Source organism: Schistocerca serialis, chromosome 4 (genome assembly GCF_023864345.2).
Source record: "Schistocerca serialis cubense isolate TAMUIC-IGC-003099 chromosome 4, iqSchSeri2.2, whole genome shotgun sequence".
NCBI classification, from domain to species: domain Eukaryota; kingdom Metazoa; phylum Arthropoda; class Insecta; order Orthoptera; family Acrididae; genus Schistocerca; species Schistocerca serialis.
In genome coordinates, this window is record NC_064641.1 from 426,487,395 (window position 1) to 426,559,483 (window position 72,089).

The following is a 72,089-nucleotide window of genomic DNA, read 5'->3' on the forward strand; positions in this document are numbered from 1 at the left end:
TGTTGACACGAATGGCCGCTGGCTCTAAGGGTAGAGAAATGTAAGTTAATGCGGATGACTAGGTAAGACAAACCTACGAAGTTCGAATACAACACTAGTGGTGTTCTACTTGACAAAATCACATCGCTTCAATATCTGGGCGTAACACAGCAAAGCGACACGAAAGGAACGAACACGTGAGGATTGTGGTAGAGAATCCGAATGATCGAGTTCGGTATATTGCGAGAATTTTAAGAGAGGGTGGTTCATATGTAAAGGAGACCTCTTCGCTTGTGCGACCTATTCTTGGATACTGCTCGACTGCTTATGATCCGTACCATTCGGATTAAAGGAAGACATCGAAACAATTCAGAGGGGGGCTGCTAGATTCGTTACAGGTAAGTTCGAACAACGCGAAAGTGTGACGGAGATGCTTTGGGATCTTGTATTTGAATATGTGGAGGGAAAGAGACATTCTTTACGAGGAAATCTATTGAGGAAATTTAATGAACCGTCACGTGAAGCTGATTGCGGAACAATACTACTGCCACCAACGTACTTTTCGTTTAGGGCCCACGAAGATATGATCCGAGGCTTCTAGACAGTTGTTTTTCCCTCGCTCAGTCTGCAAGTGTAATAGGAAAGGAAACGAATAGTAGTGATGTGGTGTACCCTCCGCCATGCACCCGACGGTGGCTTGCGAAATATTTGTTTAGGTTTAGATGTAGATGATTTTAAATGTACAGCTGAATGTATATATCTAGCTGAATCGCGAACTTAATTTAATCACCTTATTCTGTCACTGCTCCCTTAATCACTAATTTAACTCGTTTATGAAAGTTAATTTCTTATTCATTTAAATTAGTAGATAGGTTTTCAGTATGACTGACTGATTTTGGTTCTCTGTGTAACAATAGCCTTGGAATTTGAAGATTTCTTCTTAACCACATCACTAGCTTCAACTTTTTAACTTTTAGTTCAGTCTCTAAAATTTCATTCTTAGTGTATCCATCAATCACCCGCTAAGGTAGAACTGCTAAACCTGCAGGTTATTTCTCCTTATGACCTACATGACAATGGATTAGTTTAAGGGTATACGGAAGGAGTTTTTCGGTGAAGAAATCGATTTTTGGGTAAACGCATTTTCGAAAAATTTAGACTCTCCCGTTTAATACCATGTATAAATTATTTGGATTACGTGAATCGAACTATTGTAAATAATTTTTAAAATAATTTCGTCACACGATGTTCCGCACCTTGTATATGAGGCGCGAAATATACCTGATATAGACAGCCTTGCCAGAGATATAATTGAGCACAAGAGAGTTAGCTTTTCTGTTGGCTACACTGCTAGACAGTTGACAATAGATTCTGCACCATTTGTATTGTTTCCTTTATGAGTACATCCATGTCATTGTTGTGAAAGTCGTATGTGGAGAAGTCATTGAGTTTTCTTTCCTTCAACATGCCAAGACCTAGTCTGAAGGTACTTAGAAAGCGTGTACATTGGTGCAAGAAAGTAAAGTGTACTAAAAATTTGTCTGATTTATCTTCATCAGTATCTGATGTCCCAGTAGGGACTAACCTCAGCACTGGTAGTGATCCATTGAGTGATGCTGCTGCCACTACACCAGAAAGTGCTTCAAGATGAAAACTAGCTGGAATTGAAGAAGAATACAAGAAACTAAATGCCGAGACTACAAAATATGAGGTAATTAACGTCTCTTTATTATCAGACGTTTTGGAGAACTATGTGTGCTGCAAACAATGTGGAAAATATGCTGTTTCATTGAAAACAAACTTGCATGTAGGACTTGCTTGTGAATTGGAGTTGATGTGCAGTTATTGCAAACACAGTGTTACTTTCGTCAGTTCCTCACATGTTACTGCAGATACAGGTAAACTATACGATATAAACATTAGACTGGTTTATGGATTACGGTGTATAGGAAAGGGCAGGGCTGTAGGTGCCATGTTGTGTGGTGTGATGTACCTCCCTCCTCCACCTTCAAAATTTAACAAACACATAATTGCAATAGCCTCTGCTGTAGAAGATGTGGCACAGGAAAACATGAAAGATGCTGTTGAGGAAGCAGTTGTTGAAAATAATAATAGCAGAGACTTGTCCATAGCTTTTGATGGAAGCTGGCAGAAGAGACGCCACTCATCTCTGAATGGTGTAGAAACAGCTACAAGTGTGGACACTGGTAAGGTAGTTGATGTGGCAATACTTTCCAAGCATTGCAGATGCAAGGAGAAAATGAAAAATAAACATGAAGAAGAGTGCATGGCAAATTACTATGGGTCAAGTGGTGGTATGGAAGTTGCTGGTACAAGAAGTATTTATCAACGCTCAGTAAAATGGTACAACGTTAGATACATAAACTATCTTGGAGATGGTGACTCAAAGGCTTTCAAAGAAATTGAGGAACTGTGACCCTATGGTAACGGTGTGAAAATTTCCAAACTGGTGTGTGTTGGCCATGTTCAGAGAAGGATGGGATCAAGACTTCGACGGCTCAAGGCTAGCATGAAAGGCTAGAAATTGAGCGATGGAGAAACTTTAGATGGGAAAAATAGACTGACAGATGCTACAATAGATCATATTCAGAAGTGTTATGGTCTAGCAATAAGACAGAATACAGCAGATGCAGAATTAATTAGAAGAGCAGTCTGGGCTCTGTTTTTTCATACAGCTTCAAACAATGAGAATCCCCAACGTAGGCTATGTCCAAAAGGAGACGATAGTTGGTGCAAGTACAACAGAGGCAAGGTTACTAAGAAACGATACAATCAGCCTCATCACCTGTCACCTGCCACAATTGATGAAATAAAACCAATATTCCGGGACCTCGCAGATATGAGTCTATTAATGAAATGTCTTCATGGCCGGACTCAAAATCCAAATGAGTGTGTGAACCATGTGATATGGAATAGACTACCTAAAACTGTGTTTGTGGGTATAAACACACTTCACTTTGGCGTTTATGATGCTGTTTCATCATTCAATCAGGGCAATATAACAAAGTGCAAAGTTCTGCAGAAGTTGGGGCTCTGTGTAGGACTACGAACTGCCGCAGCAATGCTTTGTTTGGACAAGGAACGACTCAGGTCTTCAGATAATGCCATAAAAGTATATTCAAAGATGGCTAGACAGTATAAAAGAGCCATCAAGAGGAAACTATTGGACGATTCTGATGATACAAGCTATGGATCAGGATGTACTGAAGTAAAAACTTTGAAGCTAATTTCCCGTAACTTTAGTTTTTTTGTGTATCAGGTACATTTTCTCAGGGCCTATTTATAGTACTAAGATGAAATTTTCTGTAGTTGTTCCTTAAGACCTTCTAATATATCCGAATTAAAAGATACGTGGAATTATTTTGTGTTAATGGATGAAAATTTTAAAATACTTGTTAAAATGTGTAACTTTTTTAACATTTACAAAAAATAAAATATCTGATAAACTATACATTATTTTTTCAAAATTAATAATTCAGCATAAAAGGAGAACATATCTCTGCGTTCTGTGAATAAATCAAGAGTATCGTCCAAACAACTAATGAAAAAATGTTCCTAACTTTTAGCTCAATTTAACATTGTAAGCATTGGGAGTTCCGTATACCCTTAAAATTTTGATTCTTTTCTTAATTCTTAAGTCTCAAATTTTAAATCAGATTTCATTTCTCCGTGAATGAAGCACAATTTACAAAACAATTCTCTAACGTTAAAGTGTAATTTGGCAGTATTTGATACCATTTAAGCACTATTAGAATTTAATATAGCAGTATTAGGCAAACTCGCCGCATAGTGCTGACGTCAGTTCACTGAACTTTTTTCCAACTTACTAGCAAACTTATAATTCCAACAGGTGACTAAAGTGTCAATAATTTCTGGTACCTACATGTACCTACATGGGATAGGTGTTCTTTAATTGTGCAGATATACACGAACTCCAAATGTATAATTTGAAAGCTATCATTAACCGTGTATGGCCCAGCCACTCTTAGCCCCTGACTCTCTACCTTATCAGAATTTACGATGCTACGTTGCGCTAGTGAATGCCAGGTAAACTTAGCCCATCCTAATGGGATGCACATATTTTACAGTTTGCACGAACGAATTACGAAGTCAACACCGCCGGCGAAAAATTCCCCTATGGACTAATCAATTATACTCCATTAACAGACAAAATGCAAATGTTATGCGCTTACACGTATGTACGTGAATAAACTAAATCATCTCGAGCTACGATCCCAAGGCAAATTGTTCCCGGACTGACCAAGCGGTTTCGATTTTTTTTTTTTTAATTCTGCAGCTCATTTGCGTGTAATTATTGTCGATGAACATTGAATGGGAAACACGCGTCACGTAAATATTAATTCTGTCCATGAGATTGTCATGGATAGTGTTAATTGATGGTTCACTGGGCATCAAAAGAGGGCCCTTCCTGTATGGCAAACAACGTTGTCTTTCCCATATTTTAATTCTGTTCCTGTTTATGTATATCAAAGCTGTATTTATTTTCCATTACTTCTCTTTTAGGTAAAAACGATCCCTTTCTGTGGTTTTTCCATTGAATGCTTTACACACAACAAGTACAATTCTCTAAAACCATGAAATATCCATCTATGGTTGTCATGAACTGTTCAATGCATTAATGAAGTTTTCCAGTCGTCATCTGAAGCAGCAACTGGTGGAGAACATTGTTTACTATTTGTATTGAGCGCGGTAGAACTTGCAGAAATTAGTCTCTGTAATGTCCTGCTTCACCCACCCTTGTAGACAAGCGCATTGTGAGATTTTTCTATTTTAATGAAGACCTCGTACCACTTTCTTCCATGTGTTGCATAAGAATACTTCGTAAAACTCCCTGGTTAGCTTTTTTATACTTTGTATAAAAGGCAATTAGAGATTTTTAGCATCCAAGATAACAGTACCAGTAGCCTCTCCATTATGTAAAACCTTTCTCGCCTTCTACAATTTTATGGAAGATGCTGGCATTACACTGCATCGATGTGCTGCTTCCTTTCTGATGCGGAGTGTTGCACTTTCTCGTCATCCACTGTAACAAAACGGCACTAAACTACAGTTTCATTTGTCTAGAAACATTATTCCAGGGGAAGCTTATATTCTGCGTTATGGGCAGTACTTAAATTGCGTTGCACCTGTATTACCCAAAGCTCTGTTACAGCTAATTCTTCAGGTAAAATGGTCCGTAACAATTCTCTGTGTATTCCTATGGTGTCAGCTAATTCAGAGGTTTGTGATCGCTGCTCTTTCGTTACAATATTTCATTTCTGTTGACAGGTCTTGAATAATCTTCGCACGGATCACCCCCAAATGATATAGATCAATTTTATTTCTTAACTGAAAACTACACCAATCAACCCACTGTAAGTAGATTTGGATGAATTTCTATTGGCGATAAACGATTTTAAACAAAGAATATTGTGATGCAGTGTCGCACTCTATTCCTTGAAGGAGAATCCAAAATATCACTGGTTGAAAACAATACAAAGTACCTCGAAACTATCCTTCCAAATTAATAGATGAGGTACAGAACAATATACAAACGTATTTAGATAAGGAACGTATGGTCTCTGAAGTTATGTTGTAATGTTAGGAAAGATTTGTCTTTAGTGGTGCTGACCTAAGCTGTCGTCTTGTTGTCACTGAGTGACGGTGTGTACAGACATTCATTAGCTCCTGAAGTACCCACAATGGGTTTGACAAGTGACTACCTTGCACCCTTTATTCCCGGCAGAAGTTCTGCACACCGAAGAGGCTTTATTTACTCGTGAATGCTGTTTCAGTATCTATAATTTGCATGTCTGTGGACATGTGAATGCACGAGGTTCTCGACCTCGTGCTCATCAACAGCGATTCTTTGTTTGCGTGTGGACAGGAATTCCCCGTGGTACGTCAACTGGACCATACATTCTTCCATTTCGCCTCAACGGGAGGCACCTAGGTGGACTTGTGTAGCCAGAACTGCCGTAGCATGTACCTCTGAATGTTAGACAAGGGATGTGTTTGCAGCATGATGGGACGGCAGACCATTTCTGCACTGTTGTAAGAAACCACCTGGGAATCACCTTTGGGTACCGATGGATCGGCTGAGGTGGCAATGTGGTCGGTCCATGCAGGTCACCTGATCTCAGGTGTCTGGATTTCTTTGTCGGGATGCATATGAAGCAAACGGTGTATGAATCTGTTGTGGAAACAGAAGAACTCCACCTCGCTAGAACTACAGTCGCTGCTGGTACCATTGCGGCCAAGCCAGCAATCTTCGAACGGACGCAACAGTCAATGGTCTGACGATGTACTGCGTGCATACTGGCCAATGTCCCGCATTCGAACAACTCCTGTGGATGCTACTGCTGTAATCAGCATGCTAAACTGCCTTCTGCGTAAATCGTCCGTACTATTGGAAAGAAGTTAGTTCATTTCTTAGTTACATGTTCGGTAGGTCATCTGAACCAGTCATTTATCGAAATGACGTGGGACCAATCTATTTAGAGGATACACAATCATGACTACCGTTAACATTAAAGAAACACATAATCGTTGTCTTCCCATTCATGCAATACGCTTAAGAACTCGTTTATCTCTTTACTTTTTATTGGCTACCAGTTTTTAAGCAGAAATTCGTAAGTGGTATAGGAGGGACTGTCCAGGAGAAATGATTTTGAATTAGGCTTAAAACTTCCCCCACTACCTCTCAGATATTTTATGTTATTGGGCAAATGATCAGAAATCTTTATTGTTGCTTACTAAACTCTTCTTTGAAACACGGACAGCTTTAAAATGGGTAATAAAGGTCATTCTTCCCTCTCTTGTTGCAAGTATGTGAATGACTGTTCTTCTCAAATTATGATGGATTGTTTATGACGAATTTCATTAGCGAAAATATTTGTTGGGTCTTGGTCTTGAAGAGGTAACTACACGACGTCAGTGGGTGAACATCACGTATTATTCTTACTGATCGCTTCTGTGAAATTAGTACTTTCTTTCTGAATGATAAGTTAACCCAGAAAATTATTCCGTGTGGTATTATTGAGTCGTAATAAGCAAAATATGTCAGGAGGTTAATACGTATATTTCCAAGACTGGCAGTTGCACGAAGAGCTGAGGTAGCTGAAAATAATTGTCTGAGACGCTTAGTAATACGCTTCTTGGAGCTCAAGTTCCCATAAGTATGTATACCAAACAATTTCGATCATTCTACCTTATTTACCGAATACTCCTTATTTGCTACATCACTTGTTGGTACGACTGTCTGTTGTATGGAACTGAATGGAGCTTTCTATCTCCTGTATTAATTTCAAGGAATAGTTTGGGCAAATCCTGTATAAAGGTACGTCACAGGTTTACTTGATACTCTCCTTCCGTGATTGTGCCATATGTGATAAATTATACTTAAAAGAAAGTCTCAGTTCCGTTTGTGTGCCTGAATGGGAAGTTCCCATCGCTCGTATGACGAAAAGCTAAATTCTACCGTCTCAATGGCAAACTGTTCTGAGAAATCCTGTCGAGGTAAGCTTTCTATTGATACGTGTGGAGCTCCAAGAAAAATTACGGAACAGTTTCTGACCTTTCCAACAGAAAACTTCAACAGCAGCGATGCTAAACAACAGATTGGGTAGCACAGAAAGAATAAAACAAGTTAGGTGAACCCTCCGATGATTACCCAACTGAGAACCACAGTCTTCAGAGAACGAATTACGATGCCGTGCATTTTTACGGAATCTCGTAACCCACTGACTGAGGAGAAAAAATGCTTAACTTTTAAATCTGGCTGTAGTGGAGTGGGGTTCTGGGAGCTCCTCCGGACAGGCTGGGCTCAGAATATTTGAGGCAAAGTTGGTGCCGGCGGGGCGGATGAGTGATGGATTGTGGCAGGGAAGGGGACTTACGCAAGAGGAGGGCGCGGAGTGACGTGCGGTAGGCAGCGTGCAGCGGGCGGTGCGGGGGCGGCGGCGCGGGCCGCGTGCTCCGTACTGGCAGGCTGAGGCCGTGACAGCTGCAGCGGAACGTCAGGTCTCACTGCTGGTATTACGGTCTTCCTTACCGGATGCAGGCCATTGAAGGGAAAACGTTCTTGCCCTCCGTAGACTTTCGAATGAATACTGATCGGATGAAGCTTCAGACGATTTCTCCTGGAATGCTTTGGAATATGTAGTTGTTCAATGACACAGAAAAGAGCCTTTAAGCTGGCATACAATTGTAAAATATTGGTGAGCTAACTAAAGCAAAATAATGAACTTCTGTTTCCCTTGCAATTGTACACTGAATTGACAGAAGTTTAGGATAACGATATGCTCAGTAGTATCGTGTACAGAAGGTGTAAAAGGACACTGCATTGGCGGAGCTTTTATATGTATTCATATGACTCACGTGAAAACGTTGCCGTTGAGATTATGGCCGCACGAGAGGAGATAGCAGATTTTCAGCGCGGAATAGTAGTGGGAGCTAGCGCATGGGACATAACATTTCGGAAATTGTTAGGAAATTCAGTATTCTGAGGTGCACAGTGTCAATAGGGTGCCGACAATACGAAATTCCAAGCATTACCTCTCACCAGGGACAACACAGCGACCGACGCCCTTCACTTAACGACCAAGAGCAACTCGTTTTCTCAGAGTTGTCAGTAGTAACAGGCAAGCAACAGCACGCGAAATACCCTCAAATATCACTTGGACCATAGGCGATTGATATAGCATGGCCTGGTCAGAGCAGTCCCGAATTCAGTTGGGAGGAGCTGATGGTAGGGTTCGAATGTGGCGCAGACCCCACAAAGCCTTAGATGTCAGTTTTCCAAAATGCACTGTGCAAGCTGGTGGTGGTCACATAATGTTGTGATCTGTGTTTACATGAAATAGACTAGGTCTTTTACTCCATCTGAGCCGATCATTGGTTGGAAGTGGCTATGATCGGCTCCTTGCAAACCATTTGCAGCCAATCATGGACTTGATTTTCCGAAACAACTATAGATGACAATGTGGCATGCCACCGGGTCACAGGTGTTCGTGATGGCTTGGAAGAATTGTGGACAATTAGAGCGGACTGTTTGGCCACCTAGTTCGCCCAACATGAATCCCACCGAACATCTTTGGGATCAAATCAAAATATTAATTGGTTCAAAAAACCCTGCACCGGCCACACTTTCGCTAGTATGAACGGCTATAGAGGCAACATGGCTCAATATTTCTGCAAAGGACTTCCAACCACTTCTTGAGTCCATGCTACGTCGAGTTGCTGCACTACGCCGAGAAAAATGAAGTCCGACACTATATGTGCAGATATCCCATGTCCTTTGTCACCTGAATGTATTTTGTGAGGAAAACGGAAAGGGAAAATAAAGTTCAGTGTACCGTTGACGACGGGATTAACAGGGTACAGACTCGGATTTTCCCTTTCTAAGGAACAGTTCCTGAATTTGACTTCTGCATCTACGACACCCGCTGAAAATGTAGATCTTGATCATTGAGCGGGGAAGCCTAGGCCTCTGAAATGTGAGTCTCTGGTATCAGTCACTTTAGGTAAGTACAGGGAGAACATTGTGTATTGCTGGCATGAAGCAATAACCAATGGCACAGAAACTGAGGGCATCGAGTTTCATCTTAAAAGATTCTGACTTTTTTTATCTGTGTCGTTTCACAAACTGTCTATAACAAGATAATATACACTCCTGGATATGGAAAAAAGAACACATTGACACCGGTGTGTCAGACCCACCATACTTGCTCCGGACACTGCGACAGGGCTGTACAAGCAATGATCACACGCACGGCACAGCGGACACACCAGGAACCGCGGTGTTGGCCGTCGAATGGCGCTAGCTGCGCAGCATTTGTGCACCGCCGCTGTCAGTGTCAGCCAGTTTGCCGTGGCATACGGAGCTCCATCGCAGTCTTTAACACTGGTAGCATGCCGCGACAGCGTGGACGTGAACCGTATGTGCAGTTGACGGACTTTGAGCGAGGGCGTATAGTGGGCATGCGGGAGGCCGGGTGGACGTACCGCCGAATTGCTCAACACGTGGGGCGTGAGGTCTCCACAGTACATCGATGTTGTCGCCAGTGGTCGGCGGAAGGTGCACGTGCCCGTCGACCTGGGACCGGACCGCAGCGACGCACGGATGCACGCCAAGACCATAGGATCCTACGCAGTGCCGTAGGGGACCGCACCGCCACTTCCCAGCAAATCAGGGACACTGTTGCTTCTGGGGTATCGGCGAGGACCATTCGCAACCGTCTCCATGAAGCTGGGCTACGGTTCCGCACACCGTTAGGCCGTCTTCCGCTCACGCCCCAACATCGTGCAGCCCGCCTCCAGTGGTGTCGCGACAGGCGTGAATGGAGGGACGAATGGAGACGTGTCGTCTTCAGCGATGAGAGTCGCTTCTGCCTTGGTGCCAATGATGGTCGTATGCGTGTTTGGCGCCGTGCAGGTGAGCGCCACAATCAGGACTGCATACGACCGAGGCACACAGGGCCAACACCCGGCATCATGGTGTGGGGAGCGATCTCCTACACTGGCCGTACACCACTGGTGATCGTCGAGGGGACACTGAGTGGTGCATGGTACATCCAAACCGTCATCGAACCCATCGTTCTACCACTCCTAGACCGGCAAGGGAACTTGCTGTTCCAACAGGACAATGCACGTCCGCATGTATCACGTGCTCTAGAAGGTGTAAGTCAACTACCCTGGCCAGCAAGATCTCCGGATCTGTCCCCCATTGAGCATGTTTGGGACTGGATGAAGCGTCGCCTCACGCGGTCTGCACGTCCAGCACGAACGCTGGTCCAACTGAGGCGCCAGGTGGAAATGGCATGGCAAGCCGTTCCACAGGACTACATCCAGCATCTCTACGATCGTCTCCATGGGAGAATAGCAGCCTGCATTGCTGCGAAAGGTGGATATACACTGTACTAGAGCCGACATTGTGCATGCTCTGTTGCCTGTGTCTATGAGCCTGTGGTTCTGTCAGTGTGATCATGTGATGTATCTGACCCCAGGAATGTGTCAATAAAGTTTCCCCTTCCTGGGACAATGAATTCACGGTGTTCTTATTTCAATTTCCAGGAGTGTATGTAGCTGCAGTGAATAAGTGGAAAGGATTTGTGGAAGACATCGAAAATGTTCGAAGACCGGCAGCTCGTTTTGTACTAATAAGAAATAGGGGAGAAACTGTCAGTGGTATTATAACCGAGTTACGCTGTCAGTCGTTAAAACAAAGGCGTTTTGCCATGAGACGAGATCTTTTAAAGAAAAGTCAATCACCAAATATCTCCTCTGCATAAGAAAATAGTTTACTGTCGCGAAGCTATGAAGGGAGAAATGACCGTGGTCATAAGATAAGGGAAATATAGGTGTTTGCTCTTCCCACGTGCCGTTAGAGAGTGGAACCACTGGCAGATACAGAAAAAAAAAACTCAAGGAGGGGGCGCTAAAGATATCTTGATATACCTTTATTTTTACCGTAATAACATATAATCAACTCACATGCAAAGATTACGAAAGTTTTATTTTAACTGATTATACACATGTAGAAGACAATGCCATCTCATCATATAAAAAAGTTACAATTTTGTTTCTCTTCCTTAAATAATGAATTCCATGCCCTATTCTTCCCGGCAAATTGGCTAATTACATCATCAATAGGACAATCAATGTCAGGGTGAGTGTTCAACAGAGCTAAGCCATAAAGTCGATCTTCGTCCATTGTCGACCTCAGCCATGTCGTTTCGCAGCAATGTTGAAAAACTTCTTTCTACTGTAGCAATAGATGCAGGTTGACAAGCAAACATTTAGTACAGAGCGTGCAAAGTAGGATAGTCAGATCTAGGACAAACATACATAGCTTGAATAACAGAATAACGATCATAAAGGGCGTTTATTTACGTTTGCTTCTATTGAGGAATCTCTCCCCTTAATCTCTTTTTAATCACAAAAAGTTTTTCTTCTTCAAAGATCTGGCGCGACACGGTTGGAAAAGAGGGTGGCCCTCAAGGGCGGGGGGGGGGGGGGGGGGGGCAGGGGGCGCCACTGACTGCAAAGCTAGAGAATAGTCTGAAGGTGGTTCGAAGAACCCTCTGCTTGTTACTTATTACTTAAGTGAGAACTGCAGAGTGGTGAGGTAGATGTAGATGAAACATCTTTTAAGTATAGCAGACAGTCTCACTTAACTTATGTAACCTCTTTTGCTCTTTTTGAAAGTAGAAACTGTGGTACTTTGTTGAGAACGCTTCGGCAGTTATCCACTACAACTACCGACATCCCGATTGGGTAATGAGTGGCGTAATGTAAAAACCCATTTTCTATATTACTAAATGGCCGAGACAGACATACAGTCATCATGTTCCGGTTGCATGCTGACTTTCTAACGTCAATCAAGAGCAACAAAAATTTTAATTTGAGTATTTCACTTAATTACAGACCGAACTTAATAAGTTAAATTGTTCTCATGATGTGACATTAAGATGCACAAACTTGAGTTAAAGATTTAACACAATCATTATGAAATCAAATATCAGTAGCTCGGTACGTTCTAAATTTCAGAAAAAGGTGTCAGATGGTTCTATGACGTCATCTGCGAACTCGCCGTCTCCGTACTTTCGGAGATCAGACCTGCCAGTCTTCGCGGCTGCCCATTTAGCTGAAAATTTATCCCCTCTGTCTGTTGTCGGACACTATTGCACTCTACGAGCGTAAGAAGTGGAGCTAACACAGGAATTCACAGGTGTGACTAAGGACTCATGGTACTGGCGCTACATTCACTACTGTCGGGCAGAAAGCGTATTGATTACCAACACAGACACTGATCGGTTAGCAGTGAATATACATGTATATGGGCGTAAGTATGTTCATCCATGTACTGTAGCTGTTAAACTTGACTGGACGTGGCGTTATTCGGAAAGACGTGCGTGAACTGCCTGCCGTTGCTTCCCTAGTAGCTGGATAATAAACCTCTTATGCCAAAGCGCTGTTCCATCGACCGTAACGGAATCTGGCTTCTTCACATCTACAGAATGTTTCGAAACTTAAATGAAACCTTCCTCATTGAGGGCAACAGAATTATTGTACAGATCAATAGGCGACAGAGTTGCTATATAAATTTAGACAAACCATTGACGTATAACTGAACACAGAAACGGAACACGAACAACTTGTCCAGCCACATCGAGAGAGCGTGCTAGCAGAAAATCAAGAAGAAACAAAGGGAACAGAATGAATAGCAGTGAGATCTATATTTGAACGAAAGAACAGCTATGGTCAGCACGGCTTGCTTAAACGCGCCAGCAAAGAAAATGTCGCCGTGACTGTCGATCTAGATACAAAGGGTTACACTGTTGCAAAATCGCGACCGAGAGTTCCATGAGCATACAATTCAGAAATGCACTACTAAACCAAGCTGTTTGGACCATGGCTGCTACCAAGTAGCGTAAACAAGCCCATAGGCAAGGAAGACGGTGACAACAGGGGCTCTAATTGTATCACGAAGTAGCTTCAATCTGGAATGGGTCCCTGGAAGCGGCTGCTCCCCTGCTTCCCGCACTACCCCCCTCTCCACGCTCTCCACAACTTTCTCAATTCGGATGTCCCTCCAAAATAAGCGTCAGCCGGCAGCAAGAAGTTTCCGCAAACGCTGTAATAGAGTGTGGCTGGTATAACGTTTTCGAGCCACTGACAGACCGACCATTGTTATCAGAAAATTACCTCGAGTAATTAAACAGAGAGACGACCAGTGGAGATAACATCTTAGACCTACTGATAATAAAGACACCCGAACTTTTCGACTCTGTAGGCGCAGAACAGGAAATCTCTGATCATAAGGCCGTTGCACTATCCCTGAATATGGAAGTAAATAGGAATATAAGAAAAGGGAGGAAGGTTTATCTGTTTAGCAAGAGTAATAGAAGGCAGATTTCAGACTACCTAACAGATCAAAACGAAAATTTCTGTTCCGACACTGACAATGTTGAGTGTTTATGGAAAAAGTTTGTGGCAATCGTAAAATGCGTTTTAGACAGGTACGTACCGAGTAAAACTGTGAGGGACGGGAAAAACCCACCGTGGTTCAACAACAAAGTTAGGAAACTACTGCGAAAGACAAGAGAGCTTCACTGCAGGTTTACACGCAACCAAAAGCATTCAGACAAACAGAAGCTAAACGATGTCAAACTTAGCGTAAGGAGGGCTATGCGTGAAGCGTTCAGTGTATTCAGAAGTAAAATTCGATGTATCGACTTGACAGAAAATCCTAGGAAGTTCTGGTCTTACGTTAAATCAGTAAGTCGCCCGAAACAACATATCCAGACACTGTGGGATGATGATGGCATTGAAACAGAGGATGACACGCGTACAGCTGAAATACTAAACACCTTTTTCCAAAGCTGTTTCACAGAGTAAGACCGCACTGCAGTTCCTTCCCTAAGTCCTCGTACAAACGAAAAATTGGCTGACATCGAAATAAGTGTCCAAGAAACAGAAATGCGACTTAAATCACTCAACACAGGAAAATCCACTGGACTAGACGGGATACCAATTCCATACTACACAGAGTACGCGAAAGAACTGGCCCCCCTTCTAACAGCCGTGTACCGCAAGTGTCTAAAGGAACGCAAGGTTCCATATAATTGGAAAAGAGGTAGTCCCAGTCATCAAGAAGGGTCGTCGAACAGATGCGCAAAACTATAGACCTATGTCTCTGACATCGATCTGTTGTACAATTTTAAAACATGTTTTTTGCTCGCGTATCATGTTATTTCTGGAAACCCAGAAACTACTCTGTAGGAATCAACATGAATTCCGGAAACAGCGATCGTGTGAGACCCAACTCGCTTTACTTGTTCATGACACCTAGAAAAAGTTAGATACAGGCTTCCAGGTAGATGCCATTTTCCTTTACTCCCGGAAGGCGCTCGATATAGTTCCGCACTGTCGCCAGATAAACTAAGTAAGAGCCTATAGCAAACAGATCGCAGCATGTTGTTCTCAATGGAGAGACGTCTAAAAGCGATAAAGTAACCTCTGGCGTGCCACAGGGGAGATTTATGGGACTATTGCTTTTCACAATAAATATAAATGACCTAGTAGATAGTGTCGGAAGTTCCATGCGGCTTTTGGCGGATGATGCTGTAGTAAACCGAGAAGTTGCAGCATTAAAAAATTGCAGAGATATGCAGGAAGATCTGCAGAGCGTACGCACTTGGTGCAGGGAGTGGCAACTGACCCTTAACACAGACAAATGTAATGTATTGCGAATACATAGAAAGAAGGATCCGTTATTGTATGATTATGTGATAGCGTAACAAACACTGGTAGCAGTTACTTCTGTAAGATATCTGGGAGTATGCGTGCGGAACGATTTGAAGTGGAATGATCATATAAAATTAATTGCCAATAAGGCGGGTGCCAGGTTGAGATTCATTGGGAGAGTCCTTAGTAAATATAGTCCATCAACAAAGGAGGTGGCTTACAAAACACTCGTTCGACCTATACTTGAGTATTGCTCATCAGTGTGGGATCCGTACCAAGTCGGGTTGACAGAGGAGATAGAGAAGATCCAAAGAAGAGCAGTGCGTTTCGTCACGGGGTTATTTGGTAAGCGTGAAAGCGTTACGGAGATGTTTAGGAAACTCAAGTGGCAGACTCTGCAAAAGAGGCGCTCTGCATCGCGGTGTAGCATGCTCGCCAGGTATCGAGAGGTTGCGTTTCTGGATGAGGTATCGAATATATTGTTTCCCCCTACTGATACTTCCCGAGGAGATCACGAATGTAAAATTAGAGAGATTCGAGCGCGCACGGAGGCTTTCCGGCAGTCGTTCTTCCCGCGAACCATACGCGACTGGAACAGGAAAGGGAGGTAATGAAGTGGCATGTAAAGTGCCCTCCGCCACACACCGTTGGGTGGCTTGCGTAGTATAAATGTAAATGTAGATGTAGATGTAGAGCTCCCCAGCCCAGGAACTGGGATGACCGAAATGGTGGCAAATCTGAGAAAGCCGACAAGCCACATATCCTTGCGCATCGAGATAGCAGCGGCCAGAAAAAGTAAGTGAATGTTTAGAAATTCTGCCGCAGTTCACCATATTGTCTACCCCTGACATTAATTAATCTGTGATTCTGAAAATTTACATGCTCCTACCCATAGAAACATCCCTTTTCAAACTGTGTATCGGAAGTCTCAGACTGCCGGGGAAATTTGATTTAACACCACGTATTCATTATTTGATTTTATTGAATTTCGATTTAATAACTGAATCAGCACGTTCATGTGTAATTTCACAAGCGATTCGAACTTGTGATCGGAAACGTTACATTAATCTAACTAGCAACATTGTGAGGAGACAGGACAGGGCTGCAGTTGTGGCTTCTCCGCTACTCGTGGTTATTAGAGAGAAGTCTCTGAGTTACAGAATCTGTTTTTTGCACTTTACGAAGTTTGTTTGTGTCCTGTCTGGAGTGTGGTCATAGTCCGAGCTTTTTCCAGTCATCACTCTTCCTCTTATGGAGGGAATCAGCAGTAATATATTCTTTATTACCTGCTTTTCGTCTTTCAATTTGCACATGTCATGGAACACAGCGTCTTACACGCGATCTGTTCCCGGTAGTAGGTCATTTTTGTCATGATACTATTACACAATAGCAGCAAGATCGTGGACTTACATCCGGTAGTCGACGGATGGGAAGCGAAATCACAGTTCTCAAACTTGACGTAGTTGAGGAACTACTGTGGGAAGGAAGGAAGCCATTTTAGTCTGACGTAAGAGTGGCTATTGATTTCTAATTTATGATCCGCTCAACATTAGGCTGGTAGTTACCCCGTTTGTGATCTCTATTTTGTATCATTTTTTTATGGGTGAGAGGAAACTTCGTACAACAGACTTATATATTGAAGTTTCTTGAGATTCTTTTACTTAACCTTTAATGTGACGACAACAATGAGCATAAACGTTACTTCGCAGCAGTGTCACGACCCGTATTTTCAGAAATACAGATATATTTCTGACGTGTCACTTTCCACCTGTCGTTTGTATCGATTTTACGTCCTTTAACATCTGGCTAAAATACTATATACACAGTTACGTGGTGGATTCCTAAACATTGTACAAATTTTTTATAGTAACTGTAAATTGAAGAGTATTTACGAGCTGAGAATGTGGAAGATGAAGTTTGGGTTTAAAAGAAAGAAAACAAACTATCGTGGGAAAGTAAACGATGGAGTTTAATCTCTGTGTTAGTCTGCGGTGTCAGAAATCATTATATATAGCTTTATGCTCTAGTAATTAGATATCGGCACTAGAAGCTGAACATTCCAAGATGGGAATTACTTCTATCAAAACCAAGTAATTGGTGAGAACCTCTAAGTCGTCTTGAGACAACAGAGTACTATAGTATCACTGATACGAGCCCAAAATAAAAAATAGAAACAATATATGTACTTGAATCGGCAGTAAGTGCTTAGTGCAAGATGGGCTCAAAGCTCTAGTTGACTAGAAAGATTGAAAGAGGGAGTGAAATGTTTATTTTGTGCTGAATACGTGCTGTTCGTCATCTATATCCGCAATCTAAATGGTTACGTGTTATCAATAACTCAATGTCTTGTATACCAAAAAGGTATCTCATAAATTTTTATGTTTTGCTGATCACTTTGCAATCACCAAACGATACCTAGGCTGATGTTTAGTAATTTTCCATTTTCCACAACTGCAAGAAATTTGGACGTCATCTGATATTTATTCTCGTCATTATGATATTTTCACACAGCTGTATTTAATGTTCTTGATTGATCGCTATCGGTTTCGAAGAGCTCGAGACCTCACCATCAGCCATCAGCCACACGCTGTTAGTGTATACTGTGTCACTGCAAAGGATGGTATGTCATGATCATGGATCGTTATTATGTGTGGCTGCAACTGAACTGGCAACGTGATATAAGTTAATAATATCGTTGCTAATAGAACAGTATGTCGATGGTTACATATGTGCCGTATGATGAAATCCTAAGTGCATCGAAATCGATTGATGTCGATAACTACATCTTTTTGAAGTGGACATCACAGTGAAGTAATAAATGGCTCACTGATCTGCGCAAAGAAAACTCCACAGTAGGCTGAAAAGACATAGTTATTCATTTTTGCCTCTAAAATATATCCATCGTTACGAACTGGGTCAGTGGAGTGTTTTTCAGATTATATCTGCAGTCCAGAAATTTTAAACAGAAGATCTCCATCAGAAAGTAAGAGCATTATACGGTTTAAGCGCACAGAAAAAGCGATTGTAAAGGAATGTCCTATCGTCCTGCCATTGCCTCTCGAGCCACGCCGGTAGTCACGCGACATCGCTTCGCTGCTCGCAGCTTTAAACCTGGCTCAGCGTTTTCCACCAGAAGCTACAAACTCTTTTCATTTTATACCTTTTTTCACGTTGCTCTGTCAACGGATAGATTCAATGCTTACGTTTAATGCTTTTTCGCGAGAACACATGTTGTATTCCTATACGACAGATGACGTCAGTTTTGGAGCTACGAAGCGTAATAGGAGGGGAATACGTAGGGCAGAAAGCATTCACATGTCAGAGGATGAATTAAAACCCCTATTGAGCAACTAGGAAATTTCTGTTTAATGTAGGGGACAATGATTTAGCATGACACATTTCCTGAATTTCGCCTCTAGCCAGCCTTGCAACTGAAGTCTAATAAAATTTCTTATTCGGCTTATAAATCATGGGATTCACTTACGTGCTGCAATCTTATTCCAAAATTTCAAAAATTACTCCAAGAAATTAAGATTTTTCGAAATGTGAAAACATTTTTCAAGGTACAACATGGTCATGTACCCAGAAATAGAATTTCGATTGTAGTTTGAAAGCGTTGCAAATGAGAAGATCTTCTTATTATTGTATTTAATAGTGTATCTGTTACATCATTATTCTGCTACATCTAATTAAGCGGAAATATTACGAAAAACTAGCTGCAGGTTAAATACATTTTGAAACAGAAGCTATTGGAAAACTCCACATATTCAAGACCAGTGAAATAGTTGTTTGCTTGATTGGTTTGGGGGACGGGATCAAACAGTGAGGTCATCGATACCATCGGGTTAGGGAAAGACGGGGAACGAATTCTAGTGTGCCATTTGAAAGGAACAATCCAGGTATTTGCCCGAAACAATTTAAGGAAATCATGGAAAATCAATTTCAGGATGACCGGACACGGGTTAGAAATGTCATGCTTCCGAATGCGAGTACAATGCGCTAACCACTGCGTCACCTCGCTCGGTGTAAAGTAGTTAGGACATAACATAAAGTCTGTAAATTTGCAAGTATATCTCGTTCCATGGTAAAAAACCTTCCCCTTCATCGAATTACAAGTGCAGCACTACCGTTGAAGTATGATTGAAGTGCCTACATGGGGTACAAATACAGTGCACACGAAAATTACCGGATAACTTTTTCGAAACCACCTAAATGTCTCCCATTGCGACGCAGGGGTTTTAAATTTACCTTCAAGGTACCTATATTCTTCCTCTGTTTCGCCCTGAAACGTACTCGATGACACTTCAGACACCAAGGCGAAAGAAGGTAACAGCTCAGAAATTCATGTGACATGCGAGGTGTGTTAGTGGCGTCACACTGACACCAAATTCCCTGCAATGCTGCTCAATGCCACCGTGGACGTGTCACGCGGGTTGACTGTCGTCACAGCCCCTCTTATCCACATCTCAGCCCTCCTTTTGACACCTCTGCAATGGCGGTCAGAACCGCAACACCCAGAGTTGTAGTCACGCTCTTTTCTTATCAGTGCCCGAGAAAATACTTGAGACATACCGCCGTTCAGAAAAGGTTTCAGGGGATGGTATGAGATGTGCCAGTGAAACCACCGTCTTTCTGGGGCGTTGATTCCCATACATTTTACGTTTGGAATGGACGGCTGGCAGTGCGATGAGCCACAGTACGATGTTCGTGGCAACCTCTGGCATCGATGACGCCTCCAGACTTTTCAGCCCTTCTCTAAGGACATTGTGAGCCTGCATCTTCAGTGAACGTGATTCCACCCCTATGGAGTGCAGCACGACAGCAGTCTATGCTCCCATATACATACTGGAGCTACTAGCACATTGACTGCTTTCTGAGCCAATATTGGCTCATAGTTACACGAGTTGTTACGCCACGTGAGCCATATTTGGTTCACGTATTCTTTGTACTGTGGGTCGCGTGAGCCATAACTGGCTCACATGCAGAGTTGTGTTTCGGGTCTCGTGAGCCTCAGAGGACTCACAGATAATGCGTTCCAACTATTGGTTTAAAACTGGTGGCTAAATTGAACACTCTCATGTACGTAACACTCAATACTTTTGCAGTTGGTAGCCTTGGTAATTCCTAACAGCAACCGTCAGAGGTATACCTAACGACGACTCAACTATTAGTAGTCTATTGTTAGTTTACTGATTTCTCGTGTATGCTAGTTGAGCTTACGTGTATTTTATTAGATTCCTAGTTATTTCTATGGCCGAAAGACGACATACTTCTGAAGAACTTGAACAGCTAGTGGATGAGGCTATGAACGGTAGCTTATCAAGTTGTGAAACTCTTTTTGATAACACAGACAGCAACCCTGTTTACCAGATTGATAATGAACGTTATGTTAGAGACCGTACAAAGCAACAGAAGTTTATCAAAAGCGATGACGATTGGAGTGAGTTTGAGGAATTGAATGATATGCCTAGTACAGCTCTTCACAAGATACATTAGTCCCACAAGACCCTTCCTCCTCTACAGACAACAATTATTTAAAACGTCCATTGTTGCCTAATGATGTGGGCGTAAGTGTTATATATGACGCCTATAATTCCAAAAATGACGCCGGTGAAACACCATATGGGAATATCACCAATGTCACAGATCTAATATGGGCAGATGCTACTGTAGAGCCAAGTGTCTTTCCTACGTGCTTTCCACCTGCATTATCAAATGATGTTTTGGATACGTTGAGCTATTTTTCACCAGAGGAAGCGTATTTTAATTTCATTGATAATGACGTGTTTGAGTTCCTTGAGGCTGACAAAAATCGATATGCAAAACAAAAAGTTGATTCTCAACAACTCAGTCGCAATTCCAGGCTAGTGAAATAGAAAGAAACAAATATAGCAGAGATAAAACGTTTCTGTGACATTATAATGTGAATGGGCTTGATAAAAAGGCCAAATTTAGCTTGCTATTGGAGCAAGTTGATACTTTATTCTAACAAGGTTAGCTGCATTATGGCACGTAATCAGTTTGGAATACTCCTAAGATTACTTCATGCTTCTGATAATGAATCTAGACTTGAAGGGGATGAACTCCAAGAAGTTCTACCTCTCTTATACCTGATAGTACCAAAATTCAAGGACACGATTTGTCCTCAAGAGGAAATATGTATTGTTGAGACTATTATTCTGTTTAGAGGGCGCCTATCATTTAGGCAATATGTACCCAACAAAAGGCGTAGGTGTGCGGTAAAAGCCTTCAAACTTCGGCTCTCATCTGGCTGTACATGGGGCCTCAAAGTCTATGCTCGTAAGGAAGCTACTATAGGTGTTTGTGCCCCGCAAAATGTAGTTATGGGGTCACTTGACCATTCGTTGCACAATGGGAAGACACCGTATTGTGACAATTGGTACAGTAGTGTATCATTGGCTACAGAACTAAAGAATGCCTCTACCCACCTTGTTGCCACTCTTAGGAGTAACACAATAGGTAACCCACTACCTAAAATATAAGTAAAACTGGAAAAGGGCAAACAGTATGTTCGTGGAGCAACACAAAAATCTCCATGATCAAATGGAAAGACAGACTGGGTGTTTTGATGATTTCAAACAAACGTTACGCTGATATGATGCTTGTAAAACGTAAAAACAGCTTAGAAGTTTTGAAACCCAAAGCGGTCGTTGACTACAGTGACGTCAGGTAATTTATTGATGTACTCTATCAGATGAGCTCAACCTCAATGACACTTCTGCTTAAGGTTAAATGATACAGAAAGAAGATGGTTTTCGAAATTCTTTCTAAGTATCTGTTGTAACTGCTGAATTGTTGTACAACTTGGCAAACAAATAATTGCTTTGAGAGAGTGCTTGACTCTACAGATATTGAATGTCATAGATCCACAACCACGAGCAACATTACAACCGTTCCACGAAGATAAAAGCCATCGCCTTGAGATAGTAGAGGGACCAAAGCAAAGCAGTCGAAGATGATGTTCGGGCTGTTGCAAGTGCCTGTGAAGAACAGAAGAAAGAAAGGCTGCTGCTAATAAAGTGAAGAGGGTGTACACTAAATGCAATAAATGTGACAGTTTTATGTGTAACCAGTCTTCTAGTGACATTCACAATGCTGTGTTGAGGAAGTACAGTATTCTAAGGTCTTTATTCATGAACATTATTGTTAGAGATAGTAAAAATTTGTAAATAATATTATATGTAGCTAATATAATCGAATGAAACTAAGTGTCTGAATATTTTCTTGAAAAACGATTTTTTAAATTCCTATTGTAGTTTTAAATCATGTGAGACACATGTGGCTCATGTGGCCACAGATTATAATTGTGTTAAAATGTTGTTGCTGGGGCACATGAGCCATATATGGCCTACTACTGTTATCAGTCCAGATCAGTCATAAATTGACATTTTGTCAAGTAACTTAAATCTACATGTTCTAAAGAAGAATCTGATGCAAAAAATCAATTTGGCTACAGAAGTAATAAACGTGATTTCAATGTGGCATATCAACGCATGGTCCAAATTTCACCATGACAGTCAGTGTACTAGGGGCCGTTCTATGCCATTCGACGAAATGTAATCGTGATCGGAAGTAGCAGAGTCCTTACGCTTTTCCGAGTTTCTTGTATCGCGTCTGTCTGTCGCGGGGGGTATGCATCATTCACTCATGCTCGACAAAAACTTAAAAGCGTCCCTCTCTGACACCCGTCCCCTCGTGGCTCGGCAAAAGCCTCGGTAGCACCCGCCCACCTTCAATGAGAATTTTGAAAGTGAACCTGTTCATAGAGAACTTGTAAAATAGCCAGATGCGCCTGCTTGCAGTCAACAAAGTAATACATTGATATGGTCTTAGTGCTCGTGGCAACTTCGCAAATATAAGCATACCACGAGTGTAAATATATTTCATTCCAGACCACTCACGATGATTTATATGAGTAAAACGAAACGTTTATGGTAAGGACTCATTTTTTAGCAGTTGCGAAGACGGATGCAAAATATCATTAACTAACTAGGAAATAGTTAGCACTGTTAGAAAATCTGAGCGGAAAAATAAGATGTAGCTAATGTGGACGTAAATATCAGGGCTATGTTTTTTTCAACCTCTGGGTCGTCCAAAAATAGAACCTACAGTGAAAATCAAAAATATTGCTGTCCTCCTGACCATGTGAACGAAGAGATGAAAATTGGCGGGAGCCAACTACAGTCTGTATAGTGGGTTTACACACACACAGACAGACAGAAAAAAGGGAACGCACGCGCGGGCGCACACAAACACACACACACACACACACACACACACACACACACACACACACACACAAGACGTAAAAATGTTCATTTACTTTCAAGAGAGCTGCTGTTTGTATTGATGTTACCCTTTCACGAGTAATGAAGTTGATGTCTTAACAATTGGTGTCTATTAGGGGCTTCGCTTGGCTACACCAATCACAGATCAATCGAGTGTCGGTTACTTAATTCCGATTATGTTTTCTTAAGAACAAATAGTCCTGCCTCTATGTCTGACATTATCCCAGAGAGATTTTCGATCCTTTTTGGACAGTGGCAGTTGATGCAAGGGTCATATCCAAATGAAACCCAAAATGTATGTGCTCGCCTCTGCAGCTACACGTTAAACATACACTGATTTAGAGAATCTTATCGCTTTACAGGTAGACAGCTCCTGTTGCCCATGTGAATGAAATACTCATGGTCCTGCCTGTGTCGTTACTAGCGTGCTGTCGGCACTCCTATTGGCCGTCGAAGAGATACGAGGGCTGTTCAGAAAGTAAGGTTCGATCGGTGGTGAAGTGGAATCCGCAGTCAAAATGCGATGAAGCTATGCAAGGATGTGGTGGGCATTGTCTCAATTATACTCGTCCTTGCGTCACGTTGCCTTTCCAGTTCTGAGCGCACAGTGAGCACGAAAAGTTGTCTAAAAAATAGGATCTCTCACGAAGTATGGGTGCCTGCCGAGAAATGTAGACCGATTTCATGGAACACCACATAACGTAACAGACATGAAGTTTCTTCTATACGATAATTCTCGTTCGCACTCTGAGGTGGCAATAAGAAACTTTTTGATTACCCACCACACAGACTCCGTCTGATTTTCATCACTGCACACATGAATCGCTGTCTAAGAAGACAACATCCTGGGATAGACAACGAGCTGCAGACCAGCGTAGAGATTTCACGGAATGCATAGGCCGCTTTGTTCCATGACAAGAGTATTGGAAAGTTGGTACAACGCTACGACAAATGTCTACGTCGGAGTGACGTCTATGGAGATAAGTAACTGGAATGTGTAGGTAACGGTTGTAAATGAAACACTTTTGATTTGGCTGTGGTTTCCATTTCGACACCGACCTTACTTTCCTGTTAATACTCGCAGATAAACTCTATGTGTCGGAGTGTATCCAAACCATGTGTGTGTCCTTCTCGCAATATTTGGTACTATAGCGGCCGGCGAGGTAACGATCAGAGGTGTTGACAGGCGAGCTGTTTGCACAGTGGAGCGTTGACACGTCGCTTTGACTCGGCGACGGCGCCGTCGCCCCACGATTGACGAGTGCGATGCGGAGTAGGCAGCGGGTGACTTCAGACTCTGACCTGCTGGTTGGACTCTGTCGATGGCGAGCGACCCCAAGGAGACGGCGGTTGGAGCGATTTTGGCTGTCACGGCTGGGCAGAGAGACAGAGGTCCCTCCTTTGCGACCTAGTGGTGGCTGAGTTACGCTGACAGCGTAAATGGACACAAACTGGACGTCGCTTACTGCCTAACTGGCCGAACATACTGACAGGCTAGGTAAATATTGCTTCCAGGCACTGGCAATAGCGAAAGGTGTGACGGTTTGGTGTCACTTGGAACCATTTGGAACAGGTCAACGGGCGGGGTCCGCTGTAATCGGCAGAGCTCGTCGGCAACGTGGAAGTCAGAGACGGTGGAGTGGTATATGGGAGGTGGGCCCCAGGGCATTGACAACCGGGGAACGGTGTTACGGAAGTCTTGTTGCTGCTGGTGAGGCGTGCTGAGAAAGCACAGGCGATGGCCGACTGCGGCCGATATCCGTGGTTTATGGAATGTTTTTGGCGCTCACAGTGCGACGATACATGAGCTGATCACGCACTTCAACGACCAGCAACTGATGCCTAGCTGCGGCCTCGTTTCATATGTGAGGTGCGACTTCTGCTCCAAATTTTATCCGCTACAAACGCAATTCAGTACTTCAGGCATAAATTCACTGAAAATTCCTCTTATCATGAGCGCTTATATTTACTACTACCAAACATCTTTCAACGGGGAATGTAATCTTCCCTGATTCTTTGATTCGACCGCCGTGTGTTATTTGGCTTCCAAAGTGGCAGAATTCTTTCACTTCGTCTCCTCCATGGGCACCAAACACATTTTCCCTCCAGAAGAAAGGAACTAAATTATTTTTAAGATATGAACGTCAGTTCTGTATCGTTGCTATTGGCAAAGGTAATCGAAACATTCTTCTTGTTTGTATTCAAATTATTACAACCTGTGACCGCGAATTGCGCTGCTGTAGCACTACGTCGAGATGGCTGCAGCACTTGTTCGTCTGAAAAAAATAGCTGTTTTGGTTCATGTGTGCCAACGGCTTTGCCGCAGTGGTAACACCAGTTCCCGTCAGACCAACGAAGTTAAGCGCTGGTGGACTGGGCTAGCACTTGGATGGGTGACCGTCCCGTCTGGAGAGATCTGCCTAGCGGGGTACACTCAGCCTATGTGAGGTACGCTGAGGAGCTACTTGACTGGAAGCTACGGCTCCGGTCTCGTAAAGTGATATATGCCTTTGCAGAGCGGTCTACTGACCACATGCCCCTCCATATCCTCATCCAGTGACGCCTGTGGCCTCAGGATGACACGGCGGCCGATGAGAACCGTTGAGACTTCACGGCCTATTTCGGCGGTGGTTTTTTCATGGTTCCCATGTTGTCAGAATGAGAAATTGACTAGCTTTTGCAAAAGGTTGAAGACAGTGCGTGGGGATGAACTTGATGCTTCCAATACAGTAGTTAGTCGTCGTGCAAGCAGATTATCTGGTGAAAGTTGGCACGCCAATACTCGCAAAATCTTGCACAGCGGTGGGTCGAGCACTGCTTAAACTCCTGGCGATGTGCAGCATATATATTTCAATTTTGGCTGACGATACATATCAGTGATTGAAGAGTCACCTCTTGTAGAAGTGCTAGAAATGTATGTGATCAGAATATTGAGGATGTTGAAGTCGAAAAACGTTTGTGCCGGGTTCTGAGAATGTTGAAATCACAAAGATTGGGTGTAAAACATTGGAATATCCACACCAAAGCAGTGATGTGTCACTGTGTGATAACCACCTCTTAGGTAAACTGAAGGAATCCCTTTACGAAACGGGATTTGAATACAATGGCTCCCTTGTGAAGGCTACTAAACGGTGATTCCAACGTCCGGTTACTGATTTCTATCCCTCATTTACGCAGGCCTTTCTTGTTGTTTCTACAGTGGCATAAGGTAGTTGGAAGGAACATTGATTATGTGGAAATGTGAATTTTCTCTCTCATGGATATATCAACTTACCGTAAAAAATTCAAAATACTAAAAATAAACTCCGTCCAGACAGGCCTGGGGAATGTCCAGTGGTATCGATCGACCGCCATGTCATCCTCAGGCGCTAGGTGTCGTCGGATGAAGATATGGAGGGGCATGTGAACAGCATATCGCTCTCCGACCATTATCAGTTTTCTTGACCGGAGCCGCTCCTCCTCACTCAAAAAGCTCCTCGGTTGTTCTGAGAAGGGTTGAGAGCATTCAACTTGTCAACGGCGCTAGGCAGATACTGACGGTCACCCATCCAATTACCAGCCAAGCCTGACAGCGCTTAGCTACGGTAATCTGACGGGGACGGTGTTACCAGTGCGGCGTGGCCGTTAGCTAAAACTGTCAAATGCATGGAAGGAAAGTTAGATGTTAAAACAAAAATTGTGCGTTTCTTTTGTAGTGTTTCTCTTATGACGTTAATTTAATCGCCAGGCTCATTTCCGCTACTTCTCACTATTTTCGATTTTCTTTGATTTACTCTCAGGCTATACTTTGCACTTATTGTATAATCCCACAGCAGCGCCTTTCTTTTAGTGTCGTCACACTTCCCTCGATGTACAGACTGAACAGCAAGGGTGAAAGGTCAGATCCATGTCTTACGCATTTTATAAACCAAGGACATCGTTCTTGTTCTTCCACACTTTTTGCCCGCTGTTGTACATATTGGATAATACTTGCGTTTCCCTCAGCTTAATGTAATCGTGGAAGTCAGGAGCTTTACTTCAAGGACTCATTCCGTGAACTGCCACTTCAGTGAAAAATTATTGAAACGTGCTATCTGTGTTTCATTAGGGTGACTCCTGTGGAAGTTACTGAGGACAAGGGAAACGAATAAAAAATGTGATAATGGGCACGCATCAAAGCTATGATATGGGAGCGGGATATCAACATGGCCGTATCTCGACAGGGAGTAATGACTAGAGGTAATCGAATGTTCGTGATTACTTCTGCAGATAACTGAGCCCTGGATTGCCTCATCAGTGTGTTTATCATTCATTACAATTTCACAGTACATTACTTGATGCTAATTGCTTCATTTATAGTGTCACAGGAAATGACAGTCATGAAACGTGACTGAGTCTTTGTTATACCAACACATCAGATGAAACATGTAGCAGACAGATGATTAACTTGCAAATTAATCAAAGATAAAATTAGAAAAAATGCAAAAATACTTTTATTGCTCCTTATAGCAAGTGAAGTTTCTATTGATTTGCAGAAAAGCTATGCGATGAGTTTCCGGTAGCTAGAGATAAGTCTATTGCGAAATCGTAACATTCGAGATATTGTGGAGTTTGCCAACAACACTAAATTACAGTCGGACGAACATTTGACAACCGAAAGAAGGCTGCGAAGTATACCCGGTATGTTTTGAAATTTGGAAGGAAGTGGTATTTTGAGCAGCAAAGTAAGTTTTATGAAATATTTCATTGGTACATGCAGAAACGTAGACGTTTTAAAAACTGAAATGTACACTATTAATGTTCCACAACAAACCTTGGTATTTTCTTCTGAACCAGCTTTCCGGTCACTAGAATATCATCAGACAGCTTGAAAGTTCGTACAAATTGTCCACAACTCCTGTCTACACAAAGACTATTTCCACAGATAAAGAATATTTAAAAATTCTGCATCTTTACGAAAGAACCTTAAAATCGAAATGCTTCATTTGACATAACAAGAAATATTTTTAAACGATTTACTGAATGATTTACAGTTCAAAAATATGAGTTTGTTATTGTTACAGCCTGTCAAATTGTGTCTGTCTGCTGGTGACATGATAAGCAGTGTTCCTCCAAACACTACTGAACGTTAGTTCGTTTCTCAGTTCTTCCAGGCTCATTCCACTGCTTACCCTGATCTCCTCTGTACACTTCCTTGTTGGTTTTCCTTAACTCTTCCGTTAGTCCGATCATTACGCCTTTCCCTAATGAATCGTCTGCTCTCATGATAAGCCCAAAGTACCTTAATTTCATCTGTAGCATTTGTATCAGCAAAAATAATGAAGTTTCGTTTTTTCAAGGATTGTATTTTATACGTACTGTCATCACGATCTTCATCCAAACCTGCCTTTTTTTTTTTTTTTTTTTTTTGGTCTTCAGTCTACTGACTGGTTTGATGCGGCCCGCCACGAATTCCTTCCCTGTGCTAACCTCATCATCTCAGAGTAGCACTTGAAACCTACGTCCTCAATTATTTGCTTGACGTATTCCAATCTCTATCTTCCTCTACAGTTTGTGCCCTCTACAGCTCCCTCTAGTACCATGGAAGTCATTCCCTCATGTCTTAGCAGATGTCCTATCATCCTGTCCCTTCTCCTTATCAGTGTTTTCCACATATTCATTTCCTCTCCGATTCTGCGTAGAACCTCCTCATTCCTTACCTTATCAGTCCACCTAAATTTCAACATTCGTCTATAGCACCACATCTAAAATGCTTCGATTCTCTTCTGTTCCGGTTGTCCCACAGTCCATGCTTCACTATCATACAATGCTGTACTGCAGACATACATCCTCAGAAATTTCTTCCTCAAATTAAGGCCGGTATTTGATATTAGTAGACTTCTCTTGGCCAGAAATGCCTTTTTTGCCGTAGCGAGTCTGCTTTTGATGTCCTCCTTGCTCCGTCCGTCATTGATTATTTTACTGCCTAGGTAGCAGAATTCCTTAACTTCATTGACTTCGTGGCCATCAATCCTGATGTTAAGTTTCTCGCTTTCCTCATTTCTACTACTTCTCATTGCCTTCGTCTTTCTCCGATTTACTCTCAAACCATACTGTATACTCATTAGACTGCTCATTCCGTTCAGCAGATCATTTAATTCTTCTTCACTTTCAGTCAGGATAGCAATGTCATCACCGAATCGTACCACTGATATCCTTTCGCCTTGTATTTTAATTGCACTCCTGAACCTTTCTTTTATTTCCATCATTGCTTCCTCGATGTACAGATTGAAGAGTAGGGGCGAAAGGCCACAGCCTTGTCTTACACCCTTCTTAATACGAACGCTTCGGTCGTGATCGTCCACTCTTATTATTCCCTCTTGGTTGTTGTACATATTGTATTTGACCCGTCTCTCCCTATAGCTTATCCCTACTTTTTTCAGAATCTCGAACAGCTTGCACCATTTTATATTGTCGAACGCTTTTTCCAGGTCGCCAGATCCTATGAAAGTGTCTTGTTTTTCTGTAGCCTTGCTTCCATTATTAGCTGTAACGTCAGAATTGCCTCTCTCATCCCTTTACATTTCCTAAAGCCAAACAGATCGTCACCTAGCGCATTCTCAATTTTCATTTCCATTCTTCTGTATATTATTCTTGTAAGCAGCTTCGATGCATGAGCTGTTAAGCTGATTGTGCGATAATTCTCGCACTTGTCAGCTGTTGCCGTCTTCGGAATTGTGTGGATGATACTTTTCCGAAAGTCAGATAGTATATTGCCAGACTCATATATTCTACACACCAACGTGAACAGTCGTTTTGTTGCCACTTCCCCCAATGATTTCAGAAATTCTGATGGAATGTTATCTATCCCTTCTGCCTTATTTGACCGTAAGTCCTCCTAAGCTCTTTTAAATTCCGATTCTAATACTGGATCCCATATCTCTTCTAAATCGACTCCTGTTGCTTCTATCACATCAGACAAATGTTCCCCCTCTTAGAGGCTTTCAATGAATTCTTTCCACCTATCTGCTCTCTCCTCTGCATTTAACAGTGGAATTCCCGTTGCACTCTTAATGTTACCACCGTTGCTTTTAATGTCACTAAAGGTTGTTTTGACTTTCCTGTATACTGAGTGTGTCCTTCCGACAATCATACCTTTTTTGATGTCTTCACATTTTTCCTGCAGCCATTTCGTCTTAGCTTCCCTGCACTTCCTATTTATATCATTCCTCAGCGACTTGTATTTCTGTATTCCTGATTTTCCCGGAACATGTTTGTACTTCCTCCTTTCATCAATCAACTGAGGTATTTCTTCCGTTACCCATGGTTTCTTCGCAGCTACCTTCTTTGTACCTATGTTTTCCTTCCCAACTTTTGTGATGGTCCTTTTTAGAGATGGCCATTCCTCTTCAACTGTACTGCCTACTGCGCTATTCCTTATTGCTGTATCAATAGCGTTAGAGAACTTCAAACTTATCCCGTCATTCCTTAGTATTTCCGTATCCCACTTCTTTGCGGATTGATTCTTCCTGACTAATGTCTTGAACTTCAGCCTACTCTTCATCACTACTATATTGTGATCTGAGTCTATATCTGCTCCTGGGTACGCCTTACAATCCAGTATCCGATTTCGGAATCTCTGTCTGACCGTGATGTAATCTAATTGAAATCATCCCGTATCTCCCGGCCTTTTCCAATTACACCTCCTCCTCTTGTGATTCTTGAACAGGGTATTCGCTATTACTAGCTGAAACTTGTCACAGAACTCAATTAGTCTTTCTCCTCTTTCATTCCTTGTCCCAAGCCCATATTCTCCTGTAACCTTTTCTTCTACTCCTTCCCCTACAACTGCATTCCAGTCGCCCACGACTATTAGATTTTCGTCCCCCTTTGCATACTGCATTACCCTTTCAATATCCTCATACACTTTCTCTATCTGCTCATCTTCAGCTTGCGACGTCGTCATGTATACCTGAACTATCGTTGTCGGTGTTGGTCTGCTGTCGATTCTGATTAGAACAAATCGGTCACTGAACTGTTCACAGTAACACACCATCTGCCCTACCTTCCTATTCATAACGAATCCTACACCTTTTATACCATTTTCTGCTGCTGTTGATATTACCCGATACTCATCTGACCAGAAATCCTTGTCTTCCTTCCACTTCACTTCACTGACCCCTAGTATATCTAGATTGAGCCTTTGCATTTCCCTTTTCAGATTTTCTAGTTTCCGTACTACGTTCAAGCTTCTGACATTCCACGTCCCGACTCGTAGAACGTTATCCTTTCATTGATTATTCAATCTTTTTCCCGTGGTAACCTCCCCCTTGGCAGTCCCCTCCCGGAGATCCGAATGGGGGACTATTCCGGAATCTTTTGCCAATGGAGAGATCATCATGACACTTCTTCAATTACAGGCCACATGTCCTGTGGATACACGTTACGTGTGTTTAATGCAGTGGTTTCCATTGCCTTCTGTATCCTCATATCGTTGATCATTGCTGATTCTTCCGCCTTTAGGGGCAATTTCCCACCCCTAGGACAAGAGAGTGCCCTGAACCTCTATCCGCTCCTCCGCCCTCTTTGACTAGGCCGTTGGCAGAACGAGGCTGACTTCTTATTCCGGAAGTCTTCGGCCGCCAATGCTGATTATTTATCAAAATTTGGCTGTGGCGGGAATCGAACCCGGGACTGAAGACGTTTTGATTATGAATCAAAGACGCTACCCCTAGACCACGGGTACAATCTTAAACCTGCCTTACAAAAGACTAAATTTTATTGCACCGCATTCTGTTTATTGATATCGCTGACCCAAGAATAGCCATTTATCAAGTTCACTTTTTGACGTCTCATTTACCGACGGGACGCATCTTCGCCATATCCATCTTTTCTCTGGGTCTAACGGTGGAAATCTCATTGCACTCTTAATATCGACATCCGTCGTTTAAATTTCACCCTCAAAATCGGCCGCAAGCAGAATATGTTCCTACAAAATGGCATTTTGAGAATCTTCGACGTAATTTCTCTGTCTAGTAGTTGTAATGGAGACTTACTAGATGAAGTGTGTAGCAATTTGAACGGCGGTTGGCACCATTGTGACTCAACGAACTGTTATAAATCGCATACTTCAAGGAGAGCTCCGAGGCTCACGCCCTGTAGCGTTCATTCTATTCACGACAAACAATCGCCATGTTTGACTTCAGTGATGTCAAGTGAGAGCTCACTGGACGGCCTGGTGGAGCCCTGTTTTGTTTTCTGATGAATTCTGGCTTGGCCTCGGTGCCAATGATAGCAGGGTGTTGATTAGGTGCCCACCGAAGGGCCTGCTATCAACCTGTCTGCGTGCTACTCATATCGTGAGTTATGGTGCGATGTGTGAAGGGAGCACACTTGCGGTTGTTCCACGTACCCTGACAGCAAATTTTTTTACGGCCATCTAGTGATGCAACCCCTTGTGCCGCCAAGGGGTAAAAACAAAACGATTCTACTATATTTCGGGCACGAAACTAAATTACTTTTAACAGGCTATTGCTGTTATCACTATTTTGTTAGACTGTAATACTGATTACATAAGTTACCAGTAATTAGATTTTCTCAAATACTAGCATTAACGTGTCGCCATGTGGTGACGATTGCAGATTATGAAACGAAGACAGCAACATCTTCCTCGCATAATTCACTTGCTGCACTTTCATACTGAACCTTGTACCACGCACCTATGACATACAGTGGAGACATGGAGATCATATATGCTTAAATATCTCTTGAAAATGCCTTCTACAAATTTTAGGCAGTTCCCGCAATGGACTAGAAATAGCTTCATTACTCACTCCGCAACGGATAAACGAACTAACTGATACCACAACTTAACCGTAACGGTGTAATGGCTACTATAGTACTGAAGGGCCTACATGCTATTATTATTATTATTATTATTATTATTTCTTTCCTTTCTCGGACTTTATGTCTGGTTAAAAATGGAAAGTGACGCTGACCTTGATCAAGCGTGACCTCCTTTTAACTGTACGGTATATGTCACATTGCATTAAGGAACTTTCGGGTAATTGAACATGTATAAAAAATTACAGATTTCTGCAGTTGTATATATACATTTGGATGTAGCTGTATTGCGTTGATGTACTGGTGGATATTCTGTGGTATGACTCCTGTGGTTGATAGTATAATTGGTATAATGTCAACTTTACCCTGATGCCACATGTCCTTGACTTCCACACCCAGCTGGATGTATTTTTCAATTTTTTCTCCTGTTTTATTCTGTATATTTGAGGTATTGGGTATGGATATTTCGTTTGGTTGTGTTAATTTCTCCTTTTTATTGGTGAGTATGATCTCAGGTTTTTTATGTTGTGTTGTTTTCTCTGTTATAATGGTTCTGTTCCAGTATAATTTGTATTCATCATTCTCCAGTACATTTTGTGGTGCATACATGTATGTGAGAACGTGTTGTTTTATTAATTTATGTTGTATGGCAAGTTGCTGATGTATTATTTTTGCTGCCTTGTCATGTCTTCTGGTGTATTCTGTATTTGCTAGTATTGTACATCTGCTTGTGATGTGATCTACTCTTTCTATTTGTTGTTTGCAAAGTCTGCATTTATCTGTTGTGGTATTGGGATCTTTAATAGTGCGCTTGCTGTAATATCTGGTGTTTAATGTTTGATCCTGTATTGCAATCATGAATCCTTCCATCTCACTGTATATATTGCCTTTTCTAAGCCATTTGTTGGATGTGTCTTGATCGATGTGTGGCGTGTTAGATGATACAGGTGCTTGCCACGTAGTGTTTTCTTTTTCCAATTTACTTTCTTTGTATCTGTTGATGTTATGTGATCTAAAGGGTTGTAGAAGTGGTTATGAAATTGCTATGGTGTAGCTGATGTATTTATATGACTGATTGCTTTGTGTATTTTGCTAGTTTCTGCTCTTTCTATAAAGAATTTCCTTAAATTGTCTACCTGTCCATAATGTAGGTTTTTTACGTCGATAAATCCGTTTCCTCCTTCCTTTCTCCTTAATGTGAATATTTCTGTTGCTGAATGTATGTGATGTATTCTATATTTGTGGCATTGTGATCGTGTAAGTGTATTGAGTGCTTCTAGTTCTGTGTTACTCCATTTCACTACTCCAAATGAATAGGTCAATATTGGTATAGCATTAGTATTTATAGCTTTTGTGTTGTTTCTTGCTGTCAATTCTGTTTTCATTATTTTTGTTAGTCTTTTTCTAAATTTTTCTTTTAGTTCTTCTTTAATATTTGTATTATCTATTCTTATTTTTTGTCTGTATCCTAGATATTTATAGGCATCTGTTTTTTCCATCGCATCCATGCAGTCGCTGTGGTTATCCAATATGTAATCTTCTTGTTTAGTGTTTTTTCCCGTGACTATGCTATTTTTCTTACATTTGTCTGTTCCAAAAGCCATATTTATATCATTGCTGAATACTTATATTATCTTTAAAATTGATTGAGTTGTTGGTTTGTTGCTGCCAGTAGTTTCAGATCATCCATCTATAGCAAATTTGTGATTTAGTGTTGGTATGTTCCAGTAATATTATATCCATAATTTGTATTACTTAGCTTGTTGGATAGTGGGTTCAGAGCAAGGCAGAACCAGAAAGGACTTAATGAATCTGCTTGATATGTTCCACACTTAATCAGTATTGGCTGTGATGTGATATTATTTGAATTTGTTTGGATTTTGTGGTTTTCCAATTTCTCATTACTATGTTTAGGAACTGTATCAATTTAGGATCCACTTTGTATATTTCCTATATTTGTAGTAACCGTGAATGGGGTACGCTATCAAAATCTTTTTGGTAATCAATGTATCCGTAGTATAGCGACCTTTGTTTGGTTTTAGCTTGATATGTGATCTCTGCATCTGTTATCTGTTGCTCTTTACATCCTCGTGCTCCTTTGCAGCAGCCTTTTTGTTCTTCATTTATAATTTTGTTCTGTGTTGTATGTGTCACTAGTTTCTGTTTAATGACTGAAGTTAATATTTTGTATATTGTTGGTAGGTAAGTTATGGGGCGATATTTTGCTGGGTTTGCTGTGTCTGCTTGATCTGTAGGTTTCAGATAAGCTATTCCTTGTGTAAGTATATCAGGGACCGTGTATGGGTCTGTAATGTAACTTTTAAATAATTTAGTTAGATGTGAATGTGTTGAGGTGAACTTCTTTAGCAAGAAATTTGCTATTTTATCTTTTCCAGGGGCTTTCCATTCGTGCGTGTAATTAATTGGTCTGGTGACTTCATGTTGCAAAATTATCACTTCAGGCATTTGTGGTATCATCTTGTATGTGTCTGTTTCTGCTTGTATCCTCCGTGCATGTCTGTTATATTGTATCAGGTTAGATCATATGTTGCTCCAGAAGTGTTCCATGTCTGTTATGTTTGGTGGATTGTCTATTTTAATGTGTGTGTTATCTATTGTCTGGTAAAATTTCTTTTGGTTTGTGTTGAATGTTTGGTTCTGTTTCCTTCTATTCTCACTTTTTTTGTATCCTCTAAGACGTTTGGCCAATGGTTGTAATTTCTGCTTCTTTTCATCTAATTGCTCTATCGCTTCTTGTTGGGAGATTTTACCTAACCTTTTTCGTTTTTTGTCTGATATTTCATTTCTTATAAATTGTGTTAGCTGTCCGATGTCTTTTCTCAGTTTTTCTATTCTGATCCGTAGCCATTGTTGCCATGCTGGTTTTGTGGGTTTCTTCTGTGTGTTGGTTGGTTCTGATCTCTGCCTAGTGTGCATATTTAGTGTAGTGAGTGTCCTATAAAAACCAGTAGTTTAACGCCTCCGTAGTTGTATTTTCATTGATTTTGTTGTGTATGATTGTGTTGATAGTTGTTATTGTTGTTTCGACTTGTGGGTTATTTGGTGGTCTATGCAAGAATGGTTTAATGTCTGTATTTGTGTCTTTGTATTCTATATAAGTTAGCTGAAATTTTTCTTCTATATCTAACATGTGTGTCACTTCATGTTCTATCTGTGCTTTTTCTGCTGGCTGTCTTAAGATTTCGTTTTCCTCTGATTGTTTAATTGATGCGTGTTGTTCTTTGTTTGTTAGCTCTGGGATGTTTGAGTCCATTACTGTATTTTCTTCTTCTTCTGATGGCACATTATTTTGTTTCAGTATTTGTTGTACTTGTTGTTTGATGTTTTCTAATTTTGACTGGGGTATCCTGTTATTTTTTATTACCACACGGATCTGATCAGCTAGTCGTTATTCTGTTAAAAAAATTAATTCTGGGTATCTGGTAATAAATGGTGGGTATACTTGTGATCTGTATACAGTTGCGTTGGTTCCTAAGTTTGTTGCTTGGTAATAAGAGAACATGAGGTCTCGGTTAACGTCATCTGACCATCTCATCCTCTGTCTTTGTTTTCCTTCTAGGGTGGTTGCAGGAAGCATATCCTGCAAAACACCTCTATTTGGATTTAAATAATTTTCCGTGTGGGTAGCAGTGTCGTTATTATTATTATTATGATTATTATTATTATTACTATTATTAGTACTAGTCGCAAAGCTCCTAGAGTGGAAGACGCTAAGCAAAGATGGTTCATTATCCGTTCTTCTTGTTCTTCTGCTTCTTTTTATTTGCCCGCCAGTGTTTCATTGCTTGCGGCAATTCAGCTCTTCTTTCTTCGCTCCATTTTGTTTCAGTTCTTCCGGATTTTGTATCTGGTTTCACCTCCCATATCTCTATTTTTATTCTAAAATTGTTCTGGTGTCTATTTTTTCTTTGGTAATTTTGGCTAATTCTAAGACGTTTTTTAACATTTTGGTTCCATTCTCCTCCATTAGAGAGGGAATCTACGTATTTTAATAATCTTTTTGTTAATGTTCAGGAAGCCCCATTATATGGCCATAGAATTTGATGCGTCTTTCCCTCATGCCTGTCTCTACGTTAGAATATTCATCAATTTTGAATGTTTTCTGTAGTCTGTATCAATTCTCGGTCCATCTTGGTCCCAAAATTTTCCTAATTATTTTTCTTTTCTGTTCGTTTAGATTTTCTATATCAGTTTTCCTGTTCAATGCCAAGGATTCGCTGGCATATAACACTGATGTTTTAATTAGTGTTTCGTACTGTCTAATTTTGGTATTTAAAGATAAGCATTTTTTATTATAAAGTTTTTGCCGTAAACGTAAACCTTTACTTGATTTGTGTATTCTTTCTTGTTGTGCATATTTTTTAGAGATAATTTCTCCTAGGTATTGGAAGTGCGATACTCTGTTAATTTCTCCATATCTGATTAGTAATTTTAAATTTCCTAATTTGTTGTTGTAAACACTGTCTTTTCAAATGATATCTCAAGGCCGACTTTATCTGCGCATTCTTTTAGTGATTCTATCTGTTTTATAGCCATCTCACAAGATTCTGCCATTACTGTGAGCTCGTCCGGACTGCTATGTAGGGAATTCGTAGCTTTTTCTTTTTTTGGTTCCTAATCAAACTGGTTTCCAGCAATTTTCTTTTTCAAGTCTCTTTTCCCATTCTTCCATGACTCTATCAAGAATTACATTGAACAGCAAAGCTGATAACCCATCACGTTGTCTTACCCCAGTTTTTACCTCGATAGGTTTTGAAACTTTTCCCACAAATTTCACTTTGGATCTTGTATTTGTTAATGTGTGCTGAATTATTTTCTGTATTTTTCCATCAAATTCTTTTTCTTCAAGAATCCTTAAAGGTGTGGGTCTGTGGACTGAGTCATAAGCGTTTGTTAAGTCGACATAGGCATATACTGTAGTAAACTTCCCGGGAGATTAAATCTGAGTGCCGGACAGAGACTCGAAATCAGGAACTTTGCCTTTCCCGGGCAAGTGTTCTACCATCTGAGCTACCCAAGCACGACTCCCGCGCCGTCCTCACAGTTTAACATCCGCCAGTACCTCGTCTCCTACCTTCCAAACTTTACACATGCTCTCCTGAGGAACTTGCAGAACTAGCACTCCTGAAAGAAAGGATATTGCGGCGACATGGCTTAGCCACAGCCTGGGGGATGTTTCCAGAATGAGATTTTTTACTCTGCAGCGGAATGTGCGCCGATATGAAACTTCCTGACAGATTAAAACTGTGTGCCGGATAGAGACTCAAACTCCCCGCTGCAGAGTGAAATCTCATTCTACACATACTATAGGCTTGCCTCGCATCTTCCTTATTCTTGTGATTAATTTTTGGTTTATTATTTGATTTGGGCACGAGCTGTTTGGCCTGAAGCTGTTGCGATTTTTTCCCGTCAGTATATTTTGTATATATTTCCAAGTAAAGTTAGTTTTTACGACTATGTAATCTGACTTTATCAAAAAGGAACAGGTAATCTGTTTGGAAAGCACTTTTTTACCCATAGCTGTATGGACACTGGATGGACCGAAATATCAGATACATTGTCTTTATACAAAGTTAACACCCGTAACAGTCACGTAATGCCCAATTTGGGCATCAGAAATCCGCAGAGTTGATGACTCACAATGTTCCAAACCGTTATCAGTAAAGTGTACCCTATGCAGTCAAGATAACTGTGAATGAAGAATTTCATAAGGGTTATTCCTTCCGTGATAATTCCCCTTGGGTTTACACACATACACCGACGTTAGGAGATATTGAATATTCATAAAATAGTTTCTGCTGCTTACATTTGTCCCAAACAACAGAAGAAAGAAAACGTTGCTACCACACAAAAAGTATTATTCTATTATTGTTTCTCTTGTCAGCTATTAGGCCAATGGCCTCGACACAGTGGTAACACCGGTTCCCGTCAGATCACCGAAGGTCAGCGCTGTCGGCCTGGCCTAGTATTTGCATGGGAAACCATCCGGTCTGCCAAGCGCTGTAGGCAAGCGGGGTGCACTCAGCCCTTGTGAGGCAAACTGAGGAGCTACTTAACTGAGAATTGGCGGCTCCGGCCTCATATCCGTTCTCAGATTTGACATACGGCAGGGAGAGCGGTGTGCTGACCACATGCCCCTCCATATCCACATCCAGTGACTATGGTCTGAGGATGAGACGGCGGCCGGTCGGTACCGTTGGGCCTGCATGGCCTGTTCGAGAGAAGAGTTTGTCAGCTATAACGTGCGCAAATTAAGTATTAGACAAATCAGCAGTTTTCAGTCCTACTTCACGAAAATAATTATCCACTTCAAAGATTAGATTATTAAAGGGAAATATTTCCTGCTTTCTGCTGCTACTACCGAATTTTTCAATAACCTATTAGTGTCAAAAAGTTAATCATAACCTTTCAATGACAGCAGAACCTCTGCCCAGGGTGTCGACAGGCTTAAAGACTAACTGTAACGTGTCTGGCTTCACCGGATAAGTCACTTAGCCCGCATATATCGGGTTGTATTTGACAGAGCTTGGCAGTGTTGAGCCGCAATTCTGCTGCTGGCTTATCGGCCCGTCGCTAATGAGTCGTGTAACAGGACGGCAACGCACGATGTCATTTCCGTGGCCGAGAATGAGACAGCATTCGCTCGTACGTTTCAGAAAAACGACGAGTACTGTGTCAGTACGAGGGAGCTGCGTTAACTTCTATGAGCTGTACTAGTAGAATACTACAGAAGCAGCTACCAACAGGACGAGTAGATGCTGAAGCTTCTCGATGATTGCTATTTTTTTATTTTATTTCTCAGTTAACTGCTATTGAATAAATAGGTTCAGTAACGATATCTACAAGAACATTATCAAAATATAAACAATAGAAACACATTTAATCGGTTTGGAAAATTCTATTACATAGAAAAGAATAAAAAAATTATATGAATTCTGTGTTGGTCATACCAGCACAGCCAACAGTGACAAAATACGAATCGAACGTGATTCTCCAAGAACCCTAGGGTCTTCGAAGAACCAGTCTCAGAGATTTCTTGCTTTACAGTACTTCAACGAACGGCACAAATCACGGCAGGAAAAATGAAGTTAAAAAGAGCGAAGTGCTTTTAGTACGATAGACGACTGTAAGAATCTGCACATCTGCCTCTGAGGAAAACAACTGATAGTTGTGGCTGGAGTAGCACTAAGAAGACGCACTTGCGGACTCAGTGGATGTGTACATAAAAGTAGGCGACCCTAAGAGCAAACAGCAATATACATTGCCCTCTATGCTTTATCAACACTGTTCATAATATAAATATTTTCCCACTCTAATCTTCCCAGTATCCTCTGCTTACGTTGCACGACACAGTGTATAAAGCGTGTAACAAAAATGTACTGCACAAATAGCAGGACACATTCCTCACACGTAAACGAAGAAATTATGTTCTATAAACAAGAGCCTGGAAAGGCTTTGTTCCCATTATAGAACTCGTTTTATCCAACTAATTAATCGTGGGTAACACATACGAAGTTAGCACACTAGCATACCGCGTGCAACTCTTTCCCACAGGATATGTTCATTGCGCTCTCCATTGGTACTCATAAGTGAAGCAACCCGCCGTCACTGTGAATCTCGAATGTGTTGATGTCTTTGTTGAATAAACCATTCGCAGAAGAGCACCCGTGCAGGAAAATCAGCTGCTAATAGTACCCACACAAACTGTAAATGGTATCGATGCAGATGCTCGTCGGGAGTGACACTTGCAGACAGTGTATTGCAACTACGTATCTCAGCTAATCCATACATCAAACGGGCATATGCTATCTCTGCATTTGTGTACACTGCCGTTACACGAATCAAGGCCGTGATTAACTCCACGTAATAACCCGTGTGCTTGAAGCGGTCGTACTGAGCGCTGGAACAGTTGATGTTACCTCTACACAAGCAATGACTTACGTCGTAAAGCAACAGGAACTTTTAAAACAAAACACTGGTGGTGCGCAACGTAACCAGACGTCACCGAGAGCGCATATTCCCCATGATTCTAACTTTCTTTCCTTGTGTGTTCCCCATGATTGGTGAGTTCGAGAAAATGAGTTGTGACATGGAAACAAGACATTTCCCAACCCATGTTCATGTATCATAATTTCTTCTTCTACGTGTGAAGAATCTGTTCTGGAATTTGTGTCACACATTTTTGTTACATCCTGCAAATACCAGAAGGTATATACGATGTTCTAAATAAAGAACTCCTGTCAATAGTTATTCCATTTCGTACGTATCCCTCTCTATAAATAATTCACACTTTTCTCTATATACAGCATACAAAAACTAGTCTTCAAACAGTTAAAGTTAAAATTAGTAATGTGGGCTACATGTTTAAAGGACTTATTAATTATACAAAAGATTACAATTTGAAGTCAAAGAAAATAGCGTTCAACAAAATTAGACTAATACTTAGTGAATTAGTATACAGAAAGTTTGAAATTACATCTCTTGGATTACACATATAGCAGACAGGTGCTAAACCACCACATTCTGGTCACAGTTGTTGCGTCCCGCGAACATAGTAGTGATTGAGGTGCTGAATACTTCACGAAGGAAGTTCACAGGATTTATATAGCTCCAGGCGCGCAGCCAGAGATAATCACTGCAGAAGGTGACTTATTCATACTACGATCGACGATGGCACCACAAGATGGAGCACCACTAGTATCACATGGGCTGATCACGTGACACAGGAGATACCAATGTAAGGAGAACTGTTCGACGGAACCATTATTTCGCAGTATTATCAGTGACTTCAGTGACTACGAGTAGAGTTCAACTAGGAACGTATAGTGGAATGACGTTGAATGACTGTTGACTTGTGGATGGGGTTGTAAATCTACGGGCTATGGCCAAACTTAGGTTGCAATCATGGGCCTGGGTTAAACGTTTTTGGGCAACATTTTGTGCACAAATGCCTGGACGATATCCCTCCACTGAATTCGGTATCTTTTCTGTGTGTGAGCTGCCCTCTGGAAAGTTGCGTAAGAAAACCTATTAATTTACCAGTAGTATTTATGTAACTTTTCGAGTGAAGGAATAAAATGAATTTATTTTGCATTATGTTAATGCCGATTGCCCTTCTAGTTACTCTAAGGCCGTAACAATAAAGCTCTTCATAAGGAAATTAAAATATTCCTCAAGGAAGAACACCTTACCAAGTTACTGTACAGCGACAAGTACATGTTCAGGCTGTCTACCTACAACGAACCTTAGGAGCAATTTATCTGCGCCTTTATGAGTCGTTGCAGCTCAAGAGCTTACTATATGTTGTGACCGTTTCTATGAAAGATAATTCCCTCTCTTCGTGAACGGCTACTAAACCTTGAGAGCACAAATATTATTTCCACGATTCAGTGGTACACCGTTGGATTGATAGTGCGTATCATCGATAAATGGAAGATATGCCGACGCGTGCCTGACAGCCCTGTGGACAGCTGTACTATCGAACTATATTTCTACTCTACTTTCGTATTGATACCTCATTTGCTACTTACCCATTGTAAACATTTCAAAGTGAGGCAGAAGGGTCCAGAATGGCTTGGGAACAGCACAAAGTGATCAGCTGATGAATCACGTCATACCCTGCTGTAGTTTCTTCACTCCCGTATAAAAGTACAACGGAACGGAAATGCTCTTCCATTTGGCGAATATCCCAACACTTCCACCAGCGCTGCTCGATGCGGTCGCACTCTGTCACCCTTAAAAAGTAAGTCAGGGCCGAATGCTTTCCTGATAAGACGCACCTGGAGAAAAAGTACCGTCGTATGGTGAGAGGTGGGAACACGTAATGCATTCTAGAACATTGTCGAATATATTCGTTTTGGTCGTCCAGTTGTTATGTTGTAGGAAGAAATAATGTTGCCTCGGAATACTGGCCTCCATTCTTTACAATGCAGTACACTCACCAGGGAGCATTATCGTTCCACTGTACTGCTTCCCCATGTGCGTCTTTCCAAGTATATATGACCACATTTTTATGGATGGCAATGCGCGACTGCGTCGATCAGCTCGGGTTCAAGAGCTCTTGGAATGACAAGTTATTCATTGAATGGATTGACCTGGCCATTCCCTTCGAATTAAATCCTGTCGATGACGCGCAGGGTGCGTTTCAGAGATGTGTTACAGCACGTCCACGTGCACCAGCTACCATCCAACAGTTATCAATTACATTGGCTTGTAACAATTGTATCGATTAGAAGTAGGTTTATGTTAAGCAACTGTGTAACTACACTTATGAAGAGTGTATGCTGTGTTTAACTCCTTGATAGTAGTGGGATTACAGGGGTGCCATCCCACATTCCATTGTTGCCAGATGTATCCAAGATGGCGGAAATGACGTCATCTAATATGGCGGCGTGTAGACTTGGCAACATTGCATGATGTCATCCAAGATGGCGGATTGTGGCTGGAACTTTGAATTTTGGTGGGAAGACAGGGCAATTGAGCTACCTTCACTAAACTAAACCCCCAGAAAGATGGCGGCAAGTTCAAATTTCAACAGGATAATATGTCACACCAAACGAAAAAATGTCGGGAAAAAATGTACTTCTTTTTATAACTTAACCAGTTTCATGCATGTGTGTTTGCAACTGAGTCTGGAATGCAAATGGATTAGTTGATTCGTCTCCACCAGAGAGCACCACCGTGACATCATCCAAGATGGCGGATTTAGGCGGGAAGAAGGTTAGTTGTGCTACCTCCACTAACCTAACCCCCCCCCCCCCCCACCTGGAATAGGTGGGAAGTTCAAATTCCAACAGGATAATGCACCACACCTCTTATCTCTACTAACCAAAGAAAATCACAGTAAAAAAGTTCACTTGGGCTACCACCACTAACTTAAGTCACCTCGTGCTATGAAGTGGCACCAACTTTTAATTTTTGCGATGAACAAAATTCAATTCCCATATGTCTAGTAAACTAACAAAATGGCTCCAGAGAAAAGCATGTTAATAACCTCAGTCGCCAGACTGCCACCACCTCCTAAGGATTCTTGGACATAAGACTTTATTTAAACAATTCCATGCAGGTGTGTTCACCACAAGGTCAGGACTCCAACTGACCAAGTACACAGCGCCACAGCTAGAGGATGCCACTGTGACATCAGATCATGACGCATGTACCGTTTTTCAAGATGGCTGCACCCAGTGTGTCCACCACCACGAGGTGCTGACTCTACTTCACATCGATGACACCAGAGAGCACCACCTCCATGTCAGAACATGACGCATATACCGTTATTCAAGATGGTTGCACCCGGTGTATGCACCACATAGTGTAAGATTGTAAACTTGGCCTACCTCTACTAACCTAACCCAATCCCCAAGAAAAATCACGCGAACATCCAATTCCAACATGATAATGCGTCACACCTAAGAAAATCGCAGGAAGATAGGTCACTTGCGCTCTCGCTACCAACATAAGAAAATTGTGGGATTGAAAGGATACTTGTAGTAACCTCATCCACACGACCACCACCTCCTCCTAGGAACCGGCGACAAGTTTGAATTGTGGCAGTAAAGAAAGGTCACACTGCTTTCGCTACCAATGTAAGTGAATTGTTGCAAATTAAGCTCTCCACCACCACTAACCTAAGTCACCAGGCTGCCACCTCTTCCTAGGGGCGGGTGGTAAAGTGACCCACTCCGCAGTGGGCTGATGGAGAGAGAAATGAGTGTACTTTATTTATTTTGGAGCAATTTATTTAGGGGTGGAGTATATTTATCACAGAACATACGCTCTGACATGTCCCACAGCATACAGACCTGCAAACTACTCCTACAAAACTCATGTATAAGGATCTACACACACGCTTGCTAACTGTAAACCGTCATAAATAACGCATTGCACAGCCTACAGACATGCGAACCACTCCTAAGTAATGCAATACATTTACGTCGAAATAGCCAAATAAATCTTAAATAATAAAAATAATAAACCATCTAAAACGCACTGCTTTCTCATCATCAACTTTCAGAATCATACACCAGTCGTTATTTAAACAATTAGAGGGAGCACCCCAACCAAGTGTATTAGCCACTGAGTTCATAGCCCGGCTGACAGCTCATATCGATGCCACTATAGGACTCAGTAGTGACCCAAGTACCTTAACCGTGATGGCGCCACCTAGTGTGTTTTTCCAGAGCTCCAGATCCCAACTGTCTTAGTACATTTCGTCACCGCCAGAGGACGACACTGTGACACGATCACGCAAGAACAGTTACCCATGATGGAGGCAAACAGTGTGTTCTACACGAGATCTAGCACTCAGGACAACCAGCAGAAATTGCTGTCGTCCTTTTTGTGGCGTAAACCACGATGGTGAGGGAAAACGACAAAGCCTCCTCTGGGATGGTGGGGTGAGTAAGGATGGAGTGCACTCTATTTATTTTCAAATAACTTATTTAAACATAGGGTATACCCATCACACTGATACAAAACATCCACCCAAATTTGCTTGACGTCACAATACACAGTCTGCAGACACGCAAACAACTCATAATTTTCCGAAATAATTTCAGTGCAGACCTCCAAACTGCTCCTAAATAATACACCACAATGATTTGTAGACATGCTAAGTACCCGTAAAGTGTTCAAATAGCGCATACCAGTGCCTACAGACCCGCTCCCGAAATATTGCAATGAACGCGCGCAAGCACAGACCATAGCCCCCCTGTCCATTGAGTACATAGGAGGTAGCGATAAGATGTCAAACCACGCACAGCCCCTGCTCAGCTTCCATAAGCTCGAGTTGGTGGCACCTCCCATTCGAACGTAACAGTGGTTCAAATGGTTCAAATGGCTCTGAGCACTATGGGACTTAACATCTATGGTCATCAGTCCCCTAGAACTTATAACTACTTAAACCTAACTAACCCAAGGACATCACACACATCCATGCCCGAGGCAGGATTCGAACCTGCGACCGCAGCAGTCGCGCGGCTGCGGACTGAGCGCCTAGAACCGCTAGACCACCGTGCCGGCTCGAACGTAGCACCTGAGAAATTCCTATCTAAATACGTGATCAGCTACACACAAATGCTGCAGCCGAACGCAGGCCAATGACCAGGCGTTTATATACAGAGTGCCCACACCAACCAGAGCCACGCTCATTCGGCGTTCCTGTATACCCTCTCTCTGACAGTGGTCCGGCGAAGACACCGCAGAATTCCGCTCCACAATAGAAGAACCCGCTTTCTCCTTAGCGATTCCAATGGGCCCTATGTCACGTTTGACTCGCGCTTCACCGCGCTTAGCTACATACTAACGCGAAGTGAGGCAGCCGCATCTCGGGTCCTGCGTGCGTCGTCGAACCCCGGTGAAAGTTGCATTACAAGCAGCGCTCACGCCAGTCTCATATGCCAGGCATCTCCAGGTGCCACTTGTCTCTACCATTGAAGGCAGGGCGTGTTGACACACACACACGTTTAACTGAACTTAACTACCCAGCACGGCTTTCACCTTTCTGCGTGACGACTCGCCATCTAAAACTTTCTCAACATTGTTCGTACTTCACATCGCTCTTTCAAAAATTAACACCCAGGTCAACCTCTCGCAAATTGTATAATGCCCCATAAATAGCTTTCTAGATGTCTCAGGTTGTGTGCACGGAAATTCTTCCCATAACAGGACCTGTTTACGAAAATAACATCCAGTCCACTCTTCGCAATGCTCCTAACGTGGTACCCTTCCAGGTCTCAACATACACAAACGTTCCCGCCTGTATCCCACCACAATCAATCGAGTAATCTCATTCGCTCTTATCGAATTTACCCGCCGAATTAGTGATGCAGCCGGTATCGAACCACTATCCACTTTTTCTTTCCGATGCTTTCTGTACTTCTTTTGCACAGATTGCTAAATTTCACTGACAGTTATACATGCAAAATTGTCTCCACATTATCAAATATATACCACATTCACAAGAATTTTGAAGGGAGGAAGACAATTACCAGCGCAACTAAAATAAATATTACGATTGCTGCTACATTCTGACACCGGACAATGTACAATTAATGTCTCCGCATGACGACTGCTCCTCACTATCTATAGCCCACATAATTTTCCACATAAAAAATCGCTCACCGTTATCCATGTACTCAATCTGTAAATCCCTCAAGATAGGACACACAGTCATCCTCTCTAATCATCCCATTACATAAACAATACTGACTTTACAATGCAATATATACACAGTTCACATAGTGTAAGCCTAACTAACTTTAAAATACAGTATATTCACAATCTACACAAACAGCGCAGTTATCTTTCATACCTGTACAGCACCCGAAAAAATTATCTTATACTCACACTCACACTGCCTATATGTCACGATGCTAGCCCAGTTCTAGGGAAGCACTGTCATCCTGTTCTTTCTTTCTACAGACGCTACACTCAACAGTAATAAACTATTTTACACTGATCAACAGTTTGCACCGACAACTAAACATCGCAATGTTGTCTACAGGTCATCAAATACATACCAGACTCGCAGGATTATTGGAACGTCAAACCGATCTCCAACCAGGGAATATATCACCGAGTACCGTCTCGATCTAGTAAACACGCAATTCATATCCCTCACCATACCTAATCACCCACTTTAAATCCGTGAACCGAAGTCACTCTCAGAACTAATGTGCAAGGAGGGGGGCGTCCCCACTCCCTCCACCCCCCCCCCCCCCCTAGCACCAACGTGTTACGGTTTCCGCTTTCATGCTCGCATTTCTACAGACATCTCCAACTCGTCGATTACAAGAACACCCATATTTTCGGTATGATATGACACCAGTTTAGTTGTAGTTGTACAACTCGATATCAAGCACCAGAGACCATCCTATCGATAACTCACCCAACATAATTTTGAACATATAGACTGGGAATTATTTCTTTACAAAAATGAAACTTTGGCTAAGTGGAGCCTGCTCTAGACAGCTCAATAACTAGAAACAAACAGGCAATCCAACCTGGTGATAAAGTAGGTGAATTTTGAAAGTCATTCGGTTAACGAACGCGGTATGTGACGGTATTTGCAACTCCCTCACACTGCTTGATATTTATCCAGCACGTGTAAGGTATTCTGTCTAGATACCACGTCAGAGGCTCCGTCATACATCCATTGAGTTAAAGGCGATGACTGATTGACAAGGCTCACAGACAGTAGTAAATCGTATGCCCTTTGAGGTCGTAAGAAATGTGCACTAGCTTTTCACACCTCTAGTGTTACGCTATCCGCTAGAAATGATGTCTATGACTGGGAATCAGGTCCTCTCATTGAGCCACATACATGCGCCGGATCACAGCCGCAAGTGAATCATATCTCTGGCGCTCTCACATCTCGGAACGAGTCACCTTTCTCGAACCTATCTGCTACAGTAAAAATCCAACATGGTCTTAGTCAGTCTATACACATCTTGCCACTGCTTCCAATTCTACAGATTTGCGCATGTGATAATGCCATTTTAAGTCGGAACTGAGCAGGAGTTGGGCAAAGCCATGTCCACCACCTCCTGCAGTCCTGTTGGAAACAGAGCGAAGTGAGTTACTGCGACAAGACCGTGTTTTGACCATTTGGCGGAAATGTGCGCATTGTGGTGCGTTCCCAAACTACATACAAGTGCTACAGATCCACGTCCTTTCAAATCTATAAGCCCTACAGCCTATCATCATTATTCTGTACCCCCCAGCAGACAAAAGTTAACAACTATAGAAGCTCAAGTAACTTCATCCGATATAGAACTCACATAGACGCCATTAGTCTCGCAATGACGCAAAGCTGCGTTGGGAGTACAGCGTGGAGAGAGAGACAGAGACAGAGAGAGAGAGAGAGATTTCGCAATGCTTCCCAGAATAGCACAGCGGGCAGTCCTCCAGGCTTTCCTAACGGCATACTTCGCCCCTCACTGAATTTACCCATCAAACTGCTGCTGCTACTTCTCCCTGTTTGGAACAAACCTATTAAATACACACTTATTGATACACTACAGAGGGTAGCTTAAAGTTTCATCACCTCCACTTTAGGAGAATGATCGTGTCCCACGTACTATACTGTAAATCGCAAGAAACGCCCACTGTGGCCCTGTTTAGTTCTTTAAAACACTGTTTTCTAAAGCGCTTTGTACACTGCCAAACATTTCTTTTTTCTGCCACTACTTCGACCTCTATCTCAGATACTAAACTGGCGTTAAGACTCTCTGATCCACGACCTCTCACAGAATACTAGACATCACACAATTTAAAACATATTCTTACCGCGGATAGAATAACACTTAACTAATTTTAAATGAACCACACTTACAACACCAGGAAACTAGAAGAATTTGGCAGCATTGTCGGGAGTTTCCAAACTACCGTGCGAAAGTCTTTCATGACCTCTACATTTAAGTTCATATGTCGCCATGATGGAACAGATGATGGCTCGGCGTTCCATTTCGAGTTATTCGTAATTTGGCAGTCATGTACGTGATCGCTGTTTAGCTACTAGCAACCCCCAGAAGTTGTCTCCCACCCACAAAACTTCTCCCCCAACTCAAACAAGGTATGTCACTCAATCATTATGTAATAACCGATGCGCGGATGTGGTGGAAAATACACCTTCAATGTGCTGTAATATTAAACAACAGACTTGATACTGCGAAGAATTTTACACTAAGTTCAGCACCGGCCATTGACAGCATGGCCCCCAATTTCAGTATCACAGCTAAACCGCCCCTTTTACATCACTTTGCGAGTATGATTGCGAATGTGGGTAGATTACTGTGCAGTACGTCCATTCATTGTTAATTCTCGAACACATACATGATCAAAGTACATCAGACAACAGTCTACATATTTGTAACACTTCGAGCACAGTGTTTAATTTGTGATCTATCTCTCAGCGTACTGGAGTCACAGAGTATTCTCCCCATCTTAGAGTAAACGACCAACCTGACACAGTCATTGACCAACACACCCTGCAGCACTGTCAGAGAACTAATCTCCAAGCGATCGGAAGAAGAGCGCTACACTCCACGTCGCGCGCATGAATATTGCTCTCTAAGTCCCAGCCCATCCAAGTGCACGAGATTTCTCTAAATCTTACCTTGTCGAGGAGCTTATCACTCCTAATCGATCTATAGTAACAGATTTCAAAGTTTCGTAATGTAATAGCATACAGTTAAGAAGAACAAGAAAAGACTTATTTTTCTACGCGATGGAGTTCGATAAAAATTGAGCTGGACACATTTTTACCTAAATCAACGAAGCTATCAACTCTAAACTATTAATCTAGAGTCTAGGATCTGTACTTGGAAGGTATTGGTAAGATAGAGAACATAAACGCACACACTCATAAGACTACAACGTTCTGCATTGAAAAACTGGCTGTAATGTTCTTCACAGATTCTCTACGCTGAAGTATCTTATCGAACGGTAAAAGATTTGCTTTGCATGACACGAGTGCAATATAGCTTTGCGGAGACATATAGTGTCCACTGTTCACATCCGATCACAGTTCTGAAATTATACCGTGCTTGCATAAGGCCTACATAAAATGATAGTTACTAGCAGGGATACATCTTACAAGGAAACAGATAAACGCAAAGCAGCAGCGTCCGACATGTGAAAATTACATGTCATTCCGTCACTAACTCTGTAAACAGCGCATGAGTCGGGCAAATGCGTACACAGGGATTGCAGCGCATCACAAGCACTTACCGCTAAGTTAGTTATGACTCTGAAGTCTCGATTTTACACCCAAGACGCGACAGGGGTGATCACATAAATGGAAGCTCCTTTAGAGGAGTTGAAAGGCTCCTGTAGCCACCTTTCATTGCCAACTCTCGTAGTGGTCAAGTCGGCAAAGAGGTTTCCGCTACTTGTGAGAAATCCACCTGCGTTAGGTTGGTGGCGAAAATGGCACCCTGGGGTTTTACGGTCCACGCGGAGCGTGGAAGAGGCTGGAGAAGCGGGAGGCAGTCTGCCGCCGGTACGGGAAGCGTACACAGCTGTGCTCCAATCGAAGAAGGGTGAGTTGGACTGACCGCATGGCACGTTGTCACATAGAGAGGGGAGCTTTTAGTTTTTGACCTCGAATTTCGTCTTATAAAGGTTTACTTGCTGGGTTGTAGCAGGGAATGCAAGGCTTTTGTAGACTTTCAGTTTGATTCCCAATGCCGTCTTGACTTTGATCCGTGAGAGGAACGCAGCACAAAGGAGTTGCATATGTTGAAGTGCCCTCGGTTCAGTGTGAATGTCTATGTGCCTACAACTGTGTGTGTATGCTTCTAATCTTTTCCGGATCTTGGTAATTTTTGTGTATTTGTGGATTTTCTTTGTCTCATGTGATTAAAATTTGGCCACGGTCCATAGAAGTTGTCTCCGCGGACCGAGTGGGCACGCGAGTCTGTTATGAAACGTATAGTATTTCACAAGCAATTGTACATAGTTAGCATGCAACAGAAGTCTATAGATGCACTACATCAATGTTTTAAGGAATAAATAATTTTGCCTTCAATCTCATCTTGTGTACCGATGTTACGTCGCCGTTACCTTCGCCATTTACCTTGTAGTTTTCCTTGTTGGCCCACCTATAGCGTTTCCATGTGCACAGGTGTAGTGATTAGTGTCCCTTTTTTTATCTGAAACAAATGCTCTGGAATAGATCGTGTTTTCACGAATCTTGCTGCAGGCTGCACTTACGCATGGTGTTCACGACCTATTTACTTTACTCAATACTTGATTCACGGGAAGAATGCCTGGATCATACTAATAACTACATCCCATTCTTTATCAATGACTTTACAATGATTGTTCTTTTGTGAGTTTTTCTTATTAATAAATTATGTAATTTTCCGACTCAGTGCTACCTCTTCTTTGTCGTGTGCCTAGAGTTGGTGGCGACCCTATCTTTTATATTGATTTCAGTGTCAAATAGCATTTTCTTATTCAAAGTGCGCGTGGGTCTTTTAGCTATCAGGATACATTCAAAGGGCGCTTCATGCTTCTTACACATAGCGTCCTTTTATTCACGCCACTTACAGAGTGTGTCAAGTTTCTTCACACATTAGAACGAGGTCCTCTGATGACCGACAGGTCTACCGTTAACGATCGCAAGTAGACAGTGCTTTAAAACACATACAGAACACGTAGCTGTATACGAATAGAACGCAGTCTATGTCACGTGACTGATGCATCCATAATCACTAGTACCTCAATAGACATACAGTGTAATGCAACCTATATGGGAAAAAAATTGACTGCTTTCCTTACTCCCTTTGTTTCGATGTCCACATTTTCCGGGAGTCCTCCTGTTGCAGCATACTTGGTCCAATATACAAATTGTTCGGAGCGAACCAGAAGATAGCAAAGTACTTCCTCAAGTTCACCGCATTACACTCTGTATTCGGTCGATATATACCTATTCCCTGGTCACTTTTCGTAATTCTATCGATTTGAGGTCAGATCTATACATGTGATCATGACATAACATCGCGTCCTGTGTTCTGAAATTGATTGTAAATGTAGCACGGGTAACACCACCTAGCCCAAATGCATGGATCGGGACATGTAATATAGCACTCCACTCGACTATATCCAGCCACCTCCACATTAGGAGAGCTTTTGCTCTGCTTTCTGCGTGATAAGAGTCAATGAGAAAAAATGGTTCAAATGGCTCTGAGCACTATGCGACTTAACTTCTGAGATCATCAGTCGCCTAGAACTTAGAACTAATTAAACCTAACTAACCTAAGGACATCACACACATCCATGCCCGAGGCAGGATTCGAACCTGCGACCGTAGCGGTCGCTCGGTTCCAGACTGTAGCGCCTAGTGAATGAGAATGCTCGATTGATTGTGGTGGGACATAGGCGGGAGCGTTTACGTATGTTGAGACCTGGAAGGGTACCACGATAGGAGCGTTGGGAAGAGTGGACTGGTTGTAATTTTTGTAAACAGTTCTCTTGTGGGAAGAATTTACATACACACAAAATGAGACATCTAGAAAGCGAGCGTTAACTATTTATGGGGCATTGTACACTTTCTGAGAGGTTGACCTTGACGTTATTTTTTTAAAGAGTAATGTGAGGTAAGAACAATATTGAGAACGTTTTAAATGGCGAGTCGTCACGTAGACGTTACGCGGCGAAGCGAGAGCCGTACTGGGTAGTTAAGTACAGTTAAACGTGTGTGTGTGTCAACACGCCCTGCCTTCAATGGTAGAGTCAAGTGGCACCTGGAGATGCCTGGCATATGAGACTGGCGTGAGCGCTGCTTGTAATGCAACTTTCACCAGTGTTTGATGACGCACGCGAGACCCGAGTTGCGGCTGCTTGACTTTGTGGTAGTATGTAGCAAAGCACGGTGAAGCGTGAGTCAAACGTGACATAGGGTTCATTAGAATCGCTAAGGAGAAAGCAGGTTCTGCTTTTGTGGAATGGAATTCTGCAGCGTCTTTGCCGGACAGCAGGTAGAGTGAGGGTGTAGAGGAACGTCGAACACGCACGACTCTGCTTGGAGTGGGCGCTCTCTAAATAAACGCCTGGTCATTAGTGGTGCCTACATACAACTTTGGCCTGCGTTCAGCTGCAGCTCATAGTTGTGCTCCCTCCCGATCACATAAGCAATTACGTGTAGGTTAACACGTTTTTGAATTGGAATTTCTCAGTTGTTACGTACGAACGGGAGTAGCCGCCACCTCATGCTTACAGAAGCCGAGCAGGGGCTGTGCGTGGTTCGACATCTGAGGCATACGTCACTTATTGCTACCTCCTGTGTACTCAATGGACAGAGGGGCTGTGGACTGTGCTTGTGCGCGTTCATTGCAGTATTTCAGAAGCGGGTCTGTAGGCCTTGATATGGGCTATTTGAAAAGTTTACGAGTCCTTAGCGTGTCTACACATCATTGTGGTGTATTATTTAGTATCTGCTTGGAGGTCTGCACTGAAATAATTTCGGAAAATTGGGAGTTGTTTACGTGTCTTTAAACTGTGTATTGTGACGCCAAGGACATTAGGGTGGGTGTTTTGTATGAGTGTGATGGATATGATTAAATAAGTTGTTTGAAAATAAATAGAGTGCACTCCATCCTTACTCTCCCCATATAAATAAGTTGTTTGCAAATAAATAAAGTGCACTCCATCTTTAATCCCCCCCCCCCCCCCTGAGCAGCCCAGAGCAGACTGGGCCGTTTTCACTCACCATTTCGGTTTACGTCACAAAGAGGATGACGGCTATCTCTGCTGGTGGTACTGAGTACTGAGTACTGAGTACTAGAACTCGTGGAGAACACATTGTTTGCGGCCATCATGTGTAACTGTACTTGCGTGATCAGCTGGTGTCAAGGTGGCGTCCTTTGGCGATGACGAAATGTACTAAGACAATTGGGATCTGGATCTCGTGGTGAACACAGTAGGTGGCCCAATCTTAGATTAAGATAGTTGTGTCACTACTGAGTCCTCTTGTGGCATCGATATGAAGTGCGTCAGTTGGGCTATGGGCTCAGTGGCGAATAAACTTGGTTGTGGCGTGCCTCTAATTGTTTAAATAACGACTGGTGTAAGATTTCGAGAGTTGATGATTAGAAAGTAGAGTGATTTAGATGGATTATTGTTATTATTATTATTTAGGTTTTGTTTGGTTATCTCGACGTAAATGTATTGCATTATTGAGGAGTGGTTCGCATGTCTGTAGGCTGTGCAATGCGTTATTTTTGACGGTCTACAATTAGCAAGCGTGCGTGTAGAGCCTTATACATAACTTATGTAGGAGTAGTTTGCTATGAGATGTGTCAGAGCGTGTGTTCTGTGGTAAATATACTCCGTCCCTAAATAAACTGCTCCAAAATAAATGAAGTAAAATCATCACTCTCTCGATCAGCCTAGTGCAGCCTGAGTCCTTCTTCCACCCGCCCCTAGGAAGAGGTGGCGTCATGGTGACTTAGGTTAGTGGTGGTGGAGAGCTTCATTTGCAACAATTCTCTTACGTTGGTAGCAAAAGCAGAAGTGACCTTTCTTTACTGCCACATTCAAACAATTTTCTTAGGTACGTAGCGAAACCGCAAGTGACCTATCCTCCCATGATTCTCTTAGGTGGGACGCAATATCGTGTTGGAATTTGAGCTTCGCGCGATTTTTATTGGGGATGGGGTTAGGTTAGTGGAGGTAGGCCAAGTGTACAATGTTACAGTATGTGGTGGATACACCAGGTGCAGCCGTCTTGAATAACGGTACATGCGTCATGTTCTGACGTGAAGGTAGTGCTCTCTGGTGTCATCGATGTGAAGTAGACTCTGGACCTTATGGTGGTGGACACACTGGGTGCAGCCATCTTGAATGACGGTACTTGCGTCATGATCTGTCGTCACGGTGGCGTCCTCTAGCGGTGGCTCTGTGTACTAAGCTAGTTGGAGTCCAGACGTAGTGGTGAATACACTGGGTGTCGCCATCTTGGATTATGTCACAGATGAGAGCGCCCTCTGGGGGTGGCGATGTGTACTAAGTAAATTGGAATCCTGACCTTGTGGTGAACACACTTGCATGGAATTGTTTAAACAGAGTCTTATGTTCAAGTCCTTTTTCCACGAATCCTTAGGAGATGGTGGCAGTCTGGCGACTGAGGTTAGTAGCATGTTCCTCTTTGGAGTCATTTTGTTAGTTTAGTAGGCATAGGGGAAGTGAATTTTTTTTATCACAAAAATTAAAAGTTGGTGCCACTTCGTAGCAAGAGGTGGTGGTCAGGTGACTTAGGTTAGTGGTGGTAGGCCAAGTGAACTATTTTCTTTGCTTAGTAGAGATAAGAGGTGTGGTGCATTATCCTGTTGGAATTTGAACTTCTCACCTATTGCAGGGGGGTGGCGGTTAGGTTAGTGGAAGTAGCACAGTTAACCTTCTTCCTGCCAAAATTCAAACTTCCCGCCAAAATCCGCCATCTTGGATGATGTCATGCACTGTTGCCAAGTCTACACTCCGCCATCTTGGATGACATCATTGCCGCCGTCTTGGATATATCTGGCATCAATATAATGTGGGGTGCCACCCCTGTAGTCCCACTACTCTTGGTCTGTGTCTAGAGAATTAGAGTTTAGTAATGTATATATGAAAACAGTAAAAGGATATGTTAAAATGATGAACTATTGTAATGTGTGTGTGTTCAAAAAAAAGAAAATGTTTATTGAAAGCTGGTTCACGCTGGGCACTTTGTAACACATAGAAGATGTAGGGATGTCCCCACAGCACAGAAGTGCAATGGCGCGATGTAAAAGATGGTTTTGGTGTTCCCACTGAGCAGCCCCTTTGTGTAAGCGGTAGGCAGTACGTGGCTAGCCGTAGCACGGTACACTTCGACGGTGCTAAAAGAAGCAATTGGAAGCTTCTTTACAAAGGATTATCCTCAGACGTGGATCTGGCTATTATTTGGTATGCTCGGCATAAATTAATGGCTCTAACATGTTAAAAATCCGACGCCAAGAAGAGATTTTATAGAGTATTCAGACAAGAGCTATGAGTACGGTTAGCCGCCATGTCGCTTGCCACCAATCTTCGCCACTGCTCGACTAACTTCATACATTCAGTAATGTATATGGCCGTGGACCAGTTAATTTGAGTGTTGTTTTCATAATAATCACAAAATCATAAATTCGTGTCCAGACCCTTATTTTCTATCCAGATCAGGAACATATGCAGGGTCCTCATCTAAGTGCTGCTAAAACAGAGTATCCTGATTTAAATGAACTTGCATTCAAGTGTTTCATAGTAATCTTTTGTGTACTGTAAAAGGAGCAGTAAAAGTTAAAGCTAAAACACAGAATGGAAGTTGGAGAGTATTTTGGTAAAGTATCCTTAGTTTATTACAAAATACACTTTTGTAGGATTACAGTGCAAGTTTGTATGTTTTGTATTTTATTGTCTTGCAAAGTACACTATGAACTACTACAAGTGAAGTGAATGATTAGCTTTTTGAATTAGTCATTTCTACTGTAGTAATCAAAGAGCAATGACTAGTGAAACTATACTAGTTTATGCGTCCCCATCATACTCTCCACCTATTACGAAACAACTGAACTATTACTGTTGCTAAAGGAACACTGAGTTTAAACGTTGTATTTACGATATTATTCATCTTAATTTGTGTTTTTTTCCATATGAGTCAAGATAAAATCCCCTCATGTTCCAGTTTGGTTCTGCACTTCTTGCAGTAACATTTCAGTATTTGATTAAGTAATGCTCTTGAGTGTAGCTGTCATTAGTACGAGCTTGGTGCAAAATTACTTCCTATAATTATTGATGTGTACGTTACTGGTAACTGCTGATACTCACAGTTCAGAGTTCACTGTGCCAGTTTGATTCAAAAGGAAATTTCAACGAAAGTAACTTCAATAACCATTATAGAAAGAAAGAATGATCCTTTATTGTATGGTTATATGATAGCGGAACAAACACTGGTAGCAGTTACTTCTGTAAAATATCAGGGAGTATGCGTGCGGAACGATTTGAAGTGGAATGATCATATAAAATTAATTGTTGGTAAGGCGTGTACCAGGTTGAGATTCATTGGGAGAGTCCTTAGAAAATGTAGTCCATCAACAAAGGAGGTGGCTTACAAAACACTCGTGCGACCTATACTTGAGTATTGCTCATCAGTGCGGGATCCGTACCAGACCGAGTTGACGGAGGAGATAGAGAAGATCCAAAGTAGAGCGGCGCGTTTCGTCACAGGGTTATTTGGTAACCGTGATAGCGTTACGGAGAGAGGCGCTCTGCATCGTGGTGTAGCTTGCTCGCCAGGTTTCGAGAGGGTGCGTTTCTGGATGAGGTATCGAATATATTGCTTCCCCCTACTCATACCTCCCGAGGAGATCACGAATGTAATATTAGAGATATTCGAGCGCGCACGGAGGCTTTCAGACAGTCGTTCTTGCCGCGAACCATACGCAACTGGAACAGAAAAGGGAGGTAATGACAGTGGCACGTACAGTGCCCTCCGACACACACCGTTGGGTGGCTTGCGGAGTATAAATGTAGTTGTAGATTCAGTTTTCTTAAACACATATTTCCAAATTCCAGAGCCTATTTGGACTGGCAACCGTTCATTTATTTCATTTTTTTTTTATTTTGCCACTTTCATTAACTCGCATGGTTAAAGTGCGTTTGGTTTTCTTCTTTTAATTCCACCAAATTAAAAATTATAGTCCGATACCTCTTTCCATTAGACACACGCGCGCAGTCAATCTTTCACATCCTCTCAGAGGGTAACATTACCATGTTTCATGTTAGATTGATATACGTTAGCGTTGTAAGTGGTGCTGCGTGACAGCAGATTCGTCAGTTTTACTCGCTGAGATACAGATTATAAGATAAATATCGGACGTAAAACAATTGTAAGACGAGCGTCAATGTACAGGGGGGCGATCTTGCAATACATTGGTCAAAATAAGTAACAGAAAAATTTACTGGGCCATTTGCATTTTGTTAACACTTTATAAAGTGTTAACAAAATGCAAATGGATACAAAGACGACCACAGGTCAGAACAAGCGATACAAGAAAGTACCTAGTGTATTAGGTGGCAGAAGTTCACTAGACGAGAGCACAGATGTCGCCACGGGATGGCAACTGGCTTACTTTGAGTACCATACGCATGTCAGCGATCAAATGCAGATGACGAACTCGTCTCAGATGAAACGAGGTAGGAAAGACGACACAAATGAAGACAGTGGATATGTTCAATTCACTGACATTCGAATGTGAGCCGAGCGAAACACGAGAAATAGAATCTGAATATGAGAATAGCTTTGAACAAGATAGCGAAAAACCACTGAGCATAAAGGATTTGTTGAAAATGTTGTCTCCACAAATTGCAGCACAAGGACATCAACTTAAAATACAGGGTGTTAAAATCAGTAAACAGAACGAAAAAGTAGCTTCAAAAGTAGGTGTTGGGAGTAATGCAATCAAGGACTTAAATACTGGGATACATACTATCAATAACAATGTCGCCACTACGCAGGGACGTATTAATGACATCAACGATAGGTTCGATAACGAAATAATGGGAATTCAAGACACTGTGGAAACTTTTGTTGTAACAGAAGTTGAAGAAAACGTTTCCAGCGTTAAGACCGAATTAGTAAACAAATGTAAAACCTAAATTTCTCAACTGAGACATATGGTGAATGATTCCAAAACGGAACCGAGTAAACAACTGGCAACATGCGAAAAGAAGTATGAGCAGAACACTTCCCAAATTCAAGGTAAAGTGAGCGACCTTTAACGGAAAAGAACAGAAAAACCGAATTATGTCACTGACAGAATAATGTGTAGCAAATAGGTAGAGGGCGAAGAAAGATTCAATCTGGCAAAGTGGCATAATGGATGGCATCCATTAGATTTTTTGAAAAACTGTGAAAGGAATTTTCCTGATTACAACGGACCAGGAAACGATCAATGTGGTTATTAGCGCTTTAATTGACGACGTGGAAAGATGGGGCCTAAATGTGGATACAGAACAAATGTTATTAGGCAGATTTAAACAGAAATTTGTAGAGGACTACTGGTCAGAGCAACAACAAGACTGACTATGGTGAGTACTTGTCATGGCCAGGTTATATGACAACAACGGCAGAAGCTCAATGAAAGAGTCATCCAAAATATGGTATCAAAAACTGAGACACTTGAGTTACAGGTAAATCAAGTCCGAAATAGTGTGCAAACTATGGAAAAGTTCTTGGAGGATTCAAAACGTTAAATTGGAAGCAAACACAAAAGCTTCTTGTCATTTTTGGGAAGGGTCGAAGATGAGGACCATTGGAAACGGAACCATGATTAGCGTCAAAATAATAACAACAGGAATAGAGATAACTACGAAAATAATCAACAGAATGAGAGCAAATATTACCATGTAAATATGGTGCAAAGAGGTACAGGCAGTAACATGTCATTTTGCGGTAGAAGGTTTGCACCGCGAAACTATCAAAACCGTAATGCTGCGGAAAACTAAGGTCCACATGTTTTATGGGTCAGACTGACGTAGACAAATATTTCTGGCTTACTTAAGAAATCATACCGGCGAAGACGCAATGAATTTAAAGCACAAGTAAGCAGCAGAGCTGCATCACAAGACGGTGCGCGCAGAACAACAGGTGGCGGAATGAGTGAGTCACTGGCGACAGGCTATGCTAGAGGGGCTAGCATGCGAACTAAGCAACTGCGTGCTCTGAACTTGGTGGAGCGATCAGCTGTCCATTTCGCAGCTGCAGTAGCGGCAGTAGGAAGAGACGATGTCATAAGGAAATTCAGTGGACCTGTTTCGATGGGAAATATCACCGATATAACAAAGGAATCGGACGCGTTATTAAGTCAAGGCGAAAGCATCGACAACCAAGCAGAAACAGACAATTTGTGCGAAAAGGAGTCATCACGGGTCGCAGAATGACGTGATGATTTCTTTTATGGTTTAAATCAATGTGAGTGGGAAAACAGCGATTTCAGATGAAGTGGTTGGTAGGGGAGTGGATGGCCCTGCGCAAAGCTGCCAATGTTAAAGAAATTGGTGCTAGAAACAGAAAAATGGTCAGTTTAAACAGGAATCTGGAGGGGGTTGAAATCCTCAATAGTGTGGATGAGGCTAGTGCTAGAAACAGAAAAATGGTCAGTTTAAACAGGAATCTGGTGGTGGTTGAATTCCTCAATAGTGTAGATGAGGCGATCCTAGCTGATGAAAGACTCTTACAATTAGATGTTGTTGATGGTCATGATAACATAGATGAAGATGAGTATATGCGAGACACTGAAATCCAAGACGATTATACTAAATATGAAGTTAAAGTTGACGCCATCAAAAGTGATATTGAGGAAATGCCTGTGACTCAACATGAAATAGAAATTTTAGGAAGGAATCGAAATTTTGAAAATAAGAAAACTGACGATAGGTCAAAAGGACAGCTTCCTCGTTGTCTAAGTATAGTCTGTCGGTAAACTGAAGAGCGAGTGAGCGAGTCCCCACTCTGTCAACCCAGCTACGTCACAAGGCGCTTCTACACGCTGTTTCACAACGTAGTACCGACCCTGCCGCGGCGCTCGCTTTAAATCTGTGGCGATGCCGTGTGCAGATACGTTGCGGCCTCGTTTATTTTTAGACAAATGCAGTTAGACCATAAGGGATACGAAAAAGATAACTTCTGTCGAAACACAACATTACAGAATAAATAATATTAACATAAGAACGGAAGTCAGGATGCTACTACAAACATGGGACCGAATGGCTGTTCATGTGAATGTATGTTCCTCTATTGCTATTCGTAAAACGATCCCCATATAATGCAGTCAATATGTAGAATTTAAGGCTTGTTCCTACTTTGTGTTTCTACTAAAAGGTAGAAGGTTTCTTTGAAGGACTGCGTTGAAACTGAGCAAGGTGGCGCAGTGGCTAGCACACTGGACTCGCATTCGGGAGGATGACTGTTCAATCCCGCGTCCAGCCATCCTGATTTATGTTTCCCGTGATTTCCCTAAGTAGCTCCAGGCAAATGCTGGGATGGTTCCTGTGAAAAGGCATGGCTGAATTCCTTCCCTGTCCTTCCCCAATCCGATAAGACGGATGGCCTCGCTGTCTGGTCTCCTCTCCCAAGCAATCCAACCCCAACCAAACTGTATTGAAAGTTAACAATCTTTGCAACGCGAAGAGTGTTTAAAAAGTAAGCAGAAATTTATAATTTTGTGAGTTGTATTAGTCCGATTTGCACTACTTCTTTATCACTGTCTTCGTAAACATGTCTCAAAAGTATGTGTACAGTGTTATGCTTATTGTTGTCAGCTGTCAAAAAGGTTACATGTGTTGTGGTAGCAACAACGAATATTTATTTTGTATAAAAATAGATTAGGGAACCTGCTTTAAATTTTGTTATAAGAATGGAATAAAGTGCATGAAATTTTTAGAAATGTCAAATATTGCTTTTGGTGAACCTGTTATAAGTAAACCAAGGGCATACAAGTGGTACAAACATTTCAAAGCAGGCCGTAAAAGACAGTGGTTTTACAAGCATGGATTAGATTAAAAATGCACAGTTATGAGACCTATAAACTATCCCGAAGAAACAGTTCATAAAGTGTTTCGGGAATTGGAAAAAGCACTGGCGTAAGTGTACAGTATGTAATGAGGGATATTTTGAAGAGGATCACATTGCTGTGGATTAACAAATAAAGTTCTTACCAAAAAATAAAAATTAATATGTGAACGCACCTCGTAGGTCAAGCTTTTTGGTTAGAAGTGTACATGTTTCGAAGAAAATTTCAGCAGTGTTTGGAATAGTTATTGGGCACATGTTTTAAGCTATTTGTCTTAGAATCAGGTGAATACTGACCGAGATAGAGATTTAGTGTTTCATAAGCATCAAAGGTTTTACATCATTTTGAAACTGTCTGTAACGATAGGTTTTCTCCCAAAATTATTAGTTTTCCTTCGTGGCGATTCCAGTAAACCATGCGGCTTATTTTCATGTTCCCTTCTTATGCGTCCTATTGAGCGAGGCTGACGTTAGCATAAATTGCCGCCCTTTGATTGGGACTTGTAACATTATTATAATTTTGGGTCGCCTCTTTAATACACGCTATAATAACATTAGAGACGATTGAATGCTCGTTACTCCGCAAATACCTCCTCTTCTTCGTATTCTACACATTTTCTTGCAATGCTAGACGATTATCCATCACCTCCGGATATCGAAGCATATCAGTAGATATACAAAGTTAACTGACTGACACTGTCAACTAAGATCCCACGAACAGAAACGACGTATATCACCGCATGCCGATCTACAGCGCTAGACAGGTTACGGGCAGCAGATTTTGGGTGCCCCTGTAGGCTGGTGGCAGCGTTCTTCCGGGCTAGGCCACTTCCCCCACCAAAAGCACAGCTCGCTCTTCAGTTTACAGACAGACTATAGCATTCGTGTTAAAATCAGAGAGTGAATATGAAATAACTGATAGATTTTATGAAGAAAATGTAGCTATAGAAGAAAAAGTATTCGTTGGTTGCAGTAGCAACTTTGTCAAAATTAATAATAAATCTGGTATTTATGAAGTTAGATTTGAGGAGAACAAAATTTCACACGACATCAAAGTTGATTCATTGATATTAGAAGTAGAACCTGTAAATGACGGTTTGACGAATTTATTTGAAATATAACACCTAAGAATCGTAATGATTGATGGCCCAAAAGTAGAATCTTTTAAAGAAATATTGCGGGCTGCGGTGGCCGAGCGGTTGTAGGCGTTTCAGTCAGGAAGCGCGCGACTGCTACGGTCGCAGGTTAGAATACTGCCTCGGGCATGGATGTGTGTGACGTCCTTAGGTTAGATAGGTTTCAGTAGTTATAAGTTCTAGGGGACTAGAGCCATTCGAACAATTAGAACTAAAGAAATTTTTAAAGAGATGCAGGAACTTATGTCAGAACAGAAAGCCAATCTGTTTAACATTCTGACTAACAATCAGTAAGTGTTTTCAGATAAACCTCGAATAGTAAGATTTTGAACACCGTTTGAAGCAATAGACCATGAACCATTTTTCGTGAGACTTTCTCCAGTACCTCTAGCTAAGACAAAGCCATATTTGTGGAGATCGACAAAATGATTGAATGGGGAACTATCGAAAGGTGCAACAGTGAGTATAATATCCCTCTCATTATTGTGAACAAAAAAGATAGAGGCCTGCGAGTAGTAGTCGACGCACGAACACTGAACAAGGTTGTCAAAAGGGAAGTAGATAGTCCAGAAAATTAAGGTGATCTGTAGCAGGGTATTTGCAAATCCCATTTCATAAAGAAAGTATATCGCATTTCTATTTGTGGGAAAATATTACCAATATAAAGTTGTCCCTTTTGGTCTTAATTCTTCCATCTCAGTCTTTATCAGGGCTTTGTATTCCGTGTTAGGAAGGTAACTAAGTGCCGTATTGACCATATACGTGGACGACTTGTTGATCGTAATGGACAATTAGAAAGTACACTTAATTATTGGACAAAACTTTTTCTACTCTTCAAGCAGGCAGGACGACACTAAAACTAAAGAAATGCGAATTAGTAAATCAGGAAATAAAATTCTTGGGACAACCACCTAAGAACAGAAAGTAATTAAAGGTGTATCTCTCTCTGCGTATTTTACCACAAATTTGTGAAGGGGAAGGATTTAATAGTCCTCATTTAAATGGGTTACTTAATAAAAATAGAGCATTAATATGGACAGAGGAATGCCAACAAGATTGCGAATATTTGAAAAATGAATTAATAAGGAACTATATCTTGCATCACCCTCATTTGGGTGAACCATTTCATATGAGTACTAATAGCAGTGCCTATGGAATCAGTATAGAAATTTTCCAAGAAAACATGGATACAGTAGAACCAAATCATGGGACCATAGCCTTCGCTGGGTCGAACCCCGACTAAGTACGAAAGAAATTACACCGTTTCAAAAAAGGAAGCTCTAGCATTCATATGGGATTTGAAAAAGTTTCGAATTTTTTGTGTAGACTTAAAACACTTATACATACTGATCACAAAGCGTTGCCGTTTCTTAAAGACTGCCGCTGATTTCCCGGCAGATTAAGCCGCTGGGCACTATACCTCCAACAGTCTGACTACGAAATTTTCTATGTTAGTAGAGGTGACTATAATGTTGTAGATGCTCTATCCAGACTACGTGAAGGGATAGACAGTGTGCCGAAGGTAAATAACGGAGATAGCACTTTTCATATGAGATTCATCAAAGATGTGCAGGGAATAAGAAAATGGAACAAATTTGCAAAAATATGCGGTACTACCAAAACAGAGATGAAGTCTGGAAGTCGGTAAAGGTAAATTTTAATAGTACCAAATATCCTCAAATTTGTATGTATTATAAGATCTTTAAAGATATTTAATACAAACGAAAATATGTGAGTAGAGAGCAATGGATGACGTGTTAGCTATCTCAATTTGAGACCAAAGTAATTGACTATTTTCCCCTTGCCTTAGGACACTGTGATCCGAAAAAGGATATCGAAAAACTTTCTGACGTAATAATAATAAATATCAGTGGAACAAAGAACGTAACAGATCCAATTAAGTCATGTGATATTTGCCAGAGGGCAAAGGTCACAAATCAAAGCAACCAAGGTTATACGCAAAACAATGTACTGGAAGATACCCTATTTACTCGAATCTAAACCGCACCTGAAAAATGAGATTCGAAATCAAGGAAAAAAAATTTCCCCTTATAAGCCGTACCTGAAATTGGAGACTCGAAATTCAGAGGGGAGAGAAAAGCTTTAGACCGCACCTCCAAATCGAAACGAAGTTAGTCCATTGTGATATGAGACACAATTTAGGTCGAATGGATGCAGATACAGCTATGGTAGTTTGGTTCGAGTCGTAAGCTTAGCAGTTGAGCTTTACCTGGTAGCCATCGCTATGCTTCAGGCTCTCCGTGCATTAAGTGCCGTTCTCTTTATTATAGGCGTTTACGTCACTCTCTGCTGAAAATGCTTTATTTTAATGTGTTATGTATTGTTTGTCGCATTCCGATAATGATTGTTTACGACCTGTCGCCGCTCGCGGCATGGCTTGCTTCTGTGCGCGCTACCGCCGCTTACAACAACAAAAAAAAAGAGAGGAATTGTCTCATTAGCGAAACAATGACAAGAGACTGCTGTTTGTTGTTACTTACACTGCTGCTTTCTTTGATTATAAGAACCAGACTGCGTATGATAGAAGATGTTCTGATTGATAGTTCAGCAAATATTTTTCTCCGTTTGAAAATGTATACAGACGCCTCTTTAGTACATTACATTCTCCACAGAAATTAGAGTCATCTTAGATTTAAAAATCTAGTCAGTTGCCGTGCTTCATTTCTGCATGTATCACTATTCAGCATAAGAATAATACAAATATAAATATGACATTGTATGTCTATTCTTCCACGTTGGCCATATTGACACACATCCCAAACAGTCTGGCCAGTCGGATTTTCGTAGTAGATTTTTAGTGATGACTTCAAATTCAGAGTGTGTTGTTGTTGTCTTCAGTCCGTAGACTGGTTTGATGCAGCGCTCCACGCTTCTCTATCCTGTGCAATGCAGAGTAGCAACCCTTATAAAAAATGAAAATAACTTAGAAAGTAAACGCTGAAATATAAAACAAAATTTTATTACCTTTGTAATACATCTTATACGAAAAGTTTAAATTATCAGTCATGATTCTGAATCACTATCATTCGATTCTTTGTCGCTTATTTCTTCATACAGAGCATCGTCCTCCGTACCATCTAGTGCATTGGAATTTTTAAATGTCGTTGCATAATATGATTTGGAACACACTTCCATACATCATAAATCCATTCGCAAACTTGCGATAAACTTGAGTGTTTTACACGTTCCGTTGGTGTCAGCAGTCTTTTCGAAAGCAAGTCTGTGTACATGCGTTTAAGCTTGTCCTTAAATGGTTTATTCAAACAGACGTCTAGACGTTGCAGAATTGACGTCATCCCACCTGGAATTCCTGCCGAGTCTGCTTTGCTTTGCACTAATTTTTGTTTTACTGCAGGTGTTGTATGGCCTGTGTACGCATTTAATACCAACAGACTCCGTAAACCAAGCATTGCGACAGGACGACGATTCCACACATGCCAAATCTATTCCAGCACCATGTCTTCCGAAAACCACGCAGTTTCGTTTGCTCGTACAATTACAGTTTTAGGAAAATCTTCCGATTTCGTTAAAGTCTTTCGCTTGAAAACTATGAATGAGGGTAATTTACGTCCATCGGCTGTGCAAGCCAGCATAACGAACATCCGCTGTTTTTCACCCACTGATGTAAAAACACTTATATCTTTCTTTCCTTTGGCGTCAACTGTATAATCTGACGGCATGTCAAAATATTACGGGGCTCGGTCAGCATTTCCTATCTGATCAAGAAGGTATTGCTGTGCGCCGCTTGATTATGAAGCGCTGAAATTCGACAAGGTTTTCTTCATAACTTTTGGCAGCTTCTGTACAACCAGCGCTTCATAAACCGATGAATCCACCTACGACTAGTCTTAAAATTTTCGCTTTTTTTGCTATCTAGCAAATTCATGAGCCTTAATTTATAAAATTTCGGCGTTCAGGGGCAGGAATTTCTGACGCTGTTGCTTAAGAAATTTATTTAAAATCATATCAAGTGCATGATATCGGCCACACTTTGGCCCATTTAATGCTTTCCTGCTACTTGAACATTCTGATAATTTGTCTCTCAGCAGACGCCATCTCCTAACATTGCTCTCTTCAATCCGCTATGGTAGACCTGCAGCACGATTGCAACTTCGTTCCACAAAAGAAATAACTCCTCTCTTGAATTTGGCACTATAATGAAAGAGCTTCATTACGGTTCACTAACACCAACAAGCACTTCACAACCTCCCGCTTTGTGAAATCTTAATGAGCGCCAGCGTATCAACACGTGCAACAATTCTAAAGCCTTGTGCATTGTTGGTATTTTTCTGTAAAGAAATTTATAATTGTTGCTACGAATATTTGAAAGTCTACAACATTCGAAGAAGAACAATACGGAATTTCTATTTCCTTCGTTGGATAATGCATGAAAATTCAGTGGTCGAACTCGGGGTAGAGATAAAAGCATGTCTGCTATTTGTTTTTTAATTTATTTACTGACGCAAAGGTTTTGGCGCCCGTATTTATCTTTGTGCTAGCAAAGCATGCCTGTGTAGTGCTACATATATTCATTCGATGGCAGAAGTTAGTTGTGTCGATACCTACCAACATTTTTTAGAACTTTGGACTCGATTCTAAGCCGCAGGCGGTTATTTGGATTACAAAAACAGGAAAAAAAGTGCGGCTTAGGTTCTAGTAAATATTGTACTCTAGACTTTTTGTCGGTGGATCTGTACAGGCCTCTCCCAAACACTTCTGGAAATTGTACCTAGGTTGTAGTGATATTAGAAGTATTTTCGAAGTTTATCAAACTCTTTCCCATTAGGAAACTACCGCAACAGCAGCATTTAATAGAATGACGAAATATTTGAATGCAATAGGAAAACCAAAGGCAGTGCTATCAGATAATGGACCACAATTAATTTCAGAAAAATGGAAGGAAGGGTTGGAACAGAACGGCATTCAAGTGAAATATATTTCGGCACACCATCCATCAAGTAATCCATTGGAGCATTATATACATGATTGAGGGAGAAAAAAGACTTACTAAGAAAAAAGTGAAAGAAACGGCGGAAGCCAGATCTAAAAGCTGTGATAAGAGCTTTAAAGTGACCAAGTTCAAAACTGGGGATTCTGTTCCCATAAAAACTCACGAAATATCTAGTGAAATAAATCAAGAAATTTTTAAGTTCAAACATATTTATAATAGTCCCTATGAAGTGCAAGAAACTCCGCACACTAAAGCCTATTATCTCATATACCCTAAGTCAATGAAGCCATTACATGTTTGTAATATTGTAGATTTAAAACCTTACGTCCACAGAAATGAGTAACAAGGGCATCATAAGAAATGGAATTAGTCAAATAGTATTTTACTCTGTATGTTCTTGTTCATGACGTTATGTTGTCAAGTGTTGTTATGTTGGAATCTGATACATATCTATAAGTTTCAGAGATGGAATAACATAATTGGATATACAAATCACATGTGAACTCCTGGATATGGCATACATAAGGATTGCATTTATTGAATATTGTAGCATAATCAGGAGGGTGGCCAAATGCGTCAATAGGCAGACAAGGGTTGATGTTTAAAATACTGGAGGACTGCCAAATATGTCTATAGGCAGAATAAGGATGAAATGTTTGCATAGTGTACTGAGTATAATGTATTTCATAATGAACTGTACAAATATTTAAAGCAGAAGAAACATAGTTTTTTAATGATCATACAGTGCCAAATAGCTGTGGACTAACCATTTGCAATATAAGCTGTGTATGTATGTGATATGTAAATTCCTACATGTATTTTCCACTACATAGACACATGTATAGAATAGTATATGTATTCAGAATGCAACAAAAATTCATGTTTGTTTTAGTACTTGATGGAACAGTGTTTATATAAACACTTATGTGAAGTGTTTGTCGTGTAATATATTTGGAATAAAGAAATTTTTATCGTCAAGCACTGTTTTGAACTGTTATTGATGTTTCATTGATGTATCTCTGTCAGGAAATCTCAATGAAAAATGAGGCATGTGTCACACTTATATCGATTAGAAGTAGGTTTATATTATGTAGCTGTGTATCTACAATAATGAAGTGTCTATTCTGTGTTATTGAAACTCCGTGATCTGTGGCAAGAAAATTAGTTTTTTGTAATGTATATATAAAAAAAGCAAAAGGATATGTTAAGATGAGAAATTATTATAATATGTGGATGTTCAAGAAAATAAAATTTTTGTAGAAAGCTTGTTCATGATTAGAGCACTTGTATTTGTAACATGTAGAACTGTAGGGAAGTCCCGGCAAAACGGAATGTCACGATGTAAAAGGTGGTAGCCGTAGCACAGTACACTTAGACGGTGCTAAAAGAGGCAATTGGAAGCTGGTTTACAAAGGATTTGCCTCAGATGTGGTTCTGGTTATTATTTTGAATTCTTGGCATAAAGGAATGGCTCTAATATGTGGAAAATCCGACGACAAGAAGAGGTTTTCATAGAGCATTCAGACATCAAGAGTCATGGGCACAGTTAACCGCCATGATGCTTGCCACCAATCTTTCCCACTGCTTCACTAACTTTATACATTCAGTAATGTATATGGCCATGGACCAGTTAATTTGCGTGTTTTTTAATAATAATTACAGAAGTATAAACTCGCTTCTGGGACCATATTTTCTATCCTGTTCACGAACCTGTGCAGGGTCCTCACCTAAGTGGTGCTAAAACCAAGTATCCTGATTTAGATGAACAATTCTTGCATTCAAGTGTTTACAATTTATTTTTTGTCTAATGTAAAACGAGTAGTTCAAGTTACAGCTAAAACCACTGAATTGAAGTTGGAGAGGTTTTTGCTAAAGTATCCTTATTTTATTACTAAACACAGTTTTGTAGGATTACAGTGCAAGAGTGTGGAAATATTGTAGTCTAGAATACCTGCTTTACAGTTTATAAAATGACAAACAAGCTACACTCATTTTCAAAAGTAGTGTAGTTTTGATTTCGATCATGAATGGTTCCTTTTTGAATTTAATTAAGGCCAGTGTTTTATTTCATTGTCTAGCAAAGTACATTATGATCTACAGCAAGTCAAGTGAATGATTAGGTATTTGAATTAGTATTTTCTACTGTGTAGTGAAACTATAGTAGTTTATGGGTGCCCAGTCATATTCTCCACCTATTAGGAAAAAAAAATTAAACTATTACTGTTGCTAAGAAGAACTGATGTATGTTCAGGAGTTTAAACAGTGTATATATGATATTATTCACCTCATGTCCAAATTTAGTTCTGCACTTCACGCAATAACATTTCAGTATTTGATTAAGTAGCTGTCATTAGTATGAGCTTGGTGCAAAATAATTTCCTATAATTTACTGGTGTGTGCGTTATTGGTAACTGCTGCTAGTCACAGTTCAGAGTGCACTGTGTCAGTTGGTATCCTGTTGGCTATTCAAAGGGTTATCTCAATGAAAGCAACTTCAATAACAAATATTCAATTTTGTTGAACATGTATTTTCAAAGTAATGTGCCTAATTTGGCTAGCGACTGTTCATTTTCCTTACCATTCAATTACGATTTTACCACTTCCATTTATCCTCAAAGTTAAAGTCCGTTTGGTTTTTCCGCTAATTTCAGCAAATTCAAAATTAGAGTCCGATAATTTGTCCATTAGACACACGCGCAGTCAATCTTCAAAATCCTGTCATTGGATAACATTACTTTGTTTCAAGTTAGAGTGATAATCGTTAGTGTCATAGAGTGAAGGAAGAAACGACTTACCACTAAACCAGCTTACCAACCGTGTGGCCACCAAGAGAGCACTGCCGCTTGTGGTGGTCACAGACCCACTATGAACCATGTTCCGCCGTTTGTAATGTTCAGGGCACAATAATGAATCGTGATAAGATCTGTGTATCTATTATCCCTGAAAAATACTGTCTTTTCTGAAGTCTCATTGTGCGCTCCTTTCAGTTAATTTCTGAACTAAGCTGTGGCGGTTCTTTCTATCTATGGTCCAAATTTCACTGAACTATACTACCTGGCAGTGACAAATCATGCGAATGGTATTTTTCTACTTAACTCCTGCATAGCAGTGTACATATATATATATAAACAAACTTTCGTAGTAAATGAGTGTATTAATCAGTAAAAATTGTATCATAAGCCCTACAGTAGTACCTGGCATTAGCTTTGAAATATTGGGTTGATGCATAAGTTCGTAGGGTTTTTCCCTAATTTTAATAAACACGACAGATACACATTACAGAGGCTTCAGTCAGAAATAATATATTCTCCTTCACTATTTAGATTAGTCTGCACACTGGGGTAATTTTTCGATTCTATGGCTTTAGAAAGCACGTGGTTTTGAGACGAAGAACTGCCGTGGCCATAGTCGGAGCGCACTTTCGTTCGGAAAGGAAGTTCCTTGGAGATTGTTCGATAGATAGGGCAAAATGTGAATGCGATGAAGACCAGGTGAGTAAGGTGGGCACGGAGTGACTTAAAAACCCA